The sequence below is a fragment of the Chenopodium album genome, chromosome 23 (genome assembly GCF_948465745.1).
Source record: "Chenopodium album chromosome 23, dcCheAlbu1.1, whole genome shotgun sequence".
In the NCBI taxonomy this organism is placed as follows: Eukaryota; Viridiplantae; Streptophyta; class Magnoliopsida; order Caryophyllales; family Amaranthaceae; genus Chenopodium; species Chenopodium album.
The window spans coordinates 11,248,195-11,314,117 of NC_137856.1; the positions used below are offsets into that span (position 1 = coordinate 11,248,195).

The 65,923-nt window shown below is 39.0% G+C and overlaps 4 protein-coding genes across 4 annotated transcripts; 2 read left to right on the plus strand and 2 right to left on the minus strand.

Moving 5' to 3' along the window:
* Positions 1 to 5,632: 5,632 nt before the first annotated feature.
* Positions 5,633 to 7,807, plus strand: LOC145608484 (ubiquitin receptor RAD23c-like). Its single transcript, XM_081664100.1, has 5 exons — positions 5,633 to 5,843; positions 6,305 to 6,475; positions 6,984 to 7,024; positions 7,119 to 7,163; positions 7,296 to 7,807. The coding sequence occupies exons 1-5, from the start codon at positions 5,778 to 5,780 to the stop codon at positions 7,453 to 7,455; spliced, it is 483 nt and encodes a 160-aa protein (XP_081520226.1). The 5' UTR covers positions 5,633 to 5,777; the 3' UTR covers positions 7,456 to 7,807.
* A 9,653-nt stretch (positions 7,808 to 17,460) lies between these two features.
* Positions 17,461 to 21,839, plus strand: LOC145607023 (uncharacterized). The gene is made up of 3 exons (XM_081662812.1): positions 17,461 to 17,556; positions 18,030 to 18,226; positions 21,557 to 21,839. Exons 1-3 carry the CDS (start codon positions 17,461 to 17,463, stop codon positions 21,837 to 21,839), a joined length of 576 nt encoding a protein of 191 aa, XP_081518938.1.
* A 2,442-nt stretch (positions 21,840 to 24,281) lies between these two features.
* LOC145607024 (uncharacterized) lies at positions 24,282 to 27,094 on the minus strand. The gene is made up of 5 exons (XM_081662813.1): positions 26,876 to 27,094; positions 26,392 to 26,770; positions 25,259 to 25,828; positions 24,944 to 25,186; positions 24,282 to 24,403 (listed from the first exon to the last, which is right to left on the minus strand). Exons 1-5 carry the CDS (start codon positions 27,092 to 27,094, stop codon positions 24,282 to 24,284), a joined length of 1,533 nt encoding a protein of 510 aa, XP_081518939.1.
* A 10,832-nt stretch (positions 27,095 to 37,926) lies between these two features.
* Positions 37,927 to 39,063, minus strand: LOC145607026 (uncharacterized). The gene has a single exon (XM_081662814.1). The coding sequence runs from the start codon at positions 39,061 to 39,063 to the stop codon at positions 37,927 to 37,929; it is 1,137 nt and encodes a 378-aa protein (XP_081518940.1).
* Between the last annotated feature and the right edge of the window lie 26,860 nt (positions 39,064 to 65,923).

Below are 65,923 nucleotides of genomic sequence, written 5' to 3' on the forward strand. Positions count from 1 at the left end.
CAAAAAGTAATCAAGAACAAGGGAAAAATTGAGAGAACAGTCTTGAGAGAGAAAAATACTAAGTAGAGAGAGAAAGTTAAGAGGAAAGAGTAAGTAAAAATAATTATCCTAAAACGTACTTAAACGAAAACAAAACAACTCCTAATTAGAAACTAAGTGCTTCGTCTAAAAAAGCTCCCCAGAAACACGTGCCCGATCGGGCGCGCCTTTTTCTTCGCACTCCTTTGCAGCAGATCCGCCCGATCGTGCTAAGCCTCGCACGATCGGGCGCGCCTAGCACGCATAGCCCTTTGCTCTGCCTTGCCCGATCGAGCTAAGCCTTGCCCGATCAAGCCCTTGTTACTCCTCGAGGCCTGGACTTCGATTGGGCTCGATTCCTCGGCCCAATCCGGATCTCCTCTTCGGGTCTTAAATACTCAGTCCGAATATCTCGGTTTTCCAAATACCGAGCCCTTAATCACCGGCTTGATGACTCTAGCCGACCTTGGGCTTTAATGACGGTCGTGCTCCTCCCATTCTCGTAGTCGCTCCATGAAAAACCCGAGAAAATGCTCCAAAGATGCAATTTCCTACAAAACTCAACAAAGACTACGATAATACTATAAAACACCAATTAGTAATAAAAGTGGCTCGAAAGAGCCAAAACACTACTAATTATGACCAAGGGACGGGGGTAAATCTCTATATAAAATGGACATATCAAACTCCCCCAAGCCAAACCTTTGCTTGTCCCTAAGCAAAGAGCTCATCAATGAATATATAAAACATGCCTCACCCTAATAATAAAATCAGGCACAAACGATTCAGGGCAAATCAAACGAACATGCTTCAATATCCATCAATCTCATTCATCCAATCACTCTTCCTCCCCAACAATTGTCAAGTAGAGCAAACCACATGAGCATATAGAATTCAAGACTAATTCTCACACACTCAACTCTCATTTATGTGGCGAGTAAAAGACATACTCGATTTAGGTATTACTTTTGATTAGGGGATACGACTTTACCCTCATAAACCCGTAACCCACCTCACCACCCAACAAAACTAAATCCCAACCCCTTATCCCGTATCACCACCTATCCCGTATAACCGCCACCACCAAGCACCTTAAACGCACCTTTAGGCCATGAAAACGACGATTTTGGCTTGAAATTATGGTTTTAAAGGTCAAATTTGACCATGAAAACTCTAGATCTAGAGTTTTCATGGTCGAATTTGACCTAAAAAACTTGAAAACCCTCACGCATGCATGATTTTGCTCGAATTTGCTCGAAATTTGCTCGAATTTTCTCAAAATTTGTTCGAAATTGTACTCGAAATTTGCTCAAATTTAATTGGGGGGTTTTGGTCGAATTTTACTTCAGATCGAGAGGTGAGGAGGGTAACAGAGAGTGAGAAAAATACCGAGGAGAGTGAGAAACTGAAAAATGGAGAAGTGAGAAAGAGATCGAGTGAAAAGCTGAGAAAGAGAGGAGAGGAGATCGAGTGAAAAACTGATAAAGAGATAATGGAGAGAGAAGAGAGGAGAGAGAATTGGTGAGGAGTGAGAATGGAGAAAAGAGGCGTGAGAATAGGTTATAATATGGGTAGGGTTTTTTTTTTTAAAAAAGGGAAGCGGTTCATGGGTCAAACCGCTTGCCATTTACAAATTTGCAAGCGGTTCACCCAAAACCGCTTGCCATTTACAATTTTGCAAGCAGTTCATCCAAAACCGCTTGCCATTTACAATTTTAGAAGCGGAATTTCAAAACCGCTTGCCATTTGGGGCTTCCCATTTACTATTTTCTACTAGTGTTACACTTGTATTATTGGGGAGCAGTATGCACAGGTTAGCCTGATGATTTGAAGTTCAGGGATTTGACACACGCATTGTCAAGGGATTGGTGTGATTGAGAGTATTCGATTCTTGTGCTGAACTTATTTATGCTTTGCTACTTCGTTTATGTTTTGGATTTTGATTATTGGTTTGGTTTTAAATAAGGGACTTATATGGTTCCAATTTGTAAGCTTTAACTTATTGATTTTCTAAACTATGTTATTTTAAATACTTAAGTTTGATTTTCCGCTGCGATACTTTGATAAAGCCTTAACGTTTTAACACGTGGCGGTAACACACCAATGGTTCTCCACTATTTTATTTAAATTAAGTGGTTTGGAAAATGGAGAATTATTGGGGTGTTACAAAATATGTTTAGGATTAATTTATTGATTGCATGTTAGTCGGAAAAGCGCAAATGAATATCATAAGAATAAAGTAGAGGCCGTTTATGGCGAGTTCAATCTCTTTTAATTAGGTTGGATTCGTACCATCATCTCTGAATATCCACTCATGATTCCGGACCACTATGGAGTTAGTGATCTTCGTGATCGTGATGAATGGGGTGTAACCTTCACACCTGTGAACGGTTTACAATTTCTTAAAACTTGTTGGCGACTCTTTTGTTCTAGCTTCTTTCCCTTTGGACGCCACTATGCTTAAGTGCATGATCACAGTGGGACTCAAATTTGAATGTTGAAATATTCCCTACACTGGTGAAATTCTTAATGCAATGAGACGACAATACATCAAACCAAGTTTGGGTCATACCCTTCAAAGTAACCTAGAAGTAATTGTACTAGGTGGCATCATTTACCCCTTGGAGGTACATCAGGTGTTTGTAGGACGTCAAAGCTCGTCTGGGCATCCGGTCCCATCAAAGTTCTTTACCTTCCCCACTTGTGGGGCGTTCAAAATTTCTCTCTTCTCAAGGTGTATGTAGTTGAATTGATGAGTTAGTGGTTGTACTTGTAATGGCCTAACCCTGATTGGCCGCATGAACATGTAGGATGTATGCTTGCTAAACTGGTATGTGAGATGTCATGAAAGGTGGGATTTGTTTTATCGGTTGCCTTGGCACCTGACTAAACAACGACTTAGGTGTTGAAGTTTGATTCCGACTAGACTGATTGCCCGTTTGAGATTGACGTTGGGAGCTATGTTGAAATGGTCGCTCCTTCGTAGTTGGAGTGGAGGCGGTATCTGACAGTTCCTGTACTTGGGAATCCCTCTTAGCTTGCAGCCAATCTCGAGCATCCATGAAAGCCTGAGCCAATTGGCTAGGTAGAGGGATGTTCCGCCTTGTGGTGTAGGTGCACTGAGCGTCTTGGACTTCTCGAGTAACCTCCTCCACTGCATCTCAGGTGACTTGCCGATCGTCACCTTCGACTTCTTTTGGGCACTTTATTTCTTAACTTGAGCAGCTTCTTTAGCCAGTTGGGTTTCTAGCTGCTTTTGCTTATCAATCTGGCCGACTCTCTCCCCTTCCTTGGTGGGCTCAGGCTTAGAGGGGGCATGAACCTGAGTGGTCAGTGATTGTTGAAAATCCTTAAAGAGGGAATTTAGTTGGCCGACTGATAGAGAAACAAGCGCCTAATCATTAAATCCGGCTATGGGGTCAGATCACCTCGCTTGAGGGCCGTCTCTCCCTCTAGGGGGGCGGTCCTCACTGCATCCATTACGACCCAAGTGTGTTTCGTCTTGGACGTTCCCGTCAAGTGAATTGGGAATGTTGGTTGCTATTGTAACGTGTCTCCCCACAGACGGCGCCAAATGTTTTAGGGTTTTTTGGATATCCTTAGGGAGACTACGTGTCCAATGACGCAACGACCGTCCAAGACCTACAAAGACAAAGAATATTCCAGTATTGGAATATTCTCCTTTGACGATCAAGTCAATTGCTGGAAATAAGAGTTTTAGAGAGAGAAAACAGAGAGAAGTGAAAGCAATTTCGGGCAAATCTTGCTATCAGTGTTATAATGAATCCGTCGTATCAATAAATGAATGGGGTATTTATACTATCATTGGAGAATGTGCTCCTAGGTTTTGTAACCTAAATTGACGCGATTTGATTGGTTGACCAATGCAAAGATGACACATGTCTTTGGATAGTTGTCGTTTTGACGTTAGGTCACTTTCGTGGGCTTTTTAGCCTTTCCTCTTTCTGATGGCAATTGAGTCATCAAAGCAGGACACATGGCAGACTCGTATTGGCTAGTGTCACCTTATAATTCGGTTACATGGAGGGGTATTTTTACCCTAATCGGTCTCAACGTATAGTTTCCAAATAGCAACCTTTTATAACTTATACTTATCGATAATTAAAAATAATATTGGTTAAAGTTCTACATTGACTTACGTGCCCACTTAAAGTGCAAATTTTTGGCTGAGGTCGTGCTTAGCCATCGCTGGCTGAGGTCGCGCCCAGCAAATGAACATTTACTAGAAAAAAAATGAACATTTACCAGAAAAAAAATGAACATTTGTTTCTGAACATTGCATTATATTAAAATGAACATTTATAATATAAGAGTAAAATAAAGAGAGTATGAAATTGTAAAAAAAAATGTACATTTAATATTATATAACTGAACATTTCAGTTGTAAATAATAATAAACCTATGATGTTATTGTTTATTCATCAACATTTTTTTAAGTTTCAAATTAAATACCTTTATTTGTTCAATTTTCTTGAATGAATATCATGCAATTGAGCTATATGATTTAATATTTAATACCAATTGTAAACACAAATTTTGAGTCTGCAAAATAGTCAAAATAAATGCAACAAATATAATTTTTATTAATATAATAAATTTGAGTACAATCTCTAATGTAATCCACTGATTCGATTTCCACGCTACGTCGTTAGATGACTCGATTTGTTGTAGTCGAAACTGGAATTCCTTGATAGAGGGCCGAAAAGGCTTGATCTCGATCAAGGTTGGTCTTCTAGAATGGAACGACGCGTCCGGTGCTTGTTGTTCTTCTTCTAGTTCTTGTGACTGGTTTTTAGAGAAGTTTAGAGAGGATTTTTGAGTAGAGAGGTTTTTTTGTAGAGAGGTTTTTCTCTGGATTTTTCATGTGTGTGAAATGAGGGAGGAGAGTTCTATTTATAGAGTTCTCCCAAGCTAGGGTTTCAAGATGACCGCTAAATGGGCCTCATATCCATTTCCACCTCCTTTCATAAATGACCCATTTAAATTAAATCAAATCCATTTTGTTGGACTTTATTATTAATTAAATGAGTTTAACTAAAATAAATAATACGGGCTAAGGTAACCCATATTAATTATATAGTCAATATATTCGAGTCAACAATTTGACTTTGACCCGAACAATATGTAACGACACTTGATAAAATTTCCGTGCCTACACCAATTAAATAAATCAACAATATGTTTTTAAATAATGAACAAAATGCTAATGTTCATTGAACATCCATTATTATAAAAACAAACATTTTATACAACTGGACAAACACAAAAATTTGTACTTCATATTAATTAAAAAATAAAATGAACATTTATTTTTTATAAGAATGAACATCATAACACATGAAAATGAACATTTATTTTATAAGAATGAACATTATAGTGCATGAAAATGAACATTTAATTATTAAAAAATACAAAATTATTGTAAAATAGGTTCAGCTAGAAAATGTTCATTTTTATTACACCAAATGTTCAATTTGGCAGTGACCTCAGCTAGTGTTGGCTGAGGTTGACCTCAACCATTAACAATTACACTTAAAGTACATATAAATTTGAACTGGATTTGGATTGTTGATATTTGGACTGAAATCTATACAGTCCGGTCCAGCCAAATACCCTAATTCACACATCACACCCCTATATATCGAATCGAATTAACTGGGTAATCGTTACCTTATACAGAAATTTTTCTCTTTGGCTTTGTGATTAGGGTTTGTTTTCGGGAGAGAGAGAAAGAAAGAATGAAGATCAAAATCCAGGGGTTAGGAAGACCTCGAATGGAGATTGAAGTCAACCCTGACGATAAGGTATGCCTTTATGGTGTTTTATTGTGGAATTAATTTTCATGTTTATTTGTTTGTGGATGAAATTAGTGTTTTTTGTTTGATGAATCTGTGTGTTAGTTGTTTTTAATGCAAATTGGCGCAACTTTGAATTTGATGAATGGATAGTTTATTTGAATTTGGAATTTGTAGTAGTTGTAGAATCTAAACCCAATAAACAAAATAGAATCTTATTCTCTATCTGATCTCAAGGACTACTTGAGTTATATGATAATCCTAATCACAATCCTATTCAATTTAGAATAATAAAACCATCTTATTCTAATCACAATCCTATTAGAATTTATATGAATGTAAAAGGCATGGTCGAACATAATCATATATTGTCTGTTTCTGCATCGATGCATATTGCTTAATTGGAATATGGTGCTTTCAATCTCTGTCAAGTTTAATTGTGATTCTGACCCGGCCATTACTTGTTTCAGATTCGCGATCTCAAGAAAAAAATTGAAGATGTTTTTGGACCAGATGACTTCCCTGCTGGAACTCAAATTCTTGTTAACCGGGGACGGTATTTAAAGGGTGATAATAACACTTTGCGGGAACTAAACGTTGTGGAAGATGGAAAAATTGGTGTTTTTGCCGCTCCGATAATGGTGGGTATTCACCAATTAATCTGATATAGTAGTAACGTTTAATTGGTAGTAATTGCAGAAATTTTATGGTTTCTATGCCTGTGCTTTGCTTGTTATAGGGAACTTATACTATGAAATATGCATAGGCCATAATGCAGCAATTGTTATTGTAAAACATTCTCATTTTGAATAAGTTAGAATGAAATAGTGAAATGGCAATGTTTGATAGAGCCTTGATGCAGTTGTCCTTTAAACCTTGAGCACACTTCGAATAGACTGCCCGAGATATGTAATGACAATCAACCTCACGTCCCGCTTTCCCATAGGTTACTGATACAATGTTGATGCTGTTAGTTCACCTCATAAAAACTGGATTATGTTTGTATTGGCAGCAGGTTCTTTTGTTTGTGTTTGCTGCTAATGTCTGATAGCTTTTGCTGTGCTTCTTGATCTTTCATTTCGGGTTCCTCACAACATAATTTTTATATTTTGCTGTTTTTTTAACACGGTTGTATGTTTTGGCTTGTAGCGCATTTCGATGACCAGACAAGTATGGACGTGTGCAGCAGGGTGAGTTATACTCTTGTATGTTGGCTAGTTGTTTGAAAATATGCATGTTATATAAAAGCTTGCTTATGGCTGTGTGTGATTTTTTAATTTGCAGTTCTTCTTCTCCAGCTCCAGTTGCTCCGGTCATCTCGTCTGCTGTGTGAGTGTCTGTCTACCCTCTTGCTTTTTTCTATTCCAGTTTCGAAGACATTTTTATCATTGACTTGTATCATGTGAAATTCTGGTAAGTACTTAACTAGGCTTGGATTGGTGGAATTCTGTAATTGTGCAGGCCAAAACCGCCAAAACTAAATGCTAGGAAGGCTGATATGAATTTGGTTGCAAGAACTAGTCTTTCTATGTGCAAGGACCCAAGACTTGGCATTAAAGTATACACTCGGAAGAAGAATTTGAATGGGAGGCTTGTGAATACGAAATCCATTGTCAAGTAAAGAGATTTTTTGTTTTAGGTGAATATGCTGGTTTTTGGTTATGATCTTGCTTATAGGACAGCCGGGTTACGTGGATTGGGTTGGTACAAACTGAGGGCAACTCTGTATGTGGATGCTGAGCTTTTTGTAAATGAATGCTGTATAGACTTGGTTTTTTGCTTGGCCTAAGTCATTTTGGGTACTGATTACTGAAGACGATTAAGTTTGCTCTTACTATTTTCTCTATCTGGGCAGCTTATCTTGGTCACTCACTCCAGGACTGTTAATTTTGGAGAATCACTGATGTATATTTACAACTTGTATGCTGTCAAAAATGAAAAATCCACTTCGTGCTCCTATTGATTTAATTGTACATTTTATATACTTCGTTCATGACATAATAATATTGTACTACGTATATGCTTTTCCAACACCTTTTTAATGACCAGCCACCCTTGAATAATTTGTCCACTTTCTGATTATACAAACTTGTTTGATGACTTCCCTTCCCCTATGATTTTATTTTTAAGACATCATTTACGTCATTTATTTCATGTTCATATATCAGTTAAGTGTTCAAACTTGCTGAGCCGCTCAAGGAGGAGGGACTTAATGTCTCATTAACTACGATTGAATCTGAAATTTTGGAACATACAAATTGGCAGTCACAATTATCTATTAGTCTTGATTTGGATTTCTCGTAATCAACTGAGGTTTAGGAATGTTGTTAGGTTTCCTGGGATAATTGTTGGTTTAGCGACAGATTGGCTTCTTCGTAGTATGCATGCTCTGGATTGGAAGAGGTTTTTGCAGTCTTTCAGTTTGGTTTGTTTGGAAGCTAGGCGGGATGTCCAGTGGCTTTGTCTACGGGGGTTACCTTATATTTCTCCAATGGCTTGTTTGATTATAGATGGGGCTTGGGATTGTTCTACTTATGGGGCTGGAGCAAGCTGGATAGTTCGGCCTGCGTTTGGAGGTTTGGAGTTTGCTATTCGTAAAGGCTTCCTGAAAATCTGGATTTATACAAATTGTGATGCCCTCCTTACTTATCTTCTGCGTTGTGGTTCAATGGAAATTTCTGCCTGGTGGCTCATTCGGGAGTTGCGCGCTTCGGTTCAATTTCTTTTGATTTGCCAAGTTCAAAAGGTTTCTCGTTTGTGGGTAACTCTTTCTCACTGGTGTCTGGTTGTGTTAGGCTTCGTCAGTTATTGTATTTTCTGTTTTAGCTGTTTGTTGACATTTGTTTTTAGTTTTCTTTTTATTTGATAGCTCTTTTGTCAAAATAAATAAATAAATAAATTATCTATTAATCCGTTTCATCTACTACTAATAGCTTAGGGAATGAGATCCTTCTTAGTCCTATGTGGTTAAGGTTGGTATTTCTCTCATTCATTCTGAAGCGATTTGTGTTGAGTTGTGTTTCACTGTCACTTTAGTAACACATGATTGCCTTTCTGCCTTGCGGGGTTGTTTATTCTGGGGAATGTCTAAGCATTTAGCAACTAGAGACAAGAATGTCTCTAGCAAGGACTAATAAATAAATTAGAATAGATGTAAAAAAAAAAAAAAGAAAAAAAAAAAAGTCATGTGACTCCAAGAGAGAGAGAGAGAAAGAAAGTTAAAAAAAAAAAAGTAGTTGAAAATTGTTAAAATTGTTGTTGGTGTTTAATTATGATGTAATTGAAAATAATAATTAGAAATCTAAGAAATTTCAAAGTAGTGTTCTCATGTCTTATGTTCTTATGAACCAAACTTATGTACAAGCATGCGTTTTTCTCTCAAAAAAAATGTACAAGCATGTGTTTATGTTGGGGATTGATGAATTGAACCATTATATTCTTCTTTTTTTGGAGATGTAATTGTGAAGGTGAATTGCATAATGAATTAAATTGCGATAGACTTGATGCTTAGTGTTGGTCTACAATTGATGTTTGTTGGTATGAAGTTGGATTTATGAATTAAAAGGTATACATTTGTTATATGTTGGTAAAAAAGGTATACATTTCACCCGTTATTCACCCGATTCATCCGCGGATAATGGATGGATTGGATGTGGATGAAGAATTAAATGGTGATGGATGGGTTGGATGACGGATGGATCGTTGGCGGATGGAGGTGATTTAAGCTCCACCCGATCCACCTCCGATCCATTGCCAGCCCTAAACTGATTTCATTGGCATCCTTTTTCTGGTTTCTATATATCACAAGTTTTGTGACATCATTCCGACACGTCTGCACAACGGACATCAGCACTTACTAGCCACGTACTACTACTAATATTATTATTATTATTATTATTATTATTATTATTATTATTATTATTATTATTATTATTATTATTATTATTATTATTATTATTATTATTATTATTATTATTAAATCTCAAAAACAAACGTCATACAACCTACAATAAAATTAGTTATTATTATTATTATTATTATTATTATTATTATTATTATTATTATTATCTCAAAAACAAAAGTCATACAACCTACAATAAATTAGTGGGAAGCCGAGATACAATCTGAGCCCCGACTCCTCTAGCTATAGCAAATCCTACCCTAGTGAAAATATGAGCTGCAACACGAGCCCCAATGTCTTGCGTCGTCGAGAACCTCTGAATCCGCTTCAGTAACGCAACAGCCTCCTTCTCTAATTCCCCAAGCGAAGAAAAGGAGAATGGAATGAAACCATATCCAATCGCCTGACATCGAGCTTCATACTTAACCCGCTTCCGATGAGCAGTATCAGCCACAACCCGCCCAGGAATAAAGTCAGATAGCCCTGACTGTGTCAAAGGAGAAGACCCTGTCAAATCAACACAGACATCGCGACCACGATCCCATGAATAAAGTAACACATCCGTAGGTCTGAGGGCCTCGTCGTTCCCTCCAGCCAACCCAATGTCAACCTCTTTTCTCGCTGAAATCCCAGAACGATAGCAAACATCAACAAGGGTATCCCGAACAACATTATGCCGATGTTTAATACCCACAATACCAGCACAAGACACCGCGTGATCACCGAAAATATCTCCAGCAAAAGCCCTCGAACAAGCAGAGCACGACGTCGAGATAGAGAACAATGGAACACCCAACCAATAGGACAACACACAGCGATAAGTCTTGGCGTTCATCGTCTGACCCAACCCCGAAATAGGAACCGCCCGAAGCCAAGCAGAGGTGTGATCACCCTGCTGTGATTTCCATAATGCTGATTGTCGAGGAGTTGAAGAATAAGCAGATTCTGCAGAAGCGGTAATCTTTGTGAAATACATATCTGCCAATTTCTTCATGAGTTTAGGGGCAGCAAACTCACTAGGATTACTCAAAATGTCAGACTCCACTGTTCCATTAAACAGACATAACGCATCCTCAAAGGCTCGTCCAAGACCAACAATGCCAGCATGCCGAAGAAGTTGTGTCTGCAACCCAACAGACTGCAACCGAGAAGCAAGAAAAGCATAGTGACGAACATCACCTGAAGAATAAACACCACCAAGCCCTCCAAACGCAAATGGTAAGGTGGCAAGCCGCCACTGCCAATCACCAAACCCAGGCCCCGAAGCGGTAACAATACGCTCCAAGGAAGATCGAAGAGCTCCATCAAAAGTGCGCTGAGCTACCTCAAAAGTACTAGGAGGACAAGTACGTAATGCAAAGTAGAGTTTTGAAACTCCAGTACATGCCCTAAGTAACAACAGTTCACACTGATCATCTAGCATAGCGACCTTATCCATAAGGGCAATGGTCTTGGTCACCCTCTGCATCGCAAGCTCACCACTGAAACTAGAATCGGAACTAGCGGGACCTCCAAGCAACCTAAATCCACGCAAAGGTCGAGCAATATTAGGCGGAAAGACACCCACCAGCCTGCTTCGAGGGTCTTCCGTAGGCTAGAAAACTTCAGTTTTTTCCACGTTAAGACATAACCCAGAACGAGGTCCTTCCTCCATAATCAACTGCAGAACTTGCCCCACCACCAAAGTGTCACCAATAATCGTGCCGTCATCTAAATACCAAGCCTGAAGACATACATCAAAAGTCTCTCTAATATTACACACTAGGGGTTGTAAAACCAAAGAAAAAAGCAAAGGACCAAGGGGATCACCCTGCTGCACCCCTTGAGATTATTATTATTATTATTATTATTATTATTATTATTAAAGTTGTAACTTATTTAGAAATTTGTTTTTAATGAGTGTAATTGTTAAATTATGAAATTGATAGCATACCAACTTTGTATTGTATTATAGCAACAAAACTTTATTTGGTTTTAGTTATTAGTATTTGGGTACTAATTGACAATACCAATGTAAGAATAAAAATTATTATTATTTTTTTATTTTGACCTCAAACGGGTGAAAAAGACTAAATAAAACCAAATTTGATCTCTTTAATACCCCCAAATAAAACCAAATTTGATCTCTTTTTTTTTTTAAAAAAAAACAAATATTATATAATAAAACAAAAGTAATATTTTTATTGCATATTAATTATAGTCGAATATGTCAATTAGAGAATTTTCCATTACAAATGATAATATTCTAATTTTACATCACTATTTGAGTTCAAGACTTGCATTCATTGATAGCTGAGTTAGAGATTGAGAACATCTTGTACTCGGTAAGCAACATCACAAATTAGCATAAAGTAAAACTCTTTAGGAACTTGGTGAATGGTGAATGGCTGCAAGTCTGCAACAAGCAAATAAAATTAATTAGCACAAAATAACACTTGAGGAAGAACCTGATTCATTCTTATCCCAAAAATCATTCATTGAACAATTAATTAATTAATATATAAGGGTGTCAAGCTTTGCATCATACAATGCAAGACAAAATTCAAACATTATTACATTCATAGCCCAAGTTACAAAAATTATTTATATATTGAAATAATATGCTCAGTTAACGTTATAACCCAAGTATACTTGATTAAGGGTTTAATCTTTTACCACGATACATGTTAAACGGGGAATCTTTGGGTCAGATTTTTCAGAATAATATTCAAAAGAATTATGATAAACTAGCAAATACATACTATGCAAATCTTACTACCGTAAGTATTATCTTGAAATTTAATAACACTCCCACAAATAATTGGATAAGAGATATCAGCTGTCCTTGACTTAACTTGCTCAATTCATCCTAAAGATCCATTACTTTCAAGTAATGCAGATTCATAGAAATGAAAATCATAGAACTATTAAAAGAAAAACCAATATATTGATTTATGTAAAAAAAAAAAAAAAAAAAAGGCTGAAAACCAATTAACAACTGAACTAGAAGTCTAGAAGGGATAGAATATACCTGAATATATGCTTTAATTTTCGAATAAATTAAGATAGATTATTAGAATAATCACCAATTTCTTCTATTTGAGTAGACTACACTTGTGCATTAGACTTTGTCATGGTCACCTCAAATGAACTCCAATAACTGGGTTACCTTTGACACTGCCTAAAGTAGAGGTGTCAAACCCGAACCGACCCGAAAAAAATTATCCGTTTCGAACTGTAACCGATCCGATTTGATCCGAGAAATTCAAGACCTAAACCCGATTTGTAACCGAACTGAACTCAACCCGAATCCGAACTTGACCCGATCTGAACACAACCCGGCACAGATTTGATCCGACCTGAACTCAACCCGAATCCGATTTGACCCGACCTAAACTCAAACCAAACCGATTTGACCCGACCTGAGCTCAACCCGATCCGAAATTGACCCGATAAATAACCGATCAGATCCGATCTGTTTTGACCTGAACTGATATTAACCCGACTCTATTTAATTTTTACCCGATCCAAATTTAACCCGACCACAGTTGATTATTGACCTTTTTATTCAAGTTTTTATACTATATATTTACTTATTATTAATAAGTTAACTTTTTTACTACAAAGAAATAGTCTGAAGTCTTAAGTTTACTACAAACCCATCACGTGAGACAATCTGACCAAAAAGTAGGTGGGTCCATATAAAGAGCTCTCTCTTCCTATCTCTCTCTTTTTTTCTCTCTCTACCATGTGTTTTTAGAATATTTTAATCATTATTATGTATTTACAAATACATAACATTCTTTCATTACTACTTCCTCTACAACTGTGCATTATCCTAGAATTATAGGCATTATACATCGTACGGTTATATACACACTACATACATATGCAATAATTTATGCTCAAATAAAAAGAATGTACATAATAACAATTAACTATCAATATGTATAATGTAAAGTTTTTAATATAAAAATTGAATTAGTAATAAAGTAATTCTAACAATTCTAACAAATATCTTATACAAATTGAATTAGTAATAAACTAAACTAATAGTACAGAACTCATAACCTCGTAAGATTGTACAATTGATGAAGAGTTGTGACCTTGTAATAACCTTAAAAAAATGATATTCTTTTTTGTATATAACACCATATGTAACTATTACTCGTCAATATATCACTAGCTCGGTCTCACTTATATAGGTATGATAAGTTATCGATAATTATTCAATCACAATTTTCCTTTAAGATAAAAATTATACATAACTTGATCAAATGAGAAAACTAAAACTTCGTGCTTCGTAATTAATAATCATATTGAACCAATAATAAGGTAAAAACTCAATAATGTCTCTAGATTAAAAATAACCTTATTTGGATATGAATTTGGTCAGCTCGACCAAAATCCAGCCAAACACAAAAAGGAATTTAATCAAAACTGACCATTTAATGAATCAACGGATCAACCTTATCTTAATCAAACCGAACTTGACCGAACCGAAATCATCCGAACCGATATCAACCCGACCCAAATTCATCCGACCCGAAGTTATCCGGTTAAACCCGTTATAAACCCGATCCAAATTTATCCGAATCGAAAGTGAACCGATCTGGAGTTGACCCGACCCATATCTGACCCGGACTCGATAGACCATGACTCGATAGACCATGACCCGAATTTGACCCGATCCGAGTTAAAAGGATAATTTTGATACGAACATATCCGACCCGAACAGATCCGACCCGAACAGACCTGACCCAAACTCCATCAGGTTATCCGAATTGACACCTCTAACCTAAAGGAACCATATGGAGCATATACAGAGCACTAACAGGAGGAGTGAATTAGAGAAATCCGTAGACTTATAGTCGAATTTCTGTCTTTAGTTTTCAAGGGTGGGAGCAACTCGAATCATCGAGAAGAGTTCTTTGAACAATTCAACATAGACCAAGCAACAAAGTAAAATTAGAGTAAATAAAAGCATAGCACAGCTTGCCCAAACTATGAGCTCATCCATACATACATCAGTCCAATTGTACAAATAACAAAATAGGTTTAGGAATTTTGGTTTTTAATTTAGTGAAAATTAAATTCATAGCAAAATGTAAAAATTTAAGGGAAAATCATATTATAAAAAGGTTCAAGAATTTTAACACCTCCTCCCTGATCTTTAAGAATACTTCAACTTCCCTATTCAATACTCAAAATAACAATTCTCACTAACCTTATTCAAGAATCTATAGAGAGTGATGGAAGAAGGATGCTTTTCTCATTGAATATTCACATAGTATATATAGTAGTACAAGAGCTAACTAAATACGGTAATACAAGATTACAACCTCTTGAATCAAGGAAGATAATATCAAAGGAATATTTACAGCTATGATAATGGAATTGAATTCTTTAAATCAAGGCATAGCTACAGCTCATGATTAAGCCGTTAATATTGTGTTTGACTTTAGATTGTCAATCACAATCCTTTACACGCCCCCTCAAAAACGGTCGGGTAAGCGGAAAGACCGATTTTACTGATCAGAGTATGGTAAGTTTGACGAGGTAGAGGCTTTGTTAATGCATCTGCGAGATGGTCATTTGTTGAGATGTATGCAACTCTTAGTTTCCCACATTGTACGTTTTCTCTAACAAAATGATAATCCAAGGCTAAGTGCTTTATTTTAGAGTGGAACACAGGGTTTGCACTTACATAGGTTGCACCCGCATTATCACAGTAGACGACTGGTGCCATATTAACTTTGTGACCAAGCTCTTTGAATAAATTTTGTACCCACAAGATTTCAGCAGTTTCATTTTCCACTGCTCTGTACTCGGCCTCGGTAGATGATCTTGCTCTTGTGCATTGCTTCCTAGAGGTCCAAGATATTGGATTTTTGCCTAGGTAGACCATATAAGCTGTTGTTGATATATAATCATCTTTGTCACGTGCCCAATCTGCATCCGAGTATGCATGAAGATTGAGCGGAGAGTTTTTGTGTATAATCAGACCTATGTTCATTGTGCCTTTAAGATATCGAAGGAGCCGATGAAGAGCTTGCATGTGTTGGTCAGTTGGCCTTTGCATGTATTGAGCTAGTTTGTTTACCACAAATGCTACGTCTGGCCTTGTAAGATTTAGATATTGAAGACTACCAATGAGTTGTTGGTATTCAGTGGGAAAATTAACGTAGCCCATTTTATACAAGACTGATGGTTGTTTTCATAAAGGAAAATTTGTTAATTACTACCTCAAAAACAGAGGCTTTGTCACTTACTACCCCTAAAAAAAAAGTTTCTAATTACTACCCCTAATTCACCTAAATTGCACCAATTACTACCCAAATGCACTTTCCGGTGATTTAAATCACCTTGTGACGTCATAACCCCTATTTAACCAAACTTAACCCTAACTCTAGTATAATTAACCTAACCAACCCAAATTAAAAAAAATTACCCCCAACTAATTACCCCCCATATATTACCCTCACCTAAGTCTGCCAAATTTTTTTTTTTTAAAAAGGTTAATTCCCTCCCATCTCTCTCTCCTATGAATTATTCTTCTTCCTTAGCAAAACCCATCTAAAACCCAGAATTGTAATTCATGTGCGCAATAATTGCAAGCTCACAATTTTCCCTAACTAACAAAGTAATTTGCTTGCATTGTAAACGACATTCCAATTGTATTTTGTAAAAAATGCGGAAGAACAAAGGCAAATTAGGGTTTGTATGTAATTCGCACCTACAAAGCACTCTATTTGCTCGAGAAATTTGCAAACTCATCTGCAACCAAAACCAAATGGTACGGTATGGTTTCAATTGAAGGTTTAATTCTGATCAAGTGTTCAATTATGAAAAAACCCAAAATTTACAATAAACCCTAAAATTCAGACCATTATAACACAACATTGGAGCAAACCTTTTCAAAAGCCTTCCTTTTGCAAGCTGAAGTGTGCGATGTGACAAGAGGATGAAAGATTTGGTGATTTACAGTGGATAGGATGAGAAGATTGAGTTGATAATGGTGAAGGAGCCGTTTGACAAGTTGAATTGGGTCATCTCATTTGATTTATATCAGATGAGTAGTTGGGGTAAATTGAGTTAGTTAATTTGTGTTAATGAAGGTTAATTATTGGGTTGGTTAGGTTAATTATACGAGAGTTAGAGTTAAGTTTGGTTAAATAGGGGGTTATGGCGTCATAAGGTGAGTTAAATCATCGGAAAGTGCACTTGGGTAGTAATCGGTGCAATTTAGGCGAATTAGGGGTAGTAATTAGAAACTTTTTTTTTAGGGGTAGTAAGTGACAAAGCCTCTATTTTGAGGTAGTAATTAACAAATTTTCCTTTTCATAAATCACTGAGTTTGAAAAAGATGTATTTACTATCAGTATAAGAAATTTTCTTTTTGGCAACGAAAGAAGTTGTTGCTAAAGAGATTATGTAATTGTGTGTGAGTCTAAGGAATTTTAAAATTAAAAAAAAAATAAAAAAAATAAAAAAAAAACCTAATTGAAGGGAGAGTGTATAAAAAATTTGCAATAGTAGTGTGATGTAGTTGAAGGAGTAAGATCATAAACGGATTCAACAAAAATAAAACTAAAGGTCCGTAGAATTTGATCAAAGTTTTTGAAATGATCCAAATTGAAAAGGAAGGCGAACACATGAAACGTCATATAATTAAAATGTGAATTAAAAGTAATTATAAAGCAACATAGTTTAGGACAATTCTAAGATAACAGAAGCAAAGTCAACATGGGAAAGCTCAATATCATGGTATACATGGCTGTGAGTTTCCTAGGTGCGGTAGCTTTTGCTCTTGCTTATGCCGCTGAGGCTAAAAAGATTAAGGTATGTTTATTTAGCTTAGCTTTCATTTCTCTAATGTTTGTAATTTATAGCTTTAATCAACTTTATGTGATTTTTTTAAGGGACATATATGCAAGATTATTGTAGATGATATATAGATAGGTTTACCATCAAAATATAAATAAATAAATTAAAGAAAAAAGAAAAAGAAAAAAAAAGATTATTGATGATGGCCAAAGTTGTAAGTTTAATCAATAGATGGTTGAATAATTATGAATAATTTAAACAAAATATGAATAATTATGTATATTTTTAACAAATAAATTTAAACTCATACATGGTTGAATCAACTATCTTGTAAAGAACTTGTTTTAATTTAACCAAAGAATTAAGCCTTAAAATTGCAATGGCATTGGTGGTGATGAATATCCCTTGCATTGGTTTGAGGCTTGACCTGACTTGAATTCGAATTAGTTCAAATTCGTATAATATTTGTTCATGTTGATGGTTGTTAGGTATCAGACATTAGTATATTGGAATTCGGTAAATGCAAATATCCAAGCAATCCAGTAAAAATACTAGGATATACAGCGACATTATTCACACTTCTAACCCAAATAGCTATTACTGCTGCAGCTCGATGTGTTTATCGAGGAAGAAATCGTATCAGCACTAAATCATTCCCTCTTCGTAAAATGATTGCAATCTTAAGGTTCATTTTATCGTGGTACGTAATTATTAGCGGACCAACTCAACCAAAAGCTTAAGCTGATGGTTGAGGCCCAAGAATATGTTTTATACTCTATCACGCCCCCTCACACGAGAGCCCGTTGGGCTAGAAGGTCGGATGCAGCATGGGTCCTCCTCATACCCTGCGCTTAATATTCCACTTGAAAGTGGGGGGTGGATGAGATTTGAACCCGTGACCTTTATGTCACGCTGGCTCTGATACCATGTTAGCGGACCAACTCAACCAAAAGCTTAAGCTGATGGTTGAGGCCCAAGAATATGTTTTATACTCTATCAGTAATTATTCTTTTTTTTTTTTATGCAATTTTCAAGTGGAAAAGCTATCACCTTTACGTGCTTGGATATTTTCAACAAGTGTTCGATCCTTGAATTTTTGTTAAGCCCTTGTCTTGAAGGGTCACCTAATTTATTATGATGAAGAAAATTCACAAGATGTCATATATTTGCTATCTAATTTGAAGTTACATTTGATAGAGTTGACAAAAGCTAACACAATATGATAACATGACTCAAATTGGTCAAGAAAACAAATAAGTAAGCGTCAAGGGTAATTAAACAAAAAGTATGTGTATGTCAAAGGTTTCAGTGTTAAACATGTTAGTTTATTGTCAAGATTCCCAACTAACACGAAACTATAATGAGTCATCCTACTTGCAAAAAATAACCTTAAAAACTAATTCATATGTTTGATTGTATGAAACATTTAAAAACTTGCATCTAAAGGTTTGTTCGTTATCAAAAACCATAAAAAATGAAAGTTGAAGATCTTTACATTTTTTTGTCAGTTTTCTTAATAACCATAATTTCATTAAATCACACTAATATTTTATTCTTATATAACATATACTTTCTCCGTTTTCTTTACTTGCAACACTTCCCTAAAAAGGAAATGTCACAATACTTGCAACACACTATAAAAGGAAATTTACTTTAAGGAAAAACTATACTATATCTCTTATTTAAAGCACATGACCCACTAAATTACACTTTTAACAACCACTCATCCTATTTTAAAGTTTATCATATCATGTAAACCCCACATTTCTTAATTACCGCGCTAAAGGGTGTATTGCATCTAAAAGAAAACGAAGGAAGTATTATATAATCTTAGTTTGAAAATTGAAAGCTACAGTGATACTAAACAGATCATAAAAGATGTTTAATTAAAACTTATTCTGGTATAGTACCAACTTTGGAAGAAGACTTGCTATAATCAAAATTCGATATGTTCAAAATTGAAAGCTACAATCATGCTATGTTAGAAGAAAACATCCCAAATCTTAAGATCATTCCATAATAATAACAATTGGGATTAATAAAAGAAAAATACACTTTAATAATCCCAACTTTGCTCAATTTACTTTAAACACTAGGCGAAAAAACCATTTGGGCACCGGTTCAAAACCCCCCTATGCCACCGGTTTTGAACCGGGGGTCATTTGGGGGGTGGCAATAAGTCAAATACAAAGCCACCGGTTCAAAACCGGTGGCAAAATCAAGTATTGCCACCGGTTAACCGGTGGCAAAAAACAATTCCCGCTTTATTTTTTTTTGTATTAAATATAAATAGCACCGGTTAACCGGTGGCAATGTACATGTTATGTAATATTTTTTTTTTTGGCTTTTTTCAAAAAGAAATATAATAGAACAATTAAATCAAAAAAAAATTAGAACATCAAAACACAAATCAAACAATATCGATAAATATAATCGATAATTTATAATATATAATAAAAAATTACAATATAGATCAATAAAATCGATCAAGTATTTCCTAAAAAAACGAACAATTACAACATATAAAAAAATATTACAACATCAAAATCAAAATTCTTGTATCTTGATTCTTCGGCTTGATTCTTCGATTTAAGATCTAAATCAATATACCTGAACCAATCAAAACAAAAAAATAAATCGATTAAAATAAATAAGCTGCGAAAAAAAAACGAAAACCAAGAACTTAAATGAAATCAAACCCAGAAAAAAACCCAAAAAATTAAACCCAAAATCACCCAAAAAATTTAACCCAAAAAATCAAACCCAGAAAAAAACCCAAAATCACCCCAGATTATCCCAAAAATCAAACCCAAAAAAAAAACCCAAAAAATCAACCCCAGAAAAAACCCAAAATCACCCCAGAATAAAATCAAACCCAGAAAAAAAAACCCAAAAAATCAAAAAAATCGACTTCAAATCGATTAAAATCACCCCAGATTATCCCAAAATAGATTAAAATTAAAAAAATCGAATCAAAATCGATTAAACCCAGAAATTGATGACCAAGAACTCGTAAAAAAAAACCCATAAATTAAAAATAAAATCAAAAAAATCGACTTCAAATCGATTAAAATCACCCTAGAAAATCCCGAAATAGATTAAAATAAACAAAATCGAATTAAAATCGATTAAACCCAGAAATTAAACGCAAAAATTTTCAAAATCACCCTAGAAAATTCCAAAATCAATTAAACCCATCAATTCCGAACAATATTACAACAACCCAAAAAAATCAAGACATTTGACAAAAATAATTAAACCCAGAAACCTAACCTTGAATAATTAAACCCATAAACATGCATACACTGAGCGAGGGTGTTGTTGTTGTTGTTTGGACTTGGTGGCGGCCGTGGTGGCGGTGAGACGAGACGAGGGAGAGGAGAGAGAAGGAGACGAGGAGATCGAAGGAGAAGAGGAGGGCGAAGGAGACGAAGGAGATCGAAGAAGGAGATGAGAAGGAGAAGGAGATCGAAGAAGGAGATGAGAAGGAGAAGGAGATGAGAACAGAGAAGAGAGGGGAGAGCAGGAGAGAGAAAGAGGAGAGGGGAGAGGAGAGAGAAAGAGGAGCGGCTGATGAGAGGAGAGGTAATAGAGGTAGGGTTTGGGGTTTATATGGGGGGCTTTTTTTTTTAAACTGATTATTGCCACGGGTTCAAACCGGTGGCCTTTACCATTTATGCCACCGGTTCGGTTTGAACCGGTGGCAATTTAAATTAGCCTATCCCGCCCATTTTTTAAGCCATCGGTTTTCAAAAACCGGTGGCCATAGAGCAGTGCCTTTTTGTATTTTTCTACTAGTGAAATAATCTCAACTTTCGATTATTCTAATAATCCCAACTTTACTTGCGTTTTCTTTTTTCAAAGTTGGGATTATTTAAAGTATAAATGATCCAATGTTGGTATTATTTAAAATAAATGGCATAAAATTAGGATTATTAAAATCAAATTTCCTATAATAAAAACTTATTAGCCTAATAATTTTTTTTTTGTTTTCTATGCTTATCATATGTTACAGGGTTGGTTCTATAATTGGAATTGGTCTTCTAGTATATGCTGCTAACCTGAGCACTCGTCGAGAGTTTCTCACCTCAAAAGGACTTTGCTACACCATGAAACATGGCTTGTTCCACGCCGGTGGCTGGATGGGATTTGTTGCTTGCATACTTGGCCAATTCTCCATTATTGCCTTCTCGGCCGATTGTCGTTCAACCCCGGGGGCGGTTCCGTATCAAGGCAGCATTTCCATGGAAAATTTACAGTTTGATTCTGCCTCTACTTACTCGAATCCCAAGCAATAGCAATCTGTTTGAATTTTGTATATATTCTTATTGAAGTTTGAGATCATGTCTTCAAAAGGGTGCTTCAAAAGTATTAAATGAGATTGCTGAATTTGTGATTTTTTTATGATGTGTTAAAGCATTGAACTGTAAATAAAGTAAAACTTTTTCTATTTCATTTACGAAATTGTTCGTGCATGATGAACTTGTCTCACATACTCCAATTTTTTAAAGCATTACCATTTTACCCACATATACACTATGTTTGGATAACAATAGTGGAGGGAAAGGGAAGGGAAAGAAAAAGAGGGAAGAGAAAGAGAGGCGAGGAAAGGGAAAATGTGACATTCCATTTTCCTTTCACGTACATCTCTTCGACAAAGGAGGGATTTAGATTATTGAAGGAATATGGATCCGATCCTTTTGTTTCTCTCTCCTTTTCTCCTTGCATTAGATATCCAAACAAAGGATGATGCATCTCTCCTTTTCTCTTCTCTTCTTTATCCCTATCCAATCATAGTGTTAAACAGTTTGTTTTGATAGCAAAATGGAAGAAAAATGGAAGGGATGGATGAAAAAGGAGGGGGGGGGGGGGGAGATGGAAGGGGAGGGAGAAGGTAAGCTTACATTTTCCCTCCAAATCTTTCCAACACTGGAAGGATTTGGGTTATTTAAGAGGGGGGGAAAATGAATCCCTCTTATCTCTTCTCTTCCTTTCCCTCCAATTCTCTCAATCCAAACAATTCAATAATGTATAAAATATTTTGATTGTGTTTGAGTTTAGTGAGTGAAAGAGGAGAGAAAACATAATTGTGCTTTTAAATGAGCAAAAAATATTTACTCAATTTGTATAATTGAATTGTGCAATAAAAAATATATTATTCTATACAGATGAACAAATATGATAACGTATTGTACCTTGCAAGGAACAATTGGTTGTAAGACTAAAATTGTTTTAAAAATTTGAAGTTATTTGTTGAAAAGTAAGCGATGTGAAAGAGTTAAAAAAAAAGTATGAGCAAAGACCACGAGAGGAAATAGATAGATTATACAATGTAAAATGAAATATTTCACCATAAATAAAAGTATAACACCGAAAGAAAGATCAATTTAGGGTAAGGGTAAAACAAGAAAAAAAATATATAAATCATTATATTGCTTCATTTTGACGTGTGCATTATTCACATACATCATTTTGATAGTGATCAATGGCTGAAGCCCAGGATCGATATATATATATATATATATATATATATATATATATATATATATATATATATATATATATATATATATATACCCCCTCATATAAGAGCCATTTGGGTAAAAGTGTGGATGCGGCATGGACCCCCCTCATACCAACACAAAATATTCCACTTAAAAGTAGAGGTGGATAAGATTTGAAACCGTGATATTTGTGTCACGCATGTTGGCTCTTGATACAACCTTATTAAGGACCAACTCGACGAAAGATTTAAGCTTATGGCGGCAACCCAAGATCGATATATATATATATACTCTATCAATAACTAATAATTTAAAATATCATTGGTCAAAGTTTAACAATACTAAATTAGTCTAAGTGAGACACTTTCAAAAAAAAAAAAAAAAAAAAAGAATCCAAAGTTTATACCCATGACCCACGACAAACTTGTTGTTCTATTAGGAAAAAAAACTGTCAGGAATTAATTTTCCGTGGTTTTCATTAGAGTATGACGAGCGTATATATACAACCTAGCAAATAAAATAGCGCTCATAAAATAGGCCCGATAACTATACACTATACACAATAATAGGCCCTAACACCCCCCCCCCCTCAAGTTGGAGCATGCAAATCACAAATGCCCAACTTGCCAAGTAAATACATGAATTGATTTTTACTCAAAGCCTAGGTGAATATATCCGCTAATTGGTCTGTTGTCTTCACATAAGACGGACTAATGATACCATCCTGAATCGCATAACGAAGATAATAACAATCCACCTCAATGTGCTTGGTACGCTCATGGAAAACCGAATTCTGCGCAATATACAAAGTAGATTGATTATCACAAAACAAACTCATAGCACGGGGATGCGAGACACCCAACCTCAGAATAAGAGTCTTTAACCATTTCAAATCATCCGTAATTTTAGACATTGAGCGGAATTCGGCCTCTGAAGAAGACTTGGCCACAGTGTCCTGTTTCTTAGTCTTCCAAGATATAGGAGAAGCACCAAGAAACACCAACCAACCAGAGATAGAACGTCGCGGCAAGGGACAACCTGCCCAATCCGAATCACACCAACCTGTAATATGTAAATCGCAATCCGAACTCATAAGGATTCCCTGACCCGGACATCCTTTCAAGTACCGCACTGCACGAAAAGCAGCTTCCCAATGGTCCTGTCGCGGGTGTTGCGTAAATTGAGACAAAATATGCACCGCGTATGCCAAATCCGGTCTAGTAAAAGACAAATAAATCAGACGACCCAAAGCCGTCGATACTGCTCTGGATCAGAAAGAAAAGAGGACTCTGATTTCGCTAGAGTATGATTCTGCTTAATAGGAGTACTTTCCGGACGAGCACCTAGCAAACCAGACTCTGCAATAATGTCAAGTGTATATTTCCGTTGACATAAAAATATGCCTTCCGGACTACGAGCAACCTCAACACCAAGAAAATACTTCAAAACACCCAAATCTTTCATATGAAAACAGTCATTCAAGTATGACTTGAATTTTGAAATCGTAGAAGAATCATTACCAAAAATTATCAAGTCATCAACATACACCAGAACACTAAGTTGAATATACCCAGATTGTAGATTAAAAAGAGAATAGTCAGAGTACGATTGCACAAAACCGTACCTTTTCAGAGAGGAGGCCAATTTAGAGTACCAACAACGAGGTGCTTGCCAAAAACCATACAACGACTTCAGAAGAAGGCACACCATACCAGGTTGAGAGCCATGAAACCCAAAGGGAAGCTTTATATAAACTTCCTCTTCAAGATCACCATGAAGAAATGCATTGTGGACATTCATCTGATGCAATTCCCAATTCTTTGCAGCAGCGACAGCAAGAAAAGCACGAACAGTGACCATTTTAGCAACAGGAGCAAAAGTCTCATTGTAATCAATACCCTCAACCTGATGATTACCAAATATAACTAGACGAGCCTTCAATCTCTCGAGTGTGCCATCAGAATTAAGTTTGACCTTGTAAACCCATCGACACCCAAGAGCTTTCTTTCCGGAGGCAATTTTTCCATTACCCATGTGCCATTTTTTTTCTAATGCATCAATTTCTTTTTTCATAGCTTCTTTCCACCCCTCATCTTGCATTGCCTCCTTGAAATTACAAGGCTCAACCATCGTGTCAACAACTGCAATAAAAACACGGTGTGGCACAGAAAATTTATCACAATTCACAAAATGTGCTAAGGGGTAAGGAGTACCTGAGGAGAATGGAGTGGACGGTGAACTTGGAGAAGTAGATGGACTCGAGATAGAGATAGTATGTGCGACATAATCACGGTGCCAACCCGGAGGGTGTCGTTCTCTTAAGCCACGACCCAAATCTAAATTATTCGAGGTGCTAGAAGGTTCATTTTCAGTTTCAGAGTTGCTGCTCGGACTATGCTCAGTGATAGAGGCAGTAGAGAGCGCAGGAGTGATGTAGGGGTCGGGCTGCCTGCAAGCAGATGCACCAGCAGCCTCGGAGGCAAAATCTGCCACGTGCAGGATGCGGTCTGGGCTGTTTGCCGCAGGTGGGCTACGGTGCACACTGTTTTCTGGTGTGTGCAGGCTGCTGTGTGGGCTATTTGCCGCAGCCTTGTTGCGATCCGTACTGCCGTGAGTGTCAAAATTAATAGCAGTCTCACCCACATCTAAAATGTGCTCAAGATCCTCAAGAAAATCAAGGTCAACCCCAGTATGATTAGTTGAAGTGGCAGAAATATCATCATGAGTATTATGCAAGGCATTATCATCAGCAAACGGAAACTCATTCTCATTAAACTTAACGTCTCGTGACACAAAGATTTCCCCCGTATCAAGATCATATAATTTTCAACCTTTCTTGCCATGAGGTTAGCCCATAAATACACATTTTCTACTATGTGGTGCGAATTTATCACCTTTGGCTTTTTGGTTATGAGCAAAACAAAGAGAACCAAACACCCGTAACTCATCAAAATTTGGTTCTTTGCCAAATAAAATTTCATAGGGAGTTTAATTAGCCAATAAAAGAGAGGGAGTGCGGTTAATCAAATACACCGCCCCAAGAACACATTCACCCCAAAAATCAATCGGAAGATTTCCTTGAAACATGCATCAAAGCACGACTCACATTCAAGATATGTTGATGCTTACGCTCAACACGACCATTTTGTTGTGGAGTTCCAACATAAGAGGTTTGAAAAATAATGCCATTATCATTAAAAAAAAGTTAACATGGGTTTGAATTCGGTACCATTGTCACTTCGTACATATTTGACAATTACATCAAATTGACATTTAATCATGGCAAAGAAAGAACAAAAGGAAGAATAAACTTCGGTTTTATCAGTCAATAAATAAACTCAAACACCTCTAGAAAAATCATCAACAATGGTCAAAAAATAGTGTGCACCACAAGTAGAAGGCGTTTTATACGGCCCCCACAAGTCACAATGTATCAATTCAAAAATACGACTAGTCCTACTATCACTATCAGGAAAACTATCCTGTGTTTGTTTAGCTTGCGGACAAATTTGACATGCTTTATTCAAAGATTTGCTACCAGAACTAGTACTAATTGCAAGAACTAACTTGACAATTCTTTCCGACGGATGACCCATACGACGATGCCAGAGCTCGAAAGTAGAGACCTCAGGAACTGTCACCGCACATACTTTAGGAATTCGCCAGAAATAGTAGAGTCCATCTATTCGTTCACCGCCTCCAATCAGGCTCCTCAAGTGTTGGTCCTGTATAGCACATAAAGAGTCAGTGAATCGGACAAAACAATAAGAATCATCAATCATTTTTGACACCGAAATCAAATTGCATTTCAACTTGGGAACAAATCAAACATGTTCGAGAGTAATCCCATTAGCCAAATACACACGTCCTTCCTTCGTTGCTACAACTTGTGTACCATCCGGAAGACCAATAGGGCAAGGAGAAACGGATTGCACATCAGTGAGACACGATTCATCTCCCGTCACATGATAAGAGGCTCCTGTGTCGATAATCCAAGAAAGAGAAAAATACTCACCAATCATCTTGTCTTGCTGACGATGATTAATCATATGTAATAGGGTCTTAATATGTTCCGGTTAGAGTTCGGACAGAGCAGTGAGAGCAGGGGCAGAGAGGGCAAGCTGATTTGCAGAGCTTGAGGCAGAGGAGTCACTTGGGGTGCTGCCTACAGAAGTAGCACGCACCACTAAAGCAGAAGCAGCAGGGGAAGGATTTGGGTTGTTGCGATCAGAAACAGAAGACGATGTGCCGTGACCTTTCTTTCCATACTTCTCCAGCCACCATTCGGGATGCGCAACACAAAGCAACCTGTGTTGTCATGGCCAGTACGCTGACAGTGAGTACAAGACAATTTGGCTTTTTCGCGGTGAAACAAGGAGCCCTTTGATCGATCCTTGGAAAGAGCAAACACGTGAGCCTCCTCCTTCGCCTGTTAAACCTTTCTTTAAGCAATTCCGCGAGATTGTTCCTCCTGGAGAAACGCTTGATATGCTCTGTCTAGAGTCATGGGGGGCTGCTGGGACAGAAGATTAGTCCTCACCACCACATATTTTCCATCGTCAATACCAATTAAAAATTGGTGCAATTTCTCCTCTTCTCTGTCAAGCTCGTACTTTGCAATAACATTGCACGAACAAGACCCACAGTCGGGTTGAACAATATAACCATCAACAAACCTGAGCTTGCTCTTGGACCAAAGATTATTGCGAATTGACCTCGACCACTCTTCATAGTTGTCAACGGAAAGCAACACGGGACAAATCACCAATTGAGAACCTTCGCTCGGATGAAGATAGTAATCGGTGAAAGGCTCATACTTAGTGGGAGGTGAAGGAGGTGGAGGAGGTGTATCATCGTCCGCCATCGCACAAAATTACGAGCACCACAATAAACAAACACACGCACACACACGAGCTGCCTTAGGTCTGCTGCACACCAAACACACACACACACACACAACACACCTAGCAGCACACCCTGCCAACACCTTGCGCGCACACACCACACAAACGCACCTTCTCACACACACACCCGTAGCATTGAACAGAGCAGCACCACACAAACCAAAACACAGCAGCACGCCACAGGAGCACCGCAACACAGCACGCACAGGTAAGATGCGCACCAAAAACAGCAACACAGCTCACGAATTGAGGATTTTGAAGCCTAAATCGATAGCTAAACCAGAAAAAATTTAAATTTTGGAAAAATTAGGAACCTTAATTCGCCCAAAAATTAAAATCAAAATTTGTGGAATTTGTTAAAATAAATAGAAGCCTAATCTCACAAACATAAACAATTTGCGGAAAAAACAACCAAGGATCGAAAAAAACCTCTAGAAATTAGAGAGGCTGTGATACCATGTTAAGCTCAAGAAATATTGGAGAAAACGGCTTCACATCCATGTGGAGGCTTGAGGCGAATTAGATCATCATAGAATCCCATTAGAGTAGTGTAATGATCCTCAACTGTCATATTCGACAATTGTTTACAGGTTGCAATAGAGGTGCGCAATTGTTGGAGGCGGAGGCCACTCGATTCACAAAACCTTTTCTCCAAATAATCCCACAGCTTTTGTGCTTCTTCAAAATAGGGTATTGATGCCGCAATTTTAGGTTCAATAGCCCGTAATATCCAGGAAACCAACATCGAATTTAGAGTTTCCTAATCAAGCATCTTCTTTATCCCGTTTTCCTAATTTTCTTCTTTTTCTGAAAAGTGGGGAAAAACTGCAAATCTATGAGAAATCAACATTTAAAGCCAAAGTTCCCAAATTTATTGTTTCCTTTATAATTAAGGCATCAACAAAAGTTTTTAACGCTAATTTAAGAGTTGATAAATTTGATGAAGTGTATTTCTTTATTGAGTTTTCCCATTATATTATTATTATTAGGTGAGTGGGGATCGCCGGTGCCGTGGGTGGGGGAAAGGGAGAGGGGTGGGTGTCGCCGTGCCGGGGATAATTTGAGCGTCGACTTCTGGCACGGGGTGGGGGGAGGGGGCTATCAGTGAGGGTGCAGTGGTTGGGCTCTACTAACGGAAATATTAACCAATTATGTTAAGTGTGGTAGCAAACCTATGCTTTTTTTCTTTTTAGTGATAGTAAAGTAGAATAAAAATTTGGATGGGTTGCAAAAGTCAAAGTAGTGTATTTTAGTGGTAACAAAAGTCAAATTTTCCCAAAAAAAAAAAAAAAAAAAAAACCGAAGCACACAATTTTCTTAGTGGTAAACTATTAAAAAATAAATTATTATTGGTAAATTCTTATATCATTCCTAATTCATTTTTTTTGGGTGCTCACGAAGGGCTAGGCCCCATAAATGAAAAAACAGAAATAAAAACTACGGTGGGACAGACCGAGAGAAAGCCACACCAACACTATCATCATGTAAAATACGACCTAAAGCTAAGGCCGGGAATTGAATCAACTCTACTTTGTTGTTCTAGATGACTCCTTGATTGGTGAGCCAATCTACGGCTCTATTTCCCTCTCGATAAATATGCATCACTTCTTGTAGGGAATATTTCAAGCACTATAACCCCAAGCTTGAACCCCACTGTGATCATACATTAAAGTATGGTGGCGTTCCAAAGGGAAGAAAGCTAGAGCAAAAGAGTTGCCAACAAGTTTTAGGAGCTTGTAAACCAATCACGAGGTGAAGGTTACACCCCTTAAACGATCCGGGAGATCGTCAACTCCATAAGGTCTTGAACCAAATAGGGTTCGGGGATGAGGGTACGAATCCAATCTACAAAAGAAAGGGCTCGCCCTATAAAATAGGCCTCTACTTTATTCTACTTGTATTCATGTGCACTTTTTTACTAGCATGCAAATATTAGGTTAACCCTAAACCTGTTTATCTATGTTGGTTGAATATTAATGCACAAATAATTCTATTATTGGCGATCACTTGAATTAAAATCATATTAGCCTAAACCAAATTATTAATTATCTTATTAAGCGTGATTTCAAGTACAAATTCCCTTTAACATGCATAAAAGGCGTGATCAAGCAATAAAAATAATATAAATAATATCAAGCAACATAATAATAATAATCATCATAACAATAATCATGTTAATAATAAAGCTTAAATATAATAGCAAGATCCTAGGCATGATACTAACAAGATTGATAACAAACCCTAGCATGTCACTAAACATTAAAGATCAAAGCTTTAAACCTAACATGGTACTAACATGATATATGATATTAGAAATAATAAGAGGCACCCTAAACATGAAACTAGAAAGCAATAAATAGCATCCTAACATGATACTAGGAATTAATCAAATCTAAGCATGCTTTCTACATTGAAAATAAAATAGGGAGTAAGCTAATCTACTTACTTTGAAGCCTCGTACCTATTTCTAATAACAAAATACACAAGTTAGTAAACTTCAATGAAAATAATAAAGAATAATTAAAGAATTAAGTTAAAATCAAATTAAATAAAGTTTGACCTAGATTTGGACCAAACCCTCGAGAATTATCAACCTTTCACGTCTAGGGCGAAGACAACTTCAAACTTGGCTAGGTGTTTCTATATCTTGTGTATGCGGAATTGTGTTTGTAAAAGGTGGGTTTAGAAAACGAGAAGGAAAGAATAAGCTATATTGCTTAGAGAAAGAATAGAGAGAATTAATGATTGTTGATGATTGTAGATTGTTTGAAAAAGGGGAGATATGACCTCTATTTATAGGAAAAAAGATAGTCAAAGAATAAAGAAAATAATCCAAATTCGAATCGAAATAAAACTCGTAGACAGCAGTTTTTGCGAATTTTGTTTTTATCATATCTTTTGATCAAGAAGTCCAAATAAGGCATATAATATGTCTTTGGAAAGCTCTCGAAGTCTACTTTCCAACCCAATTGGAATTGAATCAGATTAAAATCTTTTGTAGATAATTTCGTATTCCTTTCATATCTTTTTCGTTATAGCTCGGAATTAATATTATAATATATCGTTCGAAAGATAATTTCAAGATCTATCCAACCATATAAAATTTGGATAAAAAATATAAGGCACGAAAATAATATCTGACTATCTTTGAACAACTTTAAATTCGAATAGAATTAGGACTTAAAAAAGGAAAGTTTTAAAAAAGGAAAGCTTATATTTAAATAAAATTCCTTGATCTTATCTTTTCAAAAAAGGATAAATAAGATCTTTTAGAATTTTATAGAAGATTCTAATCAATCCTAATTAGTTTAGGAATAAGATTAAACCTTTGGACCCTCCTCATGATCATTGGGTCGTAGGTAAAATCCGGTTTGGGCCCAATTTAGTATTTTGGCCATCACTTCCTCATTATTCATCAGAATTGGGCTTATAATATATCATTGGAAAGGTCTTTTCAAGCCCCATCCAACTACACCATTATTGGACCCTTATCGTGGACCAAACTAAACTTGATTGGACGTTTTTATAAGATAGAGTAGGTTTTCGAAAACAGAAAGAAGAATTTTAATAAAAACTAACCGCAACACTAGACTTTTCACACTTTCACCTTATTCGATTATGGTTCGACGCGAAAGGTATTCATCACTGGGTTTGTTTTTGGGGAGACACAAATGGGTGCCTACACTTCTACTTGCCAATGTTCTTCTGCCAATAACTTCTTACATTTCCTGATGTGATGAACACACTCACCATTAGACAAATCTTCATTTTTAAGTGCTAATACCAAGGCTTGGTTATCACTTTGCACTTTAAGCTTTGTCACCTTCAATCTCTTTGCTTGATTTATGCCATATTCCAATTCTAACACTTCATCCCTAAAGGCAGAGCAAACCCCAAATCGAATTGAACAACCATACACCATTTTCCCTTTGCAAGTCTTAATCAGCCCCCCTCCACCTGCATCTCCAAGCGTACCTTTTGCCGCACCATCTGTATTCAAGGTCAGCCAACCACAAGGAGGTGAAATCCATCTCCTCATATTTATTTCTTTTCTTGCGCTATTGTTGGTGTTTAAATTATCATCTCCCAATACCTTCCACACCTCTTCAAATTTTCCCAAGAGAAATTGCTTCACATCAATAGGGATCCCATGTGTTTTATTGAACACCATACAATTTCTCCATCTCCAAATCCACCACAAAACAATTGCAAAATAGGTTGGCCAAATTTCTGGAGAGAGGGAGTTATGGCTTTGTACCTTAATATTTCGAACAATCCATTGTTGCAAGCTTCCAGTTTTGAAATTGCTTGTTAAAGCTGGACCTCCTACTTGTCTCCAAACCTCACGGCTGCTTTACAGTCTCTAGGAATGTGGAGTGTTGATTCCTCGCCATGATTGCAGAGCTTACAAGTGGGATCATCACTAAGTCCACACTTGAACCGATTAACATTACACATGACACGATCATGCATAGCAATCCACATAAAAACTCGAGCTCTCTGCTAAACACGAACTCACCACACAAGATCCCAACTTCCATCCTCTTATTTAATGTTATCTCTTCGAATACTAGCCATAGCTGATTTAATCGTGAATTTGACATTTAGAGATTTACCCCAATACATCAGGTCCCCTATTGACGAGTCAGTCTTAAGCTCATAAGAATCAATTAATTTCAGCACATAATGGGGGAGCAGGTCTGCGAATAGGTTCCATTTCTAGCATCCAGACGCATCCTACATCTCAGCTATTGTGGCACCATCTACTTCCCGAGGGATTTCAGCTATAGACAAATCGCGTAAAGTAGAGTTATCAGCCCATCTATGGTCCCAAAACAGGGTAGTCGCCCCTGTACTTACAACAACTCGTGATCCCTCCCATAAGTACTTAGCACTTTCAGTTATGCTATGCCAAACATTCGACATATTTGTTTTTGGTTCAAAACATGTCTATGTCACACCTCCCTTTACAATACTTACTTCTTAACACACTTGACCATAGAGAATGTGGTTCCGTGATCATTCTCCACCCTAATTTTGAAAGGAACGCTTCATTCGCTTGACGAGATGATCTCATACCTAGCCCTCCTTGGTCTCTCGGTTTTTAAAGGCACTCCCAAGACAGGAGGTGTATCCTTCGTTTTTCCTCATCCCCACCCCATACAAACCTTCTATTCTCTTGTCAATGTCATCACAAATAGTACGAGGAATATAGACACCTAAAAATGTCTCCCCAAAACCAAACCCGATGATGAACAACCTTTCACCGCCATTATTGGTCGGGTCGAGTATTTAATCTTTGGAGTGCTTAAATCCATATTAAATTCCAATAAATTTGATAAACCAACCCAATTCCTAGCCCATTTCCCCAAACCATAAATTATTTTCCTCTTTTCGTGGCTATAAACCCAAAATAATTCATTTCGTGTCCTTAAAATTAATCATTTCGTGTCCTTTTTATAAAAACGTTTATAGCAGTTTATTTTGGTCCATAATATGGGTCCAATTATTGAATGGTTGGATGGGGCTTGTAAAGAGCATTCAAACGATATATCATAAGCCCAAATCTGAGTTATAACAAATAAATTATGGCAAAAAACTAGGTCTAAACCGAACCTAAGCTCACCTTACCTACAACCCAATGATCATGTGGAAGGTCCAAAGGATTTAATCTCATTGGTTAACCAATTAGAATTAATTGGAAGCTTCTAAAAGATCCTGATTATCCTTTTTGAAAAGATAAGATGAAAGAGTTTGAAATGGAATAAAACTCCTCTAGTAATTCAATTCGAATTGAAAGACGTTCAAAGAAAGTCAAAAATTATTTTCGTGCCTCATAGTTTTTATCTAAATCTTAGTTGGTTGGATAGCTCTTGAAATTATCTTACCAATTATATATTATAATATTGATTCCGAGCTATAACGAAAAAGATATGAATGAAATATCAAACTCTATCAAAAACTTACACCGTCTCACTATTTTGGCCATATCTTTATTCTACAAAATATTTTAATCTGATTCCAATTGGTTTAGAAAGTAGACTTCAACAGCTTTCCAACGACATATCATTTATCTTATTTCGATTTTTGGATCAAAAGATATGATAAAAACAAAAGCCACTGTCTATCGCAAGAGTTTTATTCCGATTCGAACTCGATCTTTTCTTGATTCTTTGACCCTCTTTTTTCTTTATAAATAGAGGTCATACCACCCCTTTTTGAATCATCAACAATCTTGATCACCAAATCATTCTTTCTTCCTCTCTTATACACCAAAAACCTTCTCTCTTCTCTCTCTCTCTCTTGCTTAAACCTAATTTCTAGCCACCATATTCTTCCATCATTCCTTCCTTAAGCACTCCGAGGAGTCCATACAACACCCGAGGTTTCGTCCTTAAACCACGGCGTGAAATGTAGAATTAACTAAGGATTTGCACCATATCAACTCTACATTATTTAATTTAATTTCAATTTGATTATATTTTTATTATAGTAACTAACAATTTATTCATGATGTAGCAATTCAAGGAAACGCAGAAAGTGAGTAATTAATCACTTAATTACTCTTATTATTATTTCTTATTGCTAATATCATGATTTGTGTTATTAAAATTTTATTTGACTAATTATTTATTATTAACTTGATTCTAATATTAATGTTGATTTCTATTATTATTTATGATTACCATATTGCATGTTTAAAGGGAATATGTAATTGAAAATCACAACTAATAAGATTATTTGGACAACCGATTTAGGTTCCTTCAATCTTGTTACTAAATTGAAGTGATAACAAATATTTTAGAATTATATGTTGCATTAACATTCAACCAATTTAGCATAATAATAGTTTAGAGCGAATTGAATATTTTGTTAGTATGCCTTTGAGATCACATGAATACTTTTTACAATAAGAATCGAGTAGAGGCAATACGGGCGTTGGGCGAATGTGACTCCATGACTCACTTCGTACCATCATCCCCGATCCTCCTTTCGTGGTTTCGAACCATATGGAGTTAGTAATCTCATGGATTATGAATGGGGTGTAACCTTCTCGGGTCAATCGTTGTTGCCTTTCGTTGTCCCTTTTCGTGGTTGCCTTATAATCATCCGTGAACGATTTACAAGTTCCTTACAAACTCGTTGGCGGCTCCCTACTGTCCTTGTCCCTAATCGTTGTCCCTAATCGTAATGTCAATTCTCACTTCCAATGAGTGTCAAGCATATTCATAACATGCTTTAACGTAGGCGCACTTCAAAGAACGCCTACAGGGAAGCTTGGCTGCTTGCATTGCATACGATGTCATAGTCAAAATTGTAGACTTTGCCAATTCAATGGTAAGATTAATGATTATTTCAAGTAATTGCTTAACCATGATTTAATTTTTTTTAAAACAAAAATTAAAATTCCTAAAATGTCCCCACTTAATACACTCAAATTCCTATAATGCCCACACTCAAACCTATCATCATCTTCATCCCCCTCTTTCTTCCTCCTTACCTTTTTCACTTTCAAGCTCCCACTCAATCACCACCAGCCAGCCACCTTTCCCCCGCCCCAACCCACGACGGCTCCCACCCAGCCTTCCCCTCGTCCATGCGCCGACCTCCCCCATCCCTGCCGCGTCTCTCCTTCCCCTTGAACTACCACCACCACCCCCTCTCCAACAATCCGTAAAATCCTCAATTTCTCCTCCCTAGAGGATGAATTTTGGCTCAAAATCTCCCCAATTTCTGCAATTCCTCCTTTAAATTATTGTAATTCCCTTTGTGGTGTACTTAGGGTTGAATTTGGGGTTTATTACTAAATTATTGTCCCCAAATAAAATTAAAAAACAGAAAATCAAACCTTAAAAATTGAGTAAGCTTGCATTTGAATTTGGGAAAATTAGGGCGAAAATTTCAGAAATTAGAGATCCAACGAAGAAGAAGGATCGTCGATTGTCGTCGCCAAAGAATCGTCGGGAAATGTTGCGCCGTCGGTATTTTTTTCTAATGAGATTTCGGCATAATGACACATGGTGAGGGAGGGGTGGGGCTGCGACGGGTTGGGTTGGTTATTGGTGGTGATGTCGACAGTTGGATGGTAAGTCTGGTGGTGATGGCGATGGCAGTGGTTCTGGTTGCTGGGAAGTGGGTTGTATTATTTGGGGGAAAGGTATAATTGAGGATTAAGGTTAAATTAGTCATTAAGTATTTAATTAACCAGAGTTAAGCTTATACTTTCATTAAGTTCACCATTGAATAATTAAAACAAATTAAAGTTTACCAATAATAATAAGTTTTTAATAATTTATCACTGAGCCTGAGTTTACAAAAGAGAATTTCCCTACGTTTTTTAGTCGATTTGATTTTTGCATAGTTTTCAAAACAACATTGTAACTATCTCAAAAGCAATATAATACGGAGTAAAAAAAAATAAAAAATAAAATAAAAAGAGAGAGAGAGAGAGAGAGAGAGAGAGAGAGAGAGATAATTATTTGAAAATTTTGAAGTCGTGACGAATCTAATATAGACCACATGACTATTTTACTAAAATTGTGTAAATACTAGATTATTCCATGTTACATTAAATCTCTCAAGATCCCAAGTGGAAAAAGCATATAAAATTGCAGTGTTTTATTTACTATTGTATACATATACGAAGTATAACTTAACTGGTTAGTGCGTTCTTCCCGATTCCATTACTCGTTATATAAATAAGGTTATTATTCTATTCTTTAAAATAAATAGTATCTATATAATGGTAAAGTAAGAAAGAAAATATTATAGTTAATTAAAAATTTCCTAAGACAATTTGAAAAAAAGTATATAAAAATGGTAGAAAATTATTTATCCACGTTTCGACACATGTCATTTTTTTATTCGTCTTGAAAAAAAGATTAAGGTTAGTGAGCTTGATTGGCTCAGGGGCTTATGCCTAGAGGTTCAGTAACCTCGGTGTAATTTCTTTCTTTTGTGATTAATAAAATTTTGCCTTTCTTAGAAAGAAAGAAAAAAAAAATTTCTCTTCAACTTCTTTAATTTCATCTTAAGTGATTATCCTTATTTTGTCTAACGACTCTAATAATTAGCTTTTGATAAAAGTTACTTATATATTTTGGAATTTAATTATATATTTTAGAAAAAAATATTAATTTTTTTTTACTAAAATCATAAGGCACATCAGTTGACAATGTTACGTTAATACGACCACCAACATATCTTAAAGGATGTATATAAGGAATATATCATTCCCACAAAATAGTTTTGTAAGAAAAACTAATGATTATTGTATAATGTATTCGTAGATCTTTTAATTTTTCTATAATATGTGTCAATATCCCATGAATTGCATACACTTAGTTTGGTTTAAATAAAAGGGAAAAAGCCTAATATATATAGGATTTCAAGAAATATACAAGTAGTAATTAAAGTAGTCAAATTATCAATTGTTTTTTTTTCTTCTAGAAAACCAGGTAAAAATTATCCATTTAAATAGTTTTTTTTAGAGGATTTATATCCATTGAAATAGTAAATTAAATCTTGTTTATTCTAATCATTTTATGCCGAGAAAATTGGCGATTCACTTGATCTTAAAGACATTGCTTTAGAAAACTATTTTAGTAGTGATATAATTTATTTATTTGATAATAACATTATATTATTAATAAGAAAAAAGAAAAAAACACACCCAAACAATGTTGGAAAAAAGAAAAATGTTAAGGAAATGTTGCTTTTGGTTGCAATAATGTTGATGATGATTGTCATTGTTGCGGCTAAATGCAAAAAAGAGGGTCATGTTTGTTTCTTTTTTTTTTTTTGACAACAACAAATTAAAAGAAAAGCTAGTACGAGAAACTAATTAAGTCTACCCTACACCTATTAGCAATAACATGTGCTTCTGCAATCTGTTCCCGGGTAACTTTCCAAGTAAGGCAAGTGCAAAATCGATTTCCTTCCTGTAGTAACTCTTGAATTGTCCATAGCATTCGTATCTACCTTCTTCTTGGTTGTTGTATTAAGTGAATAATAGCTAGTGAGTCAATGTACAAAAAAATTCGTCGGTGACCTCTCGTTCTTGCCCATTTAAGTGCAGCCACACAAGCCAAAAGTTCTGCATGTAGAGCAGATAGCGTCGTACCAAAATTACCACATCCATCCATAAAAATATTATTATCGACTGAATAAGCCCATCCCATGCCTGCATGTCCATTACTCTTTTTCCAAGAGCCATCCACCATTATAATCAATTCTAACCTATCATCAGTTGGATCAGTAATATCCTCCTTATCACATCCTATGTTTACTCTCTCAAACCCAGGTGGCATCCCATTTAACATGGTATCCTTCACTCTATTCTCGACACAACCATTCGTATGTCGCCAAATAGATAAGTCACGCATTGACGTTTTGTAATTTCTGAACAGATCTGCAAGATACCCTCCTTCATTACTAAAAACTCTTCCATTTCTAGTTAACCATAGACTCCAAAGAACCCCAATGAACACAATTATTCGTTCACTTGTCTTACCATCCTCGCTGTGAAATAGCAGGATATATTTCTGAATCCAGTGTCCCAAAGGAGTAGATTCATCAATTTTGGAGGAAATATGCAGAGGGCAATTAAGCCAAGCATACTTCGCAAAAGAGCACATCCTAAAAAGATGTTGATCGTCCTCTTGTTCCAGCCCACAAGAGTCACAAGAAGCCTCTATATCTATGCCTCGTCGTACTAGGTTCGACTTGACCGCCAAACCATTCATCACTAGCTTCCAAAGGAATAAGCTCCATTTTGGCGGTACATTTAGCTTCCAGGTGAGTTTGTAAAAGGTAAAGTTTGAACCATACTCATGGTGCAATAATAAGCCGTTCATTAGAAAAGCGTAGCCAGTCTTCACAGTGTACAGCCCAGAGGCATGGTGCCCCCAGTACAACATATCCTTCTCCTCAGAAGAAGGCAATTCCATCTCTAAAATCTTTTGTGCTGTATCCCATTCAAACCTTTCTCTAATAAGTGCCACATTCCAGGAATTGCTCTCCTGAGAAATCAAGTCTTTCACTCTCCCTGACCCCACCCCTCTCAGCAGTTGGTTAGACTTGAACACTGGAGGTGCTCCCTGCACCCATCTCATATTCGCAACCTTCACCTTCTCACCGTTCCCTACACTAGTAGAAAATATGTAATGGCAAGCGGTTCAAACCCCCTAATGGGAAGCGAATCTGAACCGCATGCTATTAGGGGGCTTGCCATTAGCCTTTTACATGGCAAGCGGTTCAGAACCACTTGCCATTTGTAGTGAATGGGCAGCGGTTTTGGCGCCAAACCGCTGCCCATTATGGCTATAAATTTTTTTTTTTTTTTGGTGTTTTTCACTAAAATTGATACACGAACAAACTATATGTAATACCAATAATATTTAGATAAATTAATTAATTGTTGTAACTTGTAAGTATTACATTTCATAAAAAAAAAAATTAATACAAGTAATAAAAATAATACAACAGCTTGATTAACAAAAAAAAAAAAAAAAAAAAAAAAAACAACAACAACAACTCTTGTTCACTTGCTCCACCACCACCACCGTCCATGCACGCGCACCACCACCGTCCATGCACGCGCACCACCACCAAATCCCACCCATTTTCGCGTAAAACGACCCCCACCATCCATCAGATCCCAGCCCATTCGCCCACCAAGACCCCCACCAAAACCCCCACCAACACCAGATCCCAACCTACTTCGCCCACCACGACCCCCACCAAAACCCCCACCAACACCAGATCGGCTTGAAACAAATCAATTCAACCACACATCACCATAAAATTAAAAAAAAATTTAAAAAAATAAAAAATGACCATGAATTCCACCATAACATCGAAATTGGCTTGAAATTTGGGTTTTAAGGGTCAAATTCGACCAAGAAAACTCTAGATCTAGAGTTTTTATGGTCGAATTTGACATAAAAAACTCGAAAATTATGGTCTAAACTCGAATTTGCTCGAAAAGGATGGTCTATGCTCGAATTTGCTCGAAAATATGGTCGTTGGTCGAATTTTTCGATGGTCGCACCACCACCAGACTAAGAAGCAATGAAATTATAACTCATGGAGATGGAGAACGGAGATGAGAGAAGAAAGAGAAGGAGATGGAGGAGAGTTGGAGAGAGTGAGGGCGTGAAAATGGAAGGGATCGGTGGAGGAGAGAGAACGTGAGAAATAGAGAGGAGGAGGAGAGAGAACGTGAAAACTGAGGGGAGGAGGAGAGAGAGCGTGAGAAATATAGAGGAGGAGGAGAGAGAGCGTGAGAATTAGGGTTTTTTAAAGAAATGGCAAGCGGTTCATGTTCCAAACCGCTTGCCATTTACAATTTGGCAAGCGGTTCACCCTAAACCGCTTGCCATTTACAATTTGGCAAGCGGTTCATCCTAAACCGCTTGCCATTTACAACATTGCAAGCGGAATTGCAAAACCGCTTGCCATTTGGGGCTTCCCATTACATTTATTCTACTAGTACTATCTTCCATTCATAACCTCGAACCATATTATTCCCCACATTAAACAAACCCCGCCTGCCCCATGAAGCATTCCCACGCAGACTTGTTCTAACACTTCCCGTACACAAAGAGCAATTATGATCTGGATCCATAGTTCTAGCCACCAACAACTGGGGGTTACAATGCATCCGCGAGACTTGTTTGAACAAGAGAGCATCATTTAAAAAAGCCATAGACCTAATCCCTAAACCGCCCATACCCTTCGGTCTTTTAATAACCTTCCGTTTAACCCAGTGAATACCCTTTGCCCCTTTATTTCCCCACCAGAACCTTGCAATTAGGGAATCGATTCTATTGGTGATCGAAGTTGGCAACTTAAAACACTTCATCACATGTGAATAGATGCTTATTAGAACAGTGTTTATTAGAATGAGCTTTACCGACTATGACAAGTGAAGTGCTGCCCAGGAGAGGATTCTATTAGCCACCTTATCAATCAGGTACTTGAAAGCATCCAATTTCCTCACCGTGAAGTCAATTGGAGCACCCAAATGTCGTTCCATAACAGTGACCTGACCGATTCTTAAAATGGTTTTTAGATTATCGATTTCGTTCATGTGAGCAAGCCTGCTAAACCTTACAAAAGATTTATTCAGGTTCAACTGTTGCCCTGATATTTCCCCAAATCTAGATAGTATATCCCCCATATTTTGGCACGCTGTAGAAGTTGCATGAAAGAACAGCATTGCATCGTCTGCGAAAAAAGATGGGAAATCAAAGGCGACCGCCGCGTTACTCTTAGCCTTTTTAATCAGGTTAATATTCTCCGCCATAGACAACATTCTAGATAAAATATCCATGCAGAAAAGAAACAAGTATGGGGAAAGAGGGTCACCCTGTCGCGTAGCCCACAGTCCGGCTTAAACATCTCCGAAACCTGCCCGTTAACGAAAGTCTTATAAGTAACCGTCGAGATACATTGAGAAATCCACTGAATCCACTTTTCCGAAAATCCATAGGCTTTCAGAAGCCTCAAAAGAAAGACCCAATTCACTTGATCATAAGCCTTGGACATATCAAGCTTAATAGCTGCCTTTGTAGAAATCCCATTACTAGTATTAACCATATGCAACAGCTCATGGCTAAGCATCACATTATCCTCAACATACCTTCCCGGCACAAAAGCATGTTGATACTCCGTAATGAGGCTTGGTAATAAAGATTTCATTCTATTCACCAAACATTTAGCTATGCATTTGTAGATAGTGTTGCAAAGGCTAATAGGCCGAAACTGTGATGGCTGTTCCGGGCACTCCACTTTTGGAATCATCACAAGGAGCGAAGCATTGAACTCCTTTAAAAGATACCCTGTAGAAAAGAAAGATTGTACCGACGCAACAACTGAGGAGCCCTCCTCCTCCAAATTTTTGTGAAAAAATTCCGCTATATACCCATCCGGCCCTGGTGCTTTTAAATTGTTAATGGAGAACATCGCTTTTCGAATTTCCTGGTGTGTAAAGGCTCTAGTTAAAAAAGTAGCATCCTCAGATCCAATTGATGGTATTTCAAGCTCTCTTAGCACCAAATCAATTTTCTCACTCATAACTATCGAAGAGACCGTTGAAGGATTATAGACCTCTTGTAAAATTTCCCTAAATAGGGTTTCTAAATTCTCCTGCCCTTGAACCCAGTTCTCCTCATCCTTCCTAAGAGTTACAATCTCCCTTCGTTTCTGTCTAATCTTCACTCGCCCATACATCATTTTTGAAGAAATATCCCCTTCCTTGATCCACCTATCCTTCATGCGCTGTTCCCAATACTTAAATTCCAAACTACTTCGATCAATCGTCTCATTGATGGCTTCCACATACTTACTACCTTGTTCCAAAGTAGTCACCCTATCTCCTTGCTCTTGGAGATTCGACGAGTACATTCTCCAATTTATTCCCCATATTCTTTTATTATCCAAACACCATTTCTTTATTTTATTTCGTAGCCACTTCGATCTTTGCTGAAATTGGAACATGACAGATCCCGAGCATTGATAATTTCAAACCTCCGCAATGAAGTCTTTAATCTCCGGGAAGATCAAACACCAAGTTTCAATTTGATACGGTCTATTAGATTTTGAAATCTGGTTGTTGGTGTCATAAATAACTGCCGCATGATCAGAAACCGTAATTGGCTCATGGATCACCCTACCATCTAGGTAATCATTAAACCATTGTGAAGAGGTGTATGGTCTATCCAACCGTTCCATAATCAATTCCAATCCCACTCTTTTATTTGACCAAGTGTAGCGAGGCCCCATAAACGGAACTTCTAAAAGATTAGTTTGAAACCTCCAATCCAAAAAGACATCCAATCCCTTGATTAATGATGACCCTCCCAACTTGTCACCATAGTACTCTAGTTGATTTATGTCTCTCATAATTAACACATTTGGAGTATTAGAGATTAAAATTGCGATCTCATCCCATACTCTAGGTCTATCTTCGACCTTAGACGCTCCGTACAAAAACAAAATATGCCTACTACTTCCATTAACATCAACAACATTACAAAAGATAAATTTTGGGGAGGAAGCAACACAAAAGACCTTCCCCAAATACCAACTAAACAAGGCTAAGCCCCCCTTTGTACCATCCGAGTCTACTCCGCAAGAAAAATTCGGAGTAAACTTCGCAACTAACTTACTAACATCATTAAAAGACATTTTAGTTTCGGAAATGAACATAAAAGTAGGCAAATTAGTAGCTAATAACCACACTAAATATGGATGTGTAGGGGATAGTGTGTCATTTAATCCCCTACAATTCCAAGTAATGACCTTCATGGGTTCATTGGTGGCTGAATTAGTGCAGCCCCTTCTCCTCCGAAATCACCTAGTTCTTCATTATTTTCAGTTGCACCTTCAATCTCCATATCACTATCAAAGTCATGAAAATTCGAGGTCACCTCATCACTACGTTGCTTCTTAGAAGGGCTCGAGTTTGCTGAAGACGAGCTTGATTTCTGTCTTTTCTTTCCCAAATTTTCAAAGAGTGGCTCCTTAATCCGCACTCCCCACTGCCGTGCCATATCGATGTTAGAGATCGCCTTCGATTTGAACTCAAAAATCCATCTTCATCTTCATGCCATATACTAAAGCCCCCTTTATCCGCACATCGATTCAAAGTCTTCAATCTTTTCTTTTCCACCCATCCTAAGTCATAGGATGCCTCCCTTATTAAACTGTCATCACAAGATTTCGAAGGAATTCGATCCATCATTCGAAATCTTTTGCGAGAGGAAGCATCACTGTCAAACTTGCGAGAAATAGGAGCAGCATTATCAACACTAATCATTGGCATCTGACCTCTTTCATTGTCCCCGGTCGGAGAAGCTGGTGAATTAGAAGGATCGTACTCAACCATAGGCAAATTAGGCATATTAGAAGGGAAAGTGTTTGGTGAGTATGGTAGGAAAGGTGTTCTAGCTGCTGGATACACCCTCCTCGTAGTTGCCCTGTAAGTTTCCATTGCTTGAATGAAAGATCTCTCTGACTCAACAAAACTCAAATGGTTAGCTTCTAAAAAATTCTCATATGTTTCAGAAGTTACCCCTTCCTCACTATTGTTAAGATTGCGCTGTTAGTGAGTGCTTTGTTGTTGCTGAAGCCATTCGCCAATAAACACCCCCGTAGAGTGTTCAATTTGCCCCGTGAGATGTTGATGGAGATTAGGATCAAACCCCTCCGGAAACAGGGTATTGTCCCCTGTTTCTTCTTGAACGCACACCGGCTCCGGTGGTGGGATAGCCCAATCACCTAAACCAAGTGTTTGAAATAAGGTTCGAGGGTTAGAATTTCCCCTCTCCCTATTATTTGCCGCTGCGGATGACTCTCCAACCTCAAAATTTGAGGTTCCTTCTGTTTCGGGGTATTTTGTGATCTCCTCGGATACTGTTCACGTTCTTCTGACAACGAGACGCGGACACCTGCAAAACAACGAATATTCGCCTCCGACGATCAAGTTAGAGATCGGGAATCGGAAAAGCTAGGGAGAGAAAGTAGAGAGAAGTTGGAGCTCTTTTAGTGCTCTTTTTATGTTATGTCCCAATCCACCCCTCCCATCATAAATGATTAGGGTATTTATAGGGGTGGGAACATGTGCCCCTCTAGGGTTTGTACCCTAGAACTCCGTGACATGATTGGCTGCGCAATCAGAGGTAGCCACGTGTCAAAGGAGGGTGTCGTTTTGCAGCTTTCAAGGTTTTTCCTCGGGATTTGGTCCTGATGTAATAAAGGCCTTTTTTCTTGCCGATGCTCCGATTTTTGCTTAGGGCAACTGACACGTGTCATCCCATCAGGAGGTCACGTGTCGCCTTCTCATGGGGACACGTGTCGCCCTCTTAATGGGCCACGTGTCGCTATAAGATTGGGCCACGTACTTGGGGGTTATTTTACCCTAAACATTTGCCCCTCAGAGGGGGTGGCTCGTACGCTTACTGGCCGCCTCCTCTGATCCTCTATCTGGACGTCCATGTACATTGGGTTGGATTTACCTCCCATCTGTTCTGGACGTCCATATACTTTGGACTGGGCTTACTTTCTAGCTGCCTTGGACGTCCACATATTCTGCTCTGGACGTCCACATACTCTGGAGTGAGCCTATTTTCTTGCTTATCTGGACGTCCACATAATCAGGACTGGACGTTCACATACTCTGGGGTGAGCTTATTTTCTTGCTCATCTGAACGTCCACATACTTGGGACTGGACGTCCTCATACTCTGGGGTGAGCTTATTTTCTTGCTCATCTGAACGTCCACATACTTGGGACTGGACATCCTCATACTCTGGGGTGAGCTTATTTCCTGACTCACCTGAACGTCCAAATACTCAGGCGTACACTCTGGTACTCCAGCCAGGTTGCGTCCGTCTGAAAGCTTTCTTTGGACTAGACATCTGGGAGCTTAGACGTGCCGTCACTCGTCCGTCTGAATCTTCACTTAAATTGACGGAACCCTAACGTCATCCGTCTCTTTCTTCAAGTAATTTTTCAAAGAGTTACCGTTTGAATGTCTAGGCGGGAAAGATGGTTTTACCATTTTGCCCCCATAAATTCATTCTGTAAATATGGGAGGTAAAATCTCATTTTGGCACTTTACTCATTAGTGAATTCTAGAGAGAAGGCATAGCATTCTAGAGAGAAAAAGTTATCCTCCCCCTAAATCTTCAAGAGAACCGTCGTGAGTTTGAGTTTTTTGAACGTTTTTTGAGTTTTCCGGTCAATCTTCAAGAACACCAAGAACATTTTCATGGTTTTCAACACGTACAAAGGTAGGCCGCCTACAACTTCTTTCTTTACTTTTACTTTGTATTTTTTCTTTATTTCAATTCTGGATTCATACTCGGCTTCATCCGACTCTCCTCATGAGGCCGGCCGTTCGCCTAGGACTGAGGAGTCTAGAGTGGACGGAGAAGAGTTGTCTACTCCTTGGAGTGAGTCTATGTCTAGTGCGTACGTACTCACCCCCACTTGTTCTTCTCTGTCCCTACAGGCGAATATGGCTAGAACCATGCGTACGCGTGAGATTCATGCGGCTAGGAACCCAGACGGCAGTCTAGTTCACCCCAGGGTCCCTTATGACCCGAACAATCCCAATAGTTCCGATGTGGAGACCGCCTCCACCACACATACAACTACCTCCACGGGCTCTCATCACTTGGCCGTGGAGGTTACTTCATCATTCGAGGAACGCCAAAGAGCTCAAGGTGCCTCGTCCGCTCCAATCCTGGAACTTAGGTTCCCCCAATATGCCAGCACGGTCATGGATGAGGCCGAGCTGGTACTTTGTAATGACCATCCTTCCCAATCTGGGGCGGACGCTGCTGGTTCATCCGTCCCTACTTCCTCTCAACCCCTGCTCCAACAGGGCAGAGCGGACATACCAAGGACAGGAATCTCAATAAAAGACAAAGACAAGGGCCCCTTCTTCGGGAAATGAGGCGGCCGCTGCCAAAGACAAGGGCAAGCGTCCTTTAGTTGAGGAGAACGTCCCTTCTTCTATTGGCGTACTCAGCTCTAGAGGTCGAAGCTCGGCTGAGGCAGCAGACCTGGATAGGATGATGTCTTTAGAGTTTGGGAGTGCTCCTTCTCACCAAATGGAAGAAGAAGAAGTTGAGAAAGAGGCCGAAGGTGAGACGACCGAAGGTGAGGCGGCGGCCGAAGAGGACGTCGCCAATATTGATAACTTCAGGGATCCATACGCATGTACGGTGGGTAGCACGACCTTGAAGTTCTTAGATCACAAATTTGAGAAGTACAAGACATCCCTCCATCTTGGGAAGGGGTTTGAGATTCAAGTCCCTAGGAAGGCACATGTTGTGGCCGCCTGGGAGGAAGAGAAGCCGCGCAAAAGATCCTTTTGCGTGTACAGGGCCGCCTTGGATGTGGGCCTTCGCTTTCCCCTTCATCCTTCCGTCCGGACGTTGCTGGACGAGTATGACATTGCTCTTTTCCAACTGACGCCAAACAGTTGGTTAAATGTTTTTGGGTATTTTGTGACGTGCATCTGCAAAGGCTTCAAACCGGACTTTGCCGTTTTCTGTGAGATGCACTCACTAACGCGGCTGGAGAATGACACGGACGGTTGGCTCATCTAGAGTTCAACCAGAGATTACATGGTGGTGGTTGACCGTGTTAGAAAATGGAGGGACTGGAAGCACCGTTTCTACCGCATCAAAACTAAGGATGCGGAGTTCAACCTACGTATGAATAGGTGCAATCCTGAGCCTATCCATCTCGGAAGTGGGGATCACAAGCCTGACAAGCCACCCGTCCGTCCCAGCCAAGAATACCAACTTGAATATTTCAAGGTTAATAGGGTCAAGCGGGGTAGCAAGACTGTACGCGTTCCTCGCCGCTGGGTTCCTCTATCCAATTGGCTCCGAAATACTACTTTTATGTCTGCATACGACCTGTACCAGAATTTGCCCCAAGGTGGACGCTTAGATATATTCTTTGTACGCTCATAAGATTTTACTTAGAAAATTATTCTAACACTTTCTTCTTCTTTTTACAGCGGAGGTGTACGCTATGCTTGACCCTGAGCAAAAGGGAGAAGTGGAAATGTCCGAAATTGACCTAGCTCGGTACAAGGCTCGTCAAAAGATGTACGAGCAAGCCAAAGAGGTAAATACTTGTTTAGTTTTTGAGTCTTTCTTTTCTTTTCTCGTTGTCCGCCTTGCTGTATTGAGAGGAGCATACTTCCTGGCTTTGCGCGGACGCTCTTCGTCCGTTTAGGCATATTGGAAGGGAGCTCCTTCCCAACTTCACACGGACGCTGACAAGTTCATTGTCTTGTGCCTTTTTCTAACGATTTCACTTGTATTTTTTACTGGCCACTCCCACTCCAAGGGCAAGAAGGAAGCAGCCGACTTCATCAACTCTAGATGCGAACGCATCTAAAAGGAGGAAGACGGTCGCTACTAAGACCCCTTCTAAAACCGCGGCCAAGACGAAGTCGCAGACTGCTACAACGCAGTCCAAAGAAGAACAACCTCGGCTGGTACAAAGCGAGGCCTCCAAGTCCGTGGATCCTGTTGCTGATTAGGTCCACGATACGTCCGTCCATTCGGACGATGGGGGTAAGTCGTCCCCGGCAAAAACGACCGGCCCCACCTCGACTCCGCATGTCGAGGTAGTTCAAAAATCTGACTGGTTAAATGCCAGTCAGTCGGCCAGTGACACTGCTGGCCGTTCGACAAATGAGGGGGATGCTCCACTGCCACCCCCTCCCTTCAATCTCTCTCCTCTGAGTTTCTCAACTGGTTAGTTATTCCTTCCTTTCTTCTTGTACGTCTTGATTTATTTTACTTGTATATTTTAGCTGACCTTTTTGCACAGCCGTTCGCAGATATCTTAGAGGAGATGCAGATGAGGCTGCCCGGCCATTCACTCACTGGTGCGGACAGAAAGGCCATGCGAGAGGCCATGGTTTGCGCGGTTCCCCAAGCGCAGCGAGACAAGCTGCGGGGAATCAAAGAGGGGTTCCTCGGCCCCATGCTCAACTGTAGCGCCGAGTTACTTCTTCCTTATATCATAGTCTTTTTCCCCAACACTTAGCATACTTTTCTCATTATTTGGCTAACTCTTTTTCTTCCGTCCGCAGCTCTTCCTTCGCCTGAACGCCTTCCTTGAATGGAAGGACAAAGAAAACGAACGGCTGAAGCAAGCTTGGCTCGAGATGAGGAAGGCCGAGGACGCCGTGACCGGGACGACCGCTATTCAAAGGGTCCATCTGGAGACCCAGATCACCGCGCTGTCCGACAAGGCGGCGCGACAAACTGAAGATTTGGTCAAACTAGGCAAGGCTCTCGAACAAGAGATCTTGGCCAGGGAGGCCATGAGAATGGAGAGGTTCGAGGCCGTCCTAGAGAAGGAAAAGTGGAAGTTGGGCTTTGAGGCTTCTGAGAGCCTGAAGAGTGAGTTGGCCTTGGCCCAGGTCAACCTTAAGTTTGCTCTAGATGAAGCGGACGCGCTGAAGGCCGAGGTGGAAACTTTGAAGAAGTCCGTCTCGGACTTGACTGAGCAGCTGAAAGCTGCTCGGCCGCCCAGTGCTAAAGAAGTCGTCCGCATTGAGCACAATGCAGAAGAGCGGCTTAAGGCTTACTTCTTTGATGTCTTCGACCTAATGGTGGCCGATGGTGAGGCGGCCTATTATGAGGAGCGCTTTGCTAAGCGCCTTGAGTATGTCTACCTCAGGGAAGACGCAAAGAAGGCCGGCCAGCCCCCTCTAGAGCTAGTTTTCACTTCCCCCGAGTCCGGAGAGGACGAGGAGGAAGAAGAGGGTGATGAGGAGGAGGAGGCGGACGATGGCACTGAGAAGCCAAATGATGAGACGTCCGTCCCTGACCCGGCCAAGGGGGGATAAGCCTGTGGAGGAGCCTGCCAAAGATGATACGGCTAAATAGAGCTCAGTTCCTCCAGCAACCGTCTGCTCAGCTTTCCAGCTCTCCTTTATCAGCTTTCACTTTACTTAGCGTTTATTGTACTTTTTTTTTTTGTTTTTGTTTTGAATTCGCCTATTTGAGCGGCATTGTAAACATTCCGGCCGCCTTCTGTGCGGTCTTATGTTAATGAAATTTCGTCCGCCTTTTGAGCAGTTTTTTATTTCTGTTTCATACTTAGCAATTTTTCGCAATTTTATGCTTTTTGAATGCTTTTTCGTACGAACCTAGGGGTATGCCCCTTTATTCGGTGTTCGCCTAGTCCATACTCTAAGTGGTTTGATTAACTTGGTAGTTTTTATACCAAGGGTATGACAACTAGCAAGTTAATCAAATCATAGTAATGATTGCCCTTGGACTAGGTGAAACGCCGAATCAATTAAATTTAATTGGCCGTTCAATTGGCTTTATGCGAGTCGTCCGTTGAAACTATCGCTCGGACACACCCTAGAAATCCCAAGTATTATCTCAACTTAGAGATTTCTAGCTCAGTTGGGCTAGGTGCCTAGGTATGCCCTTGCCCCATTTGTAAAGGACACTTGTATTACACAAGTTTAGGATACCTTGCCTTAATCGTCCGTCTTGGGTTGGGACGGACATTCATTTCTGACTTAAGTCAGTCAGTCTCTCTTTTTTTTCTTATTTTTGTGTGGCCGGGTTGCTTCATTGGAAGCAATCTTGCTACCCTTTTTACCTCGGCCACTCAGTAAGCCTTTGATAGGCCGTGTTGCTATGTTGGAAGCAACTTAGTAAGTGATTTCACTCGGCCTTTCAGCTTAAATCATAACATGCACATAAGAACAAGTAAAATAACAACATAGAGTAACAATGCTTGACTTTCATTAATTTGTCAAAATTACATTGTTGTGGCCGTATGGCTTTAATTACATGGCTCGGTCGACAGACCAAGCTGTATATACAGATTTTTGGCTAAGTACTAAAGAGAAAAACTTAAACATGATACTTTTTCAGATTGTCAGTGTTCCACGTCCGTGGGATCTAACGGCCATCAATGGCTTCAAGGCGATATGTGCCGTCTCGGACTTCTTCCCTGATTCAGTATGGCCCCTCCCAGTTTGGAGTTAACTTGCCGTCCTCATTGGCACGTCCCACAACTTTCATTTTTCTCAGCACCAGATCCCCCATCTTCAGCGGACGCTTAGACACTCGGCAATTATATGCCCTTGTCATCCTTAAACAATATATTTCATGTCTAAGTGTCGCATTGCCCCTACTTCTGGAAGAAAATCTAGGGCGGTCTTCATGGCCTCCAATTGGCCGATTCATCATATAGCATTACCCGCAAAGTGGGCTCGTACATTTCAATTGGGAGTACGGCTTCAGCTCCATAAACTCTTTGTTGTTGTCCGTATGGACCATAACACATTAACCAAATCATCAGCCCATAGGCCGCCTACTTTTTCAAGTTTACGCTTGATTCCATTTGAGATCAACCTGTTATAGGCCTCAACTTGACCATTGGCTTGTGGTCGGCCTACCGAAGCAAAACAATGAGTTATGCCTTGGTCCCCCAACCATTTCTTTAGTTGGCGCGTCTCAAACTGAGGTCCATTGTCAAATACCATTGACTGAGGTACCCCATACCGAGTGATTATGCTTTTCCATATAAAGGCTGACACATCCGTTCATTTAATGCCCCGGACGGCCTCGGCTTCAACCCAGTTAGTGAAGTAGTCTACAGCCACTAATACATATCGTCTCTGGCCGGACGCTGGAGTATACGGCCCTAAAATGTCCATGCCCCATTTTGCAAAAGGGAGCGGACTGCTTATGGCCGAGAGACTATTTGCTGGCCGATGAATAAGGGTACCTTTGGCACATTTTTTCACCATTTGCAATGGCGTCCGTCTTCCGGCTCGGCCAGTAATATCCCAGATGTGTAGCCTTTTCAGCCAAGGCTCGTCCTCCAATATGAGAGCCACAGTGTCCCTGATGGAGGTCGTCCAACACATCATGCCCTCTTTCACGTGTTATGCACTTAAGATATGGCTTCACAAAAGCTTTTTTGAATAGTTCCCCATCCTTCATCTCAAACCAGGCCGCCCTCCTCTTCATTAGCCAACTCTCTTTCGGATCGTCCGGGAGAATTCCATCCTTTAAATAGGAAATAATTCCGTCGATCCATCCAGGTTGAACTTCTATCTATTATCTGAACGGGCTCGGCATCAATACTCCTTTTCTCTTTTACTTCCCAAAATACTGATCTTGGAGTGTCACATGATGTCGAGGAAGCTAACTTGGAGAGTGCGTCCGCTTGATGATTTTCTGAACGAGGAACTTGTCTGAGAGAGAAATGTTCTAGGCCCTCGGCCTCATCCTTCACTAGCTACATGTAATCAGATTTTGTGGGTTAGTTTAGTGTGGTGGTGGGGGGTTAAGGTTGTTAAGGGTGAGATGCCGGCGGTGGCGGCGGTGGTAAAAGTTTTTGGTGGGGTGTATAGCAGTGGGATGGGCTGGGTAGGGTAGTACATTCTGTTTTTTTTGTTTTTTTTAATAATTTTTGCGACCGCCAAGACGGTCGCAATCTGATTTTTTTTGCGACCGACTATAAAACAGTCGCAATAAATAAAAATTGCGACCGTTTATCAACCGGTCGTTGAAATTAGGAAAACGGTCGCTAAAAAATCTGCGACCGTCAACCGGTCACAATTTTCAATTTTTGCGACCATCAAAATTACGACCGTCTTGTTGCGACCGTTGACGGTCGCAAATACTGTTAGCGACCGTTTTCCCTATATTTTGCGACCGTTTGAGACGGTCGCAAAAACCTTCATTTTTAGTAGTGATCATGGCCGGCTCCGTGGCCTCGAAGCCACCATTGACCTGGTGGACTATTAGCCGGGAGTCCGAGCATACTTCAATTTTGGTTGCCCCAGCCGCTTTACACATCCTTAGGCCGGCCAACAATGCTTCGTACTCAGCTTCATTGTTTGACGCTTGGAACTGAAATCTCAATGCGTACTCAAACTTATCTCCTTCAGGAGACTGACATATGATACCAGCACCACACCCGGTCGCTGTTGCACTACCATCCACAAACACCATCCAAACCTGGTCCCCGGCCGGCTGAAGATCTGGCCGTGTCATTTCAGCCAAAAAATCCGCAAAGGCTTGCCCCTTGATTGCCTTTCTTGGCTCGAACGAAATGTCAAAGCCACTGAGCTCCAAAGCCCATTTGAGCGTGCGGCCACTTGCTTCTAAAGTTGAGAACGACTTCTGTAAGGGTTGGTCTGTATAGACCACAAAAGAATGTGCCAAAAAATACGGCCGTAGCTTCTTTGATGCCATGTACAAGGCTAGGCCGAATTTTTCAATTGGGGGGTACTTAAGCTCAGCATTATGAAGTACATGGCTGATAAAATAGACTGGAACCTGGTGGCCGTCTCTCTCAGCAAGGAGGACGACACTTAGAGAGTGTTCAGAGATGGCAAGGTAAATGAATAACTTCTCATTCCTGAGCGGACTGACGAGGCGAGGCAATGTATGCAAGTGACTTTTCAATTGTACGAATGCTTCCTCAGCCTCCTTTGTCCAATGTAACATAGCTTTCTTTTTAATGGTTTGGAAAAAATGACACTTATCCCCTGACCTTGACAAAAATCTACCAAGGGCTGCTAAACAGCCGGTCAGTCTTTGCACCTCTTTGATTGTCCTTGGTGACTTCATGTCAAGGACGGCTTGAATTTTTTCAGGGTTGGCCTCAATTCCACGTTGATCGATCAAAAATCCGAGAAATTTACCGGACTCAACACCAAAGACACACTTCTTTGGATTTAACATCATCTTATGCCGCCTGAGTTCGGTGAACGTTTCTCGTAAATCCTTCAGATGATCGGCCGGCTCTTTTGACTTGACAATCATGTCATCAATGTACGCCTCCATGTTTCGGCCGAGCTGATCTTTAAAGACCGTGTTAACAAGCCTCTGAAAGGTAGCTGGGGCATTCTTAAGGCCGAATGCCATAACTTTGTAACAATACAACCCCTGCTCGGTCACGAACGCTGTCTTTTCTTGGTCTTCTTCCCACAAGGGAATTTGATGGAATCCGGAGTATGCGTCCATGAAGCTCATTAGGGCGTGCCCGGCCGTGGAATCGACCAGACGGTCAATCTTGGGCAAGGGGAAGCTATCCTTAGGGCACGCCTTGTTCAAATCTGTGCAGTCCACGCATATTCTCCAAGTTCCATTCGGCTTCTTCACAAGAACTACATTAGCTACCCAATCTGGGTAAAAAACATTGCCGAATGAAACCGGCGTCCAACAACTTTTTCACCTCAGCCACGGCCGCCTGATTCCTCTCTTCTCCATGATTCCTCTTCTTCTGGCGGACAGGCTTTATCAAAGGATTCACGGCCAGCTTGTGTACGGCCAGGTCAGGACTTATTCCTGGCATTTCACCAACTTCAAATGCAAACACATCTTTGAATTCCCTTAACAGCTTAATTAACTCATCCCCAAGCGTTCCCAGGGCTATAGTGCCAACACTAACCGTCCGTTCTGGGTGGTTGGAATCAAGCATTATATGCTGGTGGCTGTCGGCCGACTAAGGCCTCAACTCTTCTGGCCGGCCGATAGTCATTAATTGCTAGGCCTCTTCTGCCTTGGCCGCCTTACGCTTTTGGCCGACCTGGTATGCTTGGAGTGAGGTTCCTTCCTCTTTTGACTCGGACAGTCTTGGTCCACGTGCTGTGGGCTTCACTACCAACTGATTACATTCCTTAGCCATTTTATGACTTCCTTAAATTGTTCCTATCTTACCGTCCGACCTTTCAAACTTCAACAACATTAGGTGGGGCACAATGACTGCCTTGGCTGCATTCAGAGTAGGGCGGCCAAGAATGACATTCTACCCTGTCAACTCTTTAATAACTAGGAAGCGGACGACCATATCTCTCTCTTTTCCCTTCTGCCCAAAGCGGACGGGAAGATCTATCCGTCCGACTGGATGAATGACATTCCCCCCAAATCCTACCAATGGGTCGGTAATGTCCTGGAGAGCATCTTCAGGGAAGCTTAGATTCCTTAGGGCGGTCAGACTAATGATGTCGGCCGAACTTCCCGTGTCTATCAATATTCGTCCAACCTTCAAATTTGCTATCTTCATGACAAAGACCATAAGATCATTATGCATGGCCTTGACCTCCCCACGGTCAGCCTTACTGATGATCACTTCAGGAAAAGGTTCGGCCTTAACTACATCCGTTTACATCACATTTGACAAATTTCGGGCGTCATGCTTGATTCTTTTCATGGTAGGGCCGCCTGAGGCAAAGCCTCCTGATATCACGGCCACAAAGCCTGAGTCAGTGTTGTTCCCATCATCTTCCTTGTCATTTTTCTTATCATTTTGTTTCTTTTTCTCGGACGTGTTGTCCATCCGTTTGTAGGTGAACTTGGACTTCATCACATAAGGATTCAACAGACCCTTGTCGACCAGCTTATCCAATTGCCTCTTCAGATTGATGCATTCGTTCGTGTCATGACCCACATCTTTGTGGTAATGATAGTACTTGTTTTTGTTTCTATACTGGGCCGAGCCTCTCAAGGGCTGAGACTTCTCAAACTCAAACTTGTCTTTTATCTCCATCAAAATGGAGTAGCCGTCCTTGTTGAACTCATACTAAGGCTCGTACGTCTTGCTTCTCTTTGACTTGGGTTGCTTGTCATAAGCTACCCAGATTTCTTTTCTTTTGCTTTCTTCTTTCTTTTAGCCGGCCGAGTCTTGCTGAGAAGGTTGCTTCTTCTCAGCCCCCTTAGCCGGCTGTTCTGATTTGGTGAGCGAACAGAAGTCTGCGGCCTCAATGTAGGCTTCGGCTTCCCGCAATACACCTGCGTATGACCGAATCTTTTTTCTTACCAAATCAAACTTGAAACCATTATTCCTTAATCCCTGGAGAAATTCTGAGTAGGCCATTTCGTCCGGGAGATTATGAACTTGGGCTTTTTCTTGGTTAAACCTTTGGACGTACGAACATAGTCCTTCATTCTTTTGTAGCACAATTGTTGCTAAATTGAGACTTGTCTTTCTTGGTGGGATATTGTAAGAGAAGTTTCCCATGAACAACAGACTGAGGGTGGTAAAGCAGTTTATGCATCCGGCCGGAAGGCTGTTAAACCAATCCTGAGCCACTCTCTTAAGGGTGGCCGGGAAGCATCTGCACCAAGTAGCGTCATCCACGCTTTGCAAGTACATCAAGTTCCTGTGCGAAGTAATATGCTCCTCTAGGTTGCTCGTACCATCATAGGCACCCACTAGTACGCTCTTAACCTTTGCTGGTTGAGGGGATGTTAGAATGTCTTGCGAAAATGGAGGCGGCTTATCTCCTAAAGTCAACAAGCGCATCTGCCAGTCAATGGGCTGAGGCTGCGCGGACGATCCAGCCAGGTAGGGAGCCTGGCCGAACGTCTGGCCGTATGGCCCATACTGTCCGAAGAACTGAGGAGTTGGTTGTATCAACCCATTGAGAACTTGAGGGGGCTGATATTGTGATGGCTGAACTGGAATAGGAGTAATAGTGTGAGCGGCTTGGATTCTGCTGGAGACGGCCGTGTTGGTATACTGGGAGAAAGATTGGTTGGAGAACTCATCCGGCATAGTTGGGGTAGAGGCCGTGTCAGAATATGCGGCCCTCTCCCTTTGCTTATGCCGAATGTAGTCCCTTGCGTCCTTGAAACGCTGTGATGGCTCAGGCTCTGCTCTCTTTGGCTGTCTGCCCCTCTCCCCAGCCGATTGTGTTTTCGCCAACAGACTAGAGAGATTGGTCCGTGGGACTCAGGGAGACCTTCGATGCGGACGGCGGAATGGAGTATTACCAGCATCAGTTGCATTAGTCTTGTTGTGCATTTTCTTGGAGGCACCTCCTCCCCCCTTTGGCTGTTTAGAGGCCAACTCTTGGCGAAGCTTAGTGAGCTCGGCCATCAGGGTAGCTGGGGTAACCGGAGGTTGCTCAGCCTCTTGAAATGAGGCGGTCAAAGGATTGCTGGAATGTATGGTAGTGTGTAAGTCTTCTACATATCCGTCCTCGCCTGGACGAGGACCAGTATTAGGTGTCTGACCATTTATTGCCATAATGGACGAGTATCCCCACAAACGGCGCCAAATGTTTCGGGGTATTTTGTGATCTCCTCGGATACTGGTCACGTTCTTCTGACAACGAGACGCGGACACCTGCAAAACAACGAATATTCCGTTATCGGAATATTCGCCTCCGACGATCAAGTTAGAGATCGGGAATCGGAAAAGCTAGGGAGAGAAAGTAGAGAGAAGTTGGAGCTCTTTTAGTGCTCTTTTTATGTTATGTCCCAATCCACCCCTCCCATCATAAATGATTGGGGTATTTATAGGGGTGGGAGCATGTGCCCCTCTAGGGTTTGTACCCTAGAATTCCGTGACATGATTGGCTGCGTAATCAGAGGTAGCCACGTGTCAAAGGGGGGTGCCGTTTTGAGGCTTTCAAGGTTTTTCCTCGGGATTTGGGCCTGATGTAATAAAGGCCTTTTCTCTTGCTGATGCTCCGATTGTTGCTTAGGGCAACTGACAAGTGTCATCCCATCAGGAGATCACGTGTCGCCTTCTCATAAGGACACGTGTCGCCCTCTTAATGGGACACGTGTCGCTGTGAGATTGGGCCACGTACTTGGGGGTAATTTTACCCTAAACACCTCCAGATATGCGCGGCATAGAGCTTCCACCAGAATTATAATTTCCCAGAGAAGGGTTGATTCTGCTCGCCTGATATGGCTACGGAATAATTACCCCAACAGGCCCTTCCCCCAATCTATCAACCTGATTCACAGGCCCTTGATTAATTCGAGAATTGTTGTGCGACAAATTTGGCCTTCTAATTGGTGAAGACCGAGGTGGTGTTGCTGAATAATTGAGGTTTCGAGGGGTAAACTCCGCATAAGGGTCACGGCCTACCCCCAACCTTCTCCCTAGAGAAAGACGAACATCACCCATATCAATTCTAGCTTCCAATTGATTATCGTGATCCACTTCCGAGTCACTAGAACTTCCCGAGAAATAAACAATATCATCACTGTCATCGGAGTTGAAATCCGAATCAGAGTTAACATTGAAAAGTGCCCTATTACCAATTGGAATATCCTCTGGTTCTTGCGGCCTTGTCAAATTCACAGCCCAATTACGATACCGAAACACATCAGGAAAACCTCGAACATAATTAGTGTAATAGGGATAGTCCAAAGGGCCATGCAACACCCTTAGACCATCCCTCTCTACTGCTTCTAAACGCCTTAATAAGCGTCTAGCCGCCACTTCACTTCGCAAATTACAATTACTCATTCTATGACCAATACAACCACAAGTTTTATAAAAACGAAAGACTCCCTCATACCTGAAATATACCCAAATTACTCGCTCTCCTTGTACTGGTATGAAACAGCCTAGGATCAGCGGCTGTGTTACATCGACCACCATGCACGCCCTGAGCTCCGCCCTCTCCGGCAATCGACCATTAGTTATTGGTTCTAGAGAGTCCAAATAACCAATATGAACAAATATGCGCCTAGCCCATGCCTCCGTTAGGAATTGAAGAGGCAAACCATAGACTCGCACCCGTATACGGGCCGTGGAGAAATTAATTTGCTGAGGGATCAGCGTTGCACTATACCTCCTTAAATTAATTATACGACCATCAAAGACAGTAGAATACTGTCGTAGCAGCCCTTCCAAGTCACTTTGGACTAGAAACTCAAAAAGAAAATAATCCCCAGTACGATGAACACGTACATGACCCCTAGTTACGCAACGCTGATTGATAATGTGTTGAACATAGGTGGCGGAAGGAGGATTCGAGCCAACAAATACCCCAATCACTGAGTTGTTGAAATTAATGTTACTTAAAGCATTGTATTGTGGAGGTGTGGTAACAAGAATTCCCATTCTATGGGATCTCAAACGGTTGTTATTAGGTGGGTCATTTTCTTTGTTATGTGGATCATTTGGGTGTTGGTTTGCCATGTTACTTCAATTAAGAAGAACAGACAAAAGAAACAACGTAGCAGGAATGAGAAAGAAATGGAGTAAGAGAAGTGAAAGGGATGTAAGATAGAATCAAAATTAATGCACTCCCTCATATAGCAGAGGAGCTAGAGAAATAAGAAATTTAGGACTATTGCATGTTGAACAAGTGGCAAAAACTTGTAGCAAAAAAATAGCTGAGCACATTAACTTATGAAGCCTTCTAAATGATGCAGTGGTGATGGGCTTAAGGAGAAAGAGTGTAATTACTCCCTCCCAACGATTGGTGTTCTTGAAAAGCGAAGATATGCAGCAAGAAAAGCAAATTTAATCCCCTCCTGCGATTGGTTGAGAATAAAAAGGGTGGATATTGAGTGTATTAACTCCTTTGTCTCGATTAGTGAAGCAAGATTATGGGAATTGGAGAGGTTTTTCTACAGATTTGATCCAAAAATGCTGAGCGTGTGCTTGCTTGCATGCTACAGTAACCAAGAACAAAGAAAGGGAGATTACTTTTGAGTGGAGCCTAAGGAAAACAAAGGGGTTTTTGGGAAGGAACACACAATTCCTAGTGAGAGAGACTCTCGTTTAGAGAGACAAAGCTGTAGACTCGAATATTTTCTCGTGGATGTTGTTATACTTCCACATGCAATAGTTTTTTTATCGGTGTTTGCCTAGTAGGTCCTGGAATTTTAAATGGTAAGAATCCTTAAAATTAATAAGACTAAGCACTATCTTTCTTATTCATGTAAAAAAAAATGTTTTATTTTAATGGTAAGGAGAAGGACCCTGATAGAATCTCAACTCCCACGATATTTTGGTCCGATATGATATTTGCATGTCATTTATTTTGAGAGTGGGTGGGGGGGGGGGGAGGGATTTTCACCCTCAAGATCGGAATGTACAATCCTTACCACTACACCAAGCTTAGCTTGGTATGTAAAAAAAAAGTTATAAATTAGTAGTTGAATAATGTATTTTATTCTATTATATATAAAAGTGTATGTGTTACCTAGATTGTAAATGTGTGTTCAATACTACTCGTACAATCGGCAACACACAATTATATATAATAGAATTGTGTATGTGAAAGTGTATGTGTTTTATTCTATTATAAACTAGTAGTTGAATAATTTATTTTATTCTATTATATATAAAAGTGTATGTGTTACCTAGATTGTAAATGTGTATTCAATACTACTCGTACAATCGGCAACACACAACTATATACAGGTTGGTCCTTCTTCTTCTTCACCAAAAAAAAAAAGGAAAAAAAGGAAGTTTAGTAGGTTGTTGACAATTTTAATCATCCCAATTTACCAGCTTGCTCAATTAACAAGCAATGAATACTCTAGTGAGAGAAACTGAAGAGAGAGAAAATGCTCTCACCTAAGACGCCCCTAAGCCCTTTTGCCTTTCCTCTTATCAGCTGCTATCTTCCCCTGTACCCCTTCTTTAGCATCTTGTTCAGCAACTTGCAAGTACTCCTATAAAAATTTTCACTATGTCTCCTCCGTTGTTACATCTTCTTTCGTATGATTAAACAAAGTTTCGCCTCTAATATCAGAACCCTTCTTTTTGTTAGATATTTGATCTATTATGTTTGGTTCGTTACTACCTCCGACAATCGATGGCTGAAGCTATCTCTTGACTTTGGTTTCAACATCATCTGCTTTCAATTACGGTCCGGTCACCTTCACAGAGGGATGTCGCACTGCGCTCAGCTCACTCCAATTGTTGCTGACCTTCTTTGCTTTCAGAAATTGTTTCCAAGCGGTAATCGTTTCTTGTATCTCCAATTACTGTGTTCATTTGGGCTCCTTTTCTTTTCTTTCTACTGGGACTTTCAATACTCTTTGTCCTTCTTCCTTGTATTTTATCCCTTAATTCCTTTTGCTTTCCTCTTAAATTTTTTTCTACTAACCCTATACCCAGACACCACCAGTTCTCGACTGATTATGGGGTATTTCTATTTTTATCCCTTTGTTTTAGAAAGGCTTCATCCTTTCTTGACTTTTATTCCCTTCTGGAATTTGGTTTATTATAACTCTTTTGAGTTTTGTGACATATGGATTTTAAGATGGTTTACTATTATAAATCCATGGTGGTTTAGTTTTCCAATTTGTAGCTTCATTCTCCTTGTACTACTACAAATGGCATCTACCCCCTTCTTTAAGTATGTCATTTATTTATTACTTTTATGGTTTTGTTGTATACTCCTATGGATTTGTTCCTTCCCTCTGACTTTCTATACTATATACTGTGGGTATTTTCTTCCCTTTGTTTTCATAGTTTGGATGCCCCCTGTTCTTGGCTCTTGTCAAATTCTCCTTTTGGACCTTTTTTTATCTTATTATATTGATTTTCATATTCTTCCTCTATTTTATCAATTTTTCTTTCCTCATTTTAATTTGTTTCAGATACTACTTATGCATTCTTACATTATTGGCTTTGTACAATTCGTTAGTTGTTATTCTTCTTATAATTTATTTTCAGTGACATTTACGGGTTGGAATGTTACAGGAGGTGCTAAGTGTTCTTGGGCAATTAAGTTAGCCCTTGTACATTTATTTCTCTTGCATTATTTTCTTTTACGGAATATTGTTCCTTCTGGATCTTATGAAATGGGTCTTTCTAAGACTTGGTGTTTGGATATCCATTATCCTTTTGACATTTTGCTTGTAGTACCTAATTCTGTATTTTTGCTTGATGGGGTTTTCTCTTATTTGTTTTATTTATGAAGATCAGCAGTTGGAATGTTAGAGGAGCCAAACGTTCACAAGCAATTTGCGGGATGATATTTCTTAAGCAAAAGTGTAACCCAGACATGTTTATAGCTATAGAAACTATGGTATCTACTTCTAATAGCAGGAGATTAAGCAAAACTTTGGGTTATGAATCCGTTCATATTATTAACCCTGAAGGCCACTGTGGGGGTATGTGGATCTGTTGGAATTCCACAAAAATTGATGTAACAATTGTTCAATTAAAACATCGAATTGCTTCTCTTCTTGTTCATGATTTGTCTATGGATAAAGTATTTATGTTATTTTCCATTTATGCCCCAGCTCAAACGTCGCAAAAAAGTTTGTTTTGGACTGAGCTTTTTGAGCTTTGCAGTGATTCTACTCTCCCTTGGTGCATTATTGGAGATTTTAACGATCTATTTTTGCTTGCTGATAAAACTGGTGGGAAGCCACCTTCTGCTGCTCGTTGTTTTCGTCTGCAAAGATTTGCTCAATTTTCTCAAGCTATTGACGTTAATCCCTTGGGGAACCCTTTTTCTTGGAAACGCATAACCTCCTCGCATATCATATATGAACGTCTTGATAGATCATTTGTAAGTCCTCAATGGGATAACTTATACCCTTCTGCAACTGTTTTATATGAACATTTTTCCATTTCTGATCATGCTCCTATTGTTTTAGTTACGGATAGTAATTCAACCCCGAAATTATCCTCCTTTAGATTTCAGAATGCATGGACTTCTGATATAGAAGCCCAGCATATTCTTGCTAAAAATTGGAAACTTCGTTTTACTGGTTCTCGTTTCTATTGTATTCTGCAAAAGTTAAAACATGCTAAAACTGAATTAAAGCACTGGAATCATGCTAAGTATGGGAATGTTCAAACTAAGCTGAAACTGAATCAGGATAAGTTACTTTCCGTAGAGGCCCAATTGCTGCTCTACCCAGACAATTATCATATTCGTCAACATCTTACCCGTCTTATTCGCCAACGAGAAAAGCTCCTTCTCTTTGGCCAAAACTTTTGGGGCAAGTATGCTCGAAAAATATGGCTAACTAAAGGTGATCGTAGCTCTAGATTTTTTCTTAGTCTATGAAATTCCGTTCAAGTAAAAAACAAATTTTTCGACTACAAAATAATGATAACCAATGGGTTGATACTCCATCCGAAATTACCAATCTTTTCTTTAAAGAATTTTCCTTACGTTTTAAGTCTGCACATCCGCATGGAAGAGCCATCTCCCTCCCGTGGATAGTGCCAGTTATTACACATAATGATAACCTTGATTTAACTCGTTCCTTTACTGATGAAGAAATTAAAGAGGCATTTTTTGACATGTCTCCCTATAAGGCCCCTGGTTCTGATGGCTATGGCCCTAAGTTTTTTCAGCATTATTGGAATATTATAGGACAAGATATATGTAAAGCCACTAAAGGTTTCTTCTATAATGGTATTTTGTTAAAAGAGCTCAACCATACGATTATTACGTTAATTCCTAAAATTGTCAATCCTTCCAAAGCTAGTCAATACAGACCAATTAGTCTTTGTACAACTATGTATAAAGCAATCTCGAAAATTTTGGTTGCTCGTCTAACGCCTTTTCTGAAGAAAATTATTGGTCCTCACCAAAACGCTTTTGCGCCTGACCATGCTATTCAAGATAATATATTGCTAGTTCATTTGAATCTCTTTACTAAGTCTAAAAATAAGCAAGGGTGGCTAGCTCTTAAATTGGACATGGAAAAAGCTTATGATCGTATTGAGTGGGATTTCTTATGGACCACTCTAGCTTCCTTCGATTTTAGTCCAATTTGGATTAATTGGATCAAGTCATGCGTTACCACTGTCTCTTACTCTCCTGCGATCAATTATTCTACTACAAACCTCATTAAGCCTTCTCGTGGATTGAGGCAAGGAGACCCCCTTTCTCCTGCTCTATTTGTTATATGTATGGAAGTTCTTTCGAAAAAACTACTTTTACTTAGCCATAAAAAATCACTTGGCATTGGTATAAAGATTGCTCCTTCAGCTCCAATTATTCCTTGCTTACTTTTTGCAGACGATAGTCTTTTATTTGTAAAGCTACTCCTACATCTTGTAATGCATTGCGAAGTACGTTAGCAGAATTTGCTACCCTCTCAGGTCAACTGATTAATTTTCATAAGTCCACCATAGTTTTCTCTAAATATGTTACTAATCGAAACAAATCTAATTTGGCAAGCTATTTTAATATGACCCCTAAATCTTTCCTTGGACGTTATTTAGGTGTGTTTTTTAACTCTACAACTTTCAATAAGGAAAATTTCCAGCATCTCCTTTCTAAGGCCGATCACAAAATGAATTGTTGGTCTTCCAACTTAGTCTCCAAGGCTAGTAAGGTTGTTCTTATTAAGAGTCATCTTGAGGCTATACCCTCTTATGCTATGACTACTGCTCGTTTACCTGCTTCTGTCACTTCGTCTATTGATAAAATAAATAGGGATTTTTTTTGGAAACAATCTCCAACAAAGAAAGGTTTACCCATGATTACTTGGGATACTATATGTCAACCTAAATCACAAGGAGGCCTTGGTCTTCGTAAATCGGAAGCTATTAATTCTGCTTTCTTAGCCAAACTTGGTTGGAAAATTATGTCTGACCCAACTAACCTCTGGGTTCAATCTGTCACCGCTAAATATTTACGCAATTCTCATTTTCTTAATTACCATCCTCAACCTAGGGACTCCTGGATTTGGAAGAAAATTCTACATATTCGCCCTCTCTTAATACGAGGACTTCGTTGGAAAGTAGGTAATGGCTCTTCTATTCTTTTTTGGGTAGATATATTGTGTGCTCACACCAATCTTATTGCGCTTCTCAATCTAGATCCTGATCAAATAGCAAATATCGATGTAACGGTTGATATGTTCATTAAAGATAATAATACTTGGGATGTCCCTCTTCTTCTTGAAGTTCTTCCTGATAATATAGTTCAAATTATTCGAGGGATCCCCCTTCCCTTCACTCCTGTTCCAGATGAACCCTGTTGGGGACTTTCTAAGGATGGTCAATTCACTGTAAAATCTGCTACTTGGCTTGCTCACTCCCATTCTTCGTCTAAATGGGAATTCAGTTGGATTTGGAAATTGGATATTCCCCCAAAAATTCAGATTTTCCTTTGGCAAATCCTCCATAATAGTCTTCCTACCCGTCATACTTTATCTTCCCGTCATATTGATGTCCCTAGTTTTTTTGCTCTTTGTACAAATCACCTTGAATCCCAGGATCATTTATTCCTCTCTTGTCCATTTTCTATAGAACTTTGGTCCTCTTCCTCCGTCCGTCAGTGGCTTGGTATTCTCCCTCAGATTACTCAGATTCATGATTTATTTCGCTTTCTTATAGTCACTTCATCTAGATTCCTTCCTAAAATAACTATCTTGTTTTGGGGTATTTGGAAACATCGTAATGCAGTCATTTTTAAGAATTCTTCTGCTAATATTCATAGTGCTTTTATACGAGCTTTCTCTTTATTTAAGGAATGGGAATCTCGCCCACTTCTTGATGCCATCCATAATCCTACTATTGCATCATCTCAGCCACCTCCTCCTACCCCCCCTCCCATCATTTCTTGGGCTCCTCCTCCATTAGGATTTTGTAAACTTAATTTTGATGGCTCGGCTAATCAGAATTCTGCTACTGCAGGCGTGGTCATTCGAGACAACTTGGGTAATCATGTGGCAAGTCGCACTTACAATTTAGGCTCTTGTCCGGCTTTCCTTGCAGAAGCCATTGCCCTTCGCAATGGGCTCCTTCTTGCTAAAGATTATAGTATTTCCGATATTTATATTGAAGGTGATAATCTAACAGTTATTAATATTTTGCAGGGTCATTTCAGCTGTCCATGGAAACTACATCTTCTTATGGCAGATATCAAGACTCTTTTGGATTCTTTTTCGAGCTTTCAGGCAAGACATATCTATCGGGAAGGAAATCGGACAGCAGATTATGTTGCCTCTCTCGGCTATTCTACTCCAACTCATCAAGATATAGATCCATTTCTAGATAGTAAATTTTCTTATTTTTTACTCCTTGATAGATTAGGTCATGGTCTTGCGAGAAGACGTACCTAATCTCCTTCATGTATCTTACTTTTCAAAAAAAAAAAAAAAAAAAAAAAAAAAAAAAAAAAAAAAAAAAAAAATACCAGCTTGCTTAATGTGACAAATGAATAATAAATTGTACATTTATATAACTCCAATTGCTAATTTACTGGCCTTAACCTAGTTCTTAATTCTACATGCACAACAAATGTGACTGTGATATTCGTGCACCTTTTTTATAAACGGGAAGAAAAATTATTATAATTAATTAGTAGTCATACGACATTTATAATAATAATAATGATAATAATAATAATAATAATTTGTAAACCACAAATTTAGAAAAAATAACATAACTTTTAAAATCAAAATCATAATTATTTGGCTTTTATAATTGGCATATTTCACACTCTATCGCTTCAAGCTTGACACTAGCCGTGATTTTCGATGTTTTATGCATCTTTCCAGATAAAGACGTAATATATAACTTTTATATTTTTTAATAATGGAGAATTAAATTTATTGATCTTTAAAGTTTTGCATTGACAAGCGTGATAAAAGAAACATGTCAAGTAAAAAAAAATAGAGAAAGTATAATTTAGGAAAAAATTGTTTTAAAACTCCCAACTTTGGTGATCTTCTTTAATTTAAATAATCTTAACTTTTGATT

What these genes read in the sequence shown, in the direction of transcription:
- LOC145608484 (XM_081664100.1), top strand. Translation starts at nt 5,778, where the DNA reads ATGAAGATCAAAATCCAGGGGTTAGGAAGACCTCGAATGGAGATTGAA. An exon ending in TTTTTGCCGCTCCGATAATG is followed by an intron (nt 6,476 to 6,983) that starts GTGGGTATTCAC and finishes TTTGGCTTGTAG; the next exon opens with CGCATTTCGATGACCAGACA. An exon ending in CCGGTCATCTCGTCTGCTGT is followed by an intron (nt 7,164 to 7,295) that starts GTGAGTGTCTGT and finishes GTAATTGTGCAG; the next exon opens with GCCAAAACCGCCAAAACTAA.
- LOC145607023 (XM_081662812.1), top strand. Translation starts at nt 17,461, where the DNA reads ATGGGAAAGCTCAATATCATGGTATACATGGCTGTGAGTTTCCTAGGT. An exon ending in CTGAGGCTAAAAAGATTAAG is followed by an intron (nt 17,557 to 18,029) that starts GTATGTTTATTT and finishes GATGGTTGTTAG; the next exon opens with GTATCAGACATTAGTATATT. An exon ending in AAAATGATTGCAATCTTAAG is followed by an intron (nt 18,227 to 21,556) that starts GTTCATTTTATC and finishes CATATGTTACAG; the next exon opens with GGTTGGTTCTATAATTGGAA.
- LOC145607024 (XM_081662813.1), bottom strand. Translation starts at nt 27,094, where the DNA reads ATGATTAATCATCGTCAGCAAGACAAGATGATTGGTGAGTATTTTTCT. An exon ending in ATGGGATTACTCTCGAACAT is followed by an intron (nt 26,771 to 26,875) that starts GTTTGATTTGTT and finishes TGTGCTATACAG; the next exon opens with GACCAACACTTGAGGAGCCT. An exon ending in GTCCACTCCATTCTCCTCAG is followed by an intron (nt 25,187 to 25,258) that starts GTACTCCTTACC and finishes TTTTTATTGCAG; the next exon opens with TTGTTGACACGATGGTTGAG.
- LOC145607026 (XM_081662814.1), bottom strand. Translation starts at nt 39,063, where the DNA reads ATGAGATGGGTGCAGGGAGCACCTCCAGTGTTCAAGTCTAACCAACTG.